The following is a 72,089-nucleotide window of genomic DNA, read 5'->3' as shown; positions in this document are numbered from 1 at the left end:
CGATTGCAGGGACTAGACAAGGCGATAAAGAAAGAGATAGAAAGATTTAAGAGAGAGTTAAAAAGTGGGGGGAAAATTGACTTTTGTGACAGGAGATGCCTGCGGTAAACAACGTCAATTCATTCTCAAAGTGCCTGCTTTCCACTCCAGAATGCGCACCATTTAAATTCAAAAAAGCCGTCAAATTAAATCTTGAAAGAGCTATGGCCATACTTTGTCCCTGCTTTAATTCCTCCGCTTTCAATCTGTAATTAAGTCTGAGCTCCACTCATCTTGTTATGCTCTACTTAAAACTTCTTTAATCAGTGCCTCTTTATTTTAAAAGACGTTCCACCATTTATGCTCCATTTGCTCATATCTCCCTGCATTTGACCCTCTTTGACTGCTATTTTACTCAGACTATTTCAATACTTTATACTGTTTTTCAAAAAAATTGAGCATTTCAAATTAAATTGACAAAAATGGCGACAAGACCAGGAATCATGACTTCCTCGTCTGCCCGGCTGTCGGGTGTGAACATTCGGGCCAAACCGGCGAGAAGAGCGGGTGCGAGATCCAACCAGAGTAGCCTGGGTAAAAGTTCTCTCCAGTCTAGGGGCAGAAAATCGTGAGCTTATTTTTTGTATTTGAACTTCTTATTTCAATGCAATCCGTCATTGTTTTTTATTTTAATTATTTCAGATGTGACAGGAAAACTATGTTGACTTAAATTTTAACGATAGTAGATTAATTCAATGTAAAATCAATTTGTTGGAGCTGAGCTCGCTAAGCTTGTGTAGGCGGGAAAATAGAAACAAAACACTTTCTTTTGTCCTGGTCATTTAATAGTTATAGTTATAGTTCTAGTTCTAGTTACAGTTTGTCACGTGAGAAAAAAGAGAAAAAGGGGGAAATAACAAAAGCAACACACAGAACTCAACGTAGTAGCCGCAGAAAACGGCTGAAAGTATAACTCAGCAAAATATTGCAAAACAAATTGTCTTGAGCAGTAAATAACGTGTTACTGTGTCTTGAACTAGAAATATTCCTGAGCAGTAAATTGTTACTGTGTCTTGTATTCAAAAAATTATTCTTGAGCAGTAAATTCTGTTACTGTGTCTTGCATCAACGAATTATTGGAGCTGAAATTCAACCCGAACTTCTGGTATTCTCAACTTGTGAGTACAAATAGCAAAAGCCAACTTAAGTTTAAATTTAAATATTTTTGCACAAACAGGTCTTAAACATATATCTTTGTCTTCGATTTGTTTTTTCTATCGGATTGAACTGGTATACATAAAGAGATCCCGTATTGTGTGATCTGTAGCAATCCAGTTCAAATTGATAGTTGAAAAAATTAAGATTAGCCAATAATTACGAACAGAATAGTTAATGCAACGGTAAGTACAGCAGAACGGATATACAGTTACAAAAGCGAACTGCGTAAACGAAGTATCCGGACAGATTTTGTAACCACTCAGAACGAACTGGGCGGTGTAAAACTTTCTTTGTGAAACACAAGGAGAGCAGCCGTTACATTTGGTCCGCCGACCCGGACAGTGGAATAAACTGCTCTCCAACCCAACAGTCGAAGTGACGAAGTCATCGACGAACGAGAACAAAACTCAACAGGCAATTAAACGACGCCGAGCCAATTAGGCAAAGTGCATTAGAAGTTAAATAGCAAGGCTTAATTAAAGCAAATAAACAAAAGGTACTGTAGAGATTCAAGCTGCAGTCCCAAAGTACAAACGCAGTGACTCCGTCACAGAGTCAAGACATTTTGCAGAGACAGATTAGCAACTCCAAAGAACAAATCGAAGCAAAAATTCAGGAGGGCCAGAAACTAATCAGAAACAACGATAGATCAAGCAAACTCAAGACCATCTATAAACAGGTGCTGAAACTTGACGACTCTCTTTGCATTCTTAACCGAAAGCGAGCAAATTTTCTTCGTGATTCTGAATTGTTTGAACGTTACAAAGCCGAACGACTAAATTTCTTACAAAAATTAAACGCAGACTGGTTACCATACATTCACGGAGAAACAAACATTACGGATCAACAGAATCAAACCGCACAATTGACAAGCGATGCAGAACCAACTGCCGCTAAGTCTTCACAGTCTGTTGTAGGAGTTTCGCAACGAACTGCTGAACATGGAAACCCAAACAAGGACAACAATTCAAAGGCCTCCTCTGATAAACGAGCTAAAAAAGCAGAAAAGCTTGCGGCTCTAGAGAAAGACTTTGCATCAAAATTGAGGTTGAAGAAAATTGAATTCGAATTGAAAAGGAAGGAGCTGGAAATGGAGATGCAACTTTTTGAAGAAGAAGGAGCACTGAAACTGGAATACGAGAAAGAAGCTCTTGACGCAAGAGCACCAGAATCTGATGACAGTGCAACCCCTAGTATTCGAAGTAGGTCACCATTCAACTGGAAAACCCCGAAGGATCAAGATGTTTCCGATTGGCTCGATAACTCGAATAAATTCTCCAACTTGCACGATCATAGTTTCGAGCGTGCGAAAACCAGGATCGACAACAATTATCCCAGGGTACGCTTCAATCGCGAAGGTGTACTTAAATCACGGTCAACAAGTGGAGAGCGTGCCAGCACAGCCCGGGAACAAGACAAATTCAAGCGTAATAAACCAAGCAGTAGTAGTCAGCTACCTAAGTTGAAGTTGAGTTCATTCGACGGAAACCCCCTAGAGTGGCCGGAGTGGTCGAATATGTTCAAAGCAACGGTTCACCATCGTGATATGCCCGACTCAGAGAAAATGAGCCACTTGAAAACTTTGTTGACAGGTAAAGCAAAGTCAGCTATATCAGGAATGGGCTATTCGGGAGAATTCTACGCTCAAGCGTGGGAACTCCTGGGACGGAAGTTTGGGCGACCTTACCTAATTGTCGACGCTCAGCTTAACATGTTGCGCAAACAACAATCAATTCGAATGCACGACTCAACGGCTATAATTAATTACTCAATAACAATCAGCAACCTAGTTAATGTACTGAAGCAATACAACTATGAAGGCGATCTGCAATCAAGTTCAACACTGCAAGTGGCAATTGAAAAACTGCCCCCAAACTTGAAAGAAAAGTGGTTCTTCTTCGTTGACGAGTGTCAAGAAGATAGACCCGATCTCACTCTCCTTGAAAAATGGTTAGCTCGAATGGCTTTTGTCCATGAAGGAATGCCATCAACCAAGAGCGAACGAAAGGAAGATGATGGACCAAATGCTAACAAGGAAAAACGATTCTCAAAATCGTCAAATATTATTGCGAGTTCGAATGCGAACGAAACGAAGCAAATGCAAAACAACAACTGCCCACTAGCGGATGGCACTCATAAAATATGGAACTGTCCAATATTTAAGAATATGAATATCACCGATCGCTATGCAGCAGTGACAAAAGAACGTTTAGGTTATGGATGTCTGGGGAAAGGGCATGCAATCAAAGATTGTAAAGTCCACCCGTGCGGTATAAATGGATGTACCAAAAAGCACAACAGACTGCTACACTCAGAAAACCAAATGGACGAGGGTAGTCACGCAGTTAATGTAAGCGCAGCAACAATCAATCAGAGTAACCAAGTTACTAGTTTTCTTCAAATAGTTCCGGTATCGGTTCAGAAAGGTAGTAACAGGTTGACTACCTATGCTTTCCTCGATAGTGGGTCAACAGTTTCATTCATCGATCAAAGTGTCAAGAATCAACTACAAGCCAAAGGCACGGACGTTACTTTGAACATAGCTGGCATACATGGGACGCAAGATTTGAGGACAGAGAAGGTTCCTATCACAATAAAGGGACTAAACTCAAAGGTGCATTCAGTTGAAGCGTTTGCACACCCATCAATCTCGTTGGGAAACACAATATACGATTACAGGGAACTGAAGAACAACTTCAGACACCTGAATGTTCTCACTAACAGAAGATTCAACCTGATGGAAGTAGGCATCATACTTGGACAAGATGCCTACGAAATTCAACGTCCATTGGACTATAAGATTGGAACACGAAGTGAGCATTTCGCCGTTTTAACAGAATTAGGATGGGTAGTCAGTGGTCCCATGACAGGGAAGAAAAGTCAAAATGTTTGTCATTTTGCCTTCACAGAAGATGTGAAAGTGGCAGAAAATATCCAATTATGTTGGGACATGGAAACCTATGCTTCCAAAATAAATGTTGTAAGTCAATCAAAGAAAAAGCAGCACGCTCACAAATCTCTAGAGAGCACGACAAAGTTTACAGGCGAGCGGTACGAATTGGGCATGCTCTGGAGTGAACCAGAACCCAATCTCCCAAACAACTACGGCTCAGCCCTTGGTCAGCTCTACTCACTGGAACGAAGATTCCAACGAGACCCAAATTTAAAAGAATTGTATCAACAGTCAATTGATACAGATGTTGAAAAAGGATTTGTGAAGATCCTTGGCAAATCGGAAGTCAAAAGCACTTTCGGAAAGGAATGGTATTTGCCACACCATCCAGTACTAAACTCCAACAAACCGGGTAAAGTTCGCCGTGTTTGCAACGCTGCAGCAAAATACAAGGATGTATGTCTAATTGACAAGTTGTTAGCCGGACCCGATCTACTACACGGATTGATCGGAACAATATTCAGATTTCGAGAAGGACCAATTGCCCTAACCGCAGATATTGAATCAATGTTTTTGCAAGTGCAAGTTCCAGAACGGGATAAAAGCCGCTTGAGATTTTTGTGGCGACCAACAATGAACGAACCTGTGCAAATATACGAGTATCAACGTCATGTTTTTGGAGCAAAGAGTTCACCAACATGTGCCAACTACGCTCTGAAGCGAGTAGCCATCGACAACGAGGACGAGTTCCCAATTGCAGCGAAAACAATCCAAAACAACTTCTACATGGACGATTTCATCAAGTCAGTCGAAACACCTGAAGAAGCAATCAAGGTTTTTAAACAACTGCAATCTCTTCTCTCAAAACATGGATTTGAACTGAAGAAGTGATCACCAACAGCGACGTGGTAACCAACGCAATCCCAGAGGACTTAAGATCAATCAGCAAAACAAAGCAGGTTGAAGTAGAACCCAGCCAGGAAGGGTCATCAGTGCTTGGGCTTCAGTGGACGATTATCGATGATAGTCTACAGGTTTGTAGAGGTACAAGCAAAGAAGTTGAGACCCCAATCACCCAAAGGAAGATCTTATCTCTAGTTTCTTCAGTGTTTGATCCTCTTGGACTGTTTGCACCATTCAGTGTCCATATGAGACGACTCCTGAAGAGCATCTGGACCAAAAATGGACAACATTGGGACAACTCAGTAGAACCTAACGAAGAAGAAGAGTTTCTGAAGTGGAAGGCGCAGCTTCCAGAAGTAGCAGAAACCAGCATTGATAGAAGATACTTCAGCACAGCCAAGGACAAATGGGAACTTCATGTGTTTGCCGACGCATCTGAAGATACAATGTGCGCAGTGGCATACCTACGTTCAAAGCCCAAAGATTACTCAGCAGACTTAGCATTTGTAATCGGAAAGTGCAGAGTTGCACCGATGCGACACCTTTCCATACCACGCTTGGAACTACAAGCAGCAGTGATTGCGGTGAGACTTAAAGAGCAGATAGTGAAGGAACACGAATCGAAGATTCACATTTCTAGCTTTTGGACAGACTCCACTACTGTTCTGCAATGAATTCACAGCTCCCACCGTAAGCAACAGGTGTTTGTCGCAAACAGAGTAGCTGAGATTTTGGATACAACTAATGTTTCACAGTGGAATCATGTGAGTAGTATTAACAATCCAGCTGACATCGGGACACGAGCAATCAATGTTGACGAATTTAAGAGAAGCGAATGGCTCACTGGGCCGGCCTGGTTGAAGCAATGAGAGAACGAATGGCCTGAACAGGTAAATTTAACGTTTGCTTCAGACGATCAAAACGACCAAATGGTTTTCTCAGCTAAGGTTGAGGAGAAAAAGCCGATGATTCAGTGGGAACGATTCAGCAATTATAATCGACTAGTAAATACAATGGCATACATACAGCGTGTATTCAAAAAATGCAAACCGGCAACAAAAACACTAAGTGTTGAAGAAAGAGAGGATGCACAAGCAAGCATCTTCAGACTACTGCAGCGAGAACAGTTTGCTGAAGAGATGAAATCTTTCAAGGCTGAAAGGGAAATTCCAAAAAACAGCAAAATCCTCCAATTTTCACCATTCATAGACCAGCAAGGACTTATTCGTGCTCAAGGCAGAATAGGTAAAAAACATCTGAACTTCGAAACCAAGCACCCAATACTGTTACATTGGAAGCACCATGTAGTTGAATTATTCTTGCAAAATGAACATAAGAATAAACACCACCAAGGTGCTGAACATGTCAGAAACATAGTCCAGCAAAAATTCTGGATCCTAGGCATACGAAATGCTTTGAGATCGATCAAAAACAAATGCATTAGATGTCGAAAGGGAAGAGCCCAAACAAAGGCACCAGTAATGGCAGATCTACCTGAAGAACAATTAGTCGCATCAACAGTATTTTCGAATGTGGGCGTAGACTATTTCGGACCATTCACAGTAAAGATTGGTCGAAGAAACGAAAAGCGTTGGTGCTGTCTATTCACATGCCTTACTGTACGTGCGGTACATATAGAGATTGTACCAAAACTAAACACTGATAGTTGTCTGAACGCAATTATGAGATTCATTGCACGAAGTGGCAAACCGGTCAAAATGATTAGCGATAACGGGACAAACTTCGTTGGAGCTGAAAAAGAACTGGCAGAGTATATAGCAGCATGGAACAAGGTTCGAATTGAAGAACATTTGATTCAACAGGGTATCAGATGAAAGTTCAACCCACCTGCAGCACAACACTTTGGAGGAGTGTGGGAAAGACTGGTTAGGAGTTGCAAGAAGGCAATGTACGCAGTGCTGGGCAATCGATCAGTCACGGAGGATGTTATGTCAACCACGATGTGTCTTGTTGAACAGATGCTGAAAGCTAGACCGCTGACACAAGTCAGTTCTGATGCTACCGATTTAGAAGCTATTACTCCAAACCATTTCCTACTTGGCAACAAGAACCTTTCTTTACCGTATCTATCAGGTGCAGAGCAATTTGTTGATCATAGAAAGCTCTTCCGACAAACACAAGCTTACGCAGACCTCATCTGGGACAGATTCCGTAAAGAGTACTTGCCAACGTTGAACAGTCGTAAGAAATGGCAGACCACAACGGACAGAAGTCTTCAGCAGGGTGATCTTGTGTGGTTAGTGGAAGACAGTGACAAACGTGGATATTACAATATGGGTCGAATAACCGAAACCTTTGAAAATTCCGACGGACGGAGTGATTCGATCAGCGAAAATTCGAACGAAAGATGGATACTACAAGAGACCAGTAGTGAAGCTCGCTCCAGTGCTATCAATGGACGAAGATGTTTTCACGAAGGAAAACAGGGCCGGCGATGTTGGAGCTGAGCTCGCTAAGCTTCTGTAGGCGGGAAAATAGAAACAAAACACTTTCTTTTGTCCTAGTCATTTAATAGTTATAGTTATAGTTCTAGTTCTAGTTTTAGTTTGTCACGTGAGAAAAAAGAGAAAAAGGGGGAAATAACAAAAGCAACACACAGAACTCAACGTAGTAGCCGCAGAAAACGGCTGAAAATATAACTCAGCAAAATATTGCAAAACAAATTGTCTTGAGCAGTGAATAACGTGTTACTGTGTCTTGAACTAGAAATATTCCTGAGCAGTAAATTGTTACTGTGTCTTGTATTCAAAAAATTATTCTTGAGCAGTAAATTCTGTTACTGTGTCTTGCATCAAAGAAATTTTGGAGCTGAAATTCAACCCCAACTTCTGGTATTCTCAACTTGTGAGTACAAATAGCAAAAGCCAACTTAAGTTTAAATTTAAATATTTTTGCACAAACAGGTCTTAGACATATATCTTTGTCTTTGATTTGTTTTTTCTATCGGATTGAACTGGTATACATAAAGAGATCCCGTATTGTGTGATCTGTAGCAATCCAGTTCAAATTGATAGTTGAAAAAATTAAGATTAGCCAATAATTACGAACAGAATAGTTAATGCAACGGTAAGTACAGCAGAACGGATATACAGTTACAAAAGCGAACTGCGTAAACGAAGTATCCGGACAGATTTTGTAACCACTCAGAACGAACTGGGCGGTGTAAAACTTTCTTTGTGAAACACAAGGAGAGCAGCCGTTACACAATTTTAGAATCAATCAGTCATTTGTTAAGAAAAATTGAAACGGTTTTGCTTCCTGGTTTTCTTTTTCAGGTTCCAGACACTTCGGTTTATCTTACGGGTGCTATCTTTTCTGTAATCTGTTGATTCATCTGTTCAATTCATTCAAGGTTTCATTCTTGAAAAATGTTTTATTTTCTGGGATGATACAAAATGTTAAATTCAAAATCCTACCGCACCAAATTTTCTCGCAAATTTTCAATCGTTTTTGAATGGGGTTCATTTGAATGCGTTCAGCAGACCTTTCGTGGGTTCATGTCCAGACTTTTGTGCATTTTTCCGTGTTTCCAGAACATGTAAATTTGAAGGCACGACATCCCCGAGCCTGGAGATATCGACTTTCGGTCTGGGACCTCAACCTGGGACACTACCGGAGCTTAGTAATATTGTAATATTTACCATACGTCGGAAGTGAATTACGCAAACTGTTGTTTCTGTGTTTACAGACAAGCAAAGCAAGTTCTATTGTTTTTACAGACAAGCAGCGGAGGCTGTCGAGGGAATCGGGAGTGACTGGCACACTGTGGATGAGACCACCAAACTCCTGCCCCACTCACCCGGCATGTTCAAACTAGGGTTCGCCCATAAAAGTGGTGTGGACGTTGTATTCATTTGTCACACCACCGAACACAGGACTCTTCATGACATGGTACTACAGGTTAGACAACATCGGAAGGGGTAGTGATGCAGTTACACGTTTGAGTTTCCATGAACTCACTTCTTCTATAGCTTCTTTACTCGTTCTTCAATGTTCTCAATGCTTCTCTGAAGTCGAAACAACGTGAATCTTGTTGCATTCATATTTCAAGCTATGTCACGCTATATAATCTGCCAATTTTTACCTTTAATTTTTAGGATCATTTCCGTGTGTACCCCCCCCCCCCCCCCTCCCCCCCAGTTACAGAGCACGTGCCATCATTACATAGTAAGTCATCATGTATAAATATGGCACGTGAGTGTGGGGGGCGGGGTGCAAATAATATGCGCCACTGAGCTGGGGAGGGGCACAAACGGAAAAGATCCATTTTTCCTCTCCAACTTTAAACACCAACAATCAATTGTTCTCAGCTCTGTTTGAACCTAAGTGTTGAAACGTAAAGATTAAATTACAAAAATTGGCATGCACAAAATGATCACTTATTTTCGAGGCTAGTTCTTTGAGAACATTTTGCTATTTTACAACTATATTGCCATTGTTCAAACTAAAAATTGTCCTTTTTCACACAACCAGTTTAACACACCCCATTTGCAGATCCTGTTTGGGTTCGAGGGAGGCACTCGGCTGTGCATGATGGTGATGGAGCCGGAGAACAGGAAGAAACTGATGGTCCAGTGGACTGCCAGTGCATACCCCGAGGACCTGATTGAAGATGAGATAGAGGAGCACATTGCCACTCATCACCAGGTGCCAGAGTACAACATCCCAGTGGACGACTCTAAAGTAAGCCCACAAAATACCATAATGTGGAATGATAAACGTACGTCGAACAACTTAAGTGTCCAGAAAACTTAAGTCCAGAAACCTGAAAATTTTAGATCTATATGTTATAAGAGGCACAGTGAGGGGTAAGGTGCTGCCCAACAACAGTCTGATATCAACTATATTGTCAGGAAAATTTGATTAATGCCCCCTCCCCTCCCCCCTGCAAGCTGTACACTCTGACAAAATCCCAATTTAAGACCCATTATTTCTGCTAAATCTTTTTGCCACAAAGAAAATTTTTTCATTAGGTGGCCCAGAAATAATTGTGTGAATGCAGTTTTCTCAAATAGGTGTATATTCCTGAATTATTGAAGTCAATGAAATGGATTCACAGGGAACAAACACCTTCATGACTTACAATTAAATGCGTAGCAAATGGCAAGGATATATTAAAGATATCATTAAAGACATCATAACGATATCATTTTCCTGATACCTAGTTTGAAAACCGTGTCCAGATTATAAAGCTAGTAGAAAAAACAATGATTGTTCTTCTAGTTGTTCAGTTTCTATTACTGTTATTATATCATTTTTCTAAATAAAAATGATAAAATTTTTTTAAAAAAATGATTTATTGAATAAAAAAACAGCCATTTTTTGTTATAACTAGCTCTATAATATGAAGACTCAAAATTAAATATGGGTGTCAGGCAAATAAAGATGGTTTGACAGCCGCCACTGATTTACAGAACTTGTCAAACAACAAAAATCTGTAACACATGCATTTTTAAAATCCAAACTTGATGTCAGGGTGTTAACTGGGGGCAAAAAATAGAAAAATGTTTTCCACTAAAGATCTTTGAACCAAAAAATGTGTAGCAACACGACCCTTCTTCTAAAGTTTGCATTAAAGTAAACATTCATTTTACAACTTGAGAGGCATTAGAATGTACTCAATCATCGCTTAACTTTATAATCTTGGGATACCTTGTTCTGACTGTTCCGATCAACAATATGGTGGAAGGAATTTTACACTCAACTGGTTTTTTTAGTTCGGTAAATTTGGGTTAACAGAATTATTTGATTTAGAAGGAAATGAGTGGTATCAGGAAACCTTTTGAGGATAGAATATTCGAATTGGAAGTTTTTACTCAAAATCTTTTTCCGGCGGAATCACCGATGTTCAAAACTGCTTGCAAATTGGCATTGTTCAGATTTTGTTGACTTTTTGTGGCATCTTTGCCAAAATTTTATTTTTTTTAAATCTAAATGGTCAAACTTCGAGATATTTAGAGAAAAAAAATTTTTTGGCGCCAAATTAGCAAATTTAAGCTCTTTTTTAATTTCAATTGGAAGAACCAAACTCAAAAAATTTTATCGAGATTATGTAGAAATTGGATGAGGCTCGACCTTTTTTGATTTTTGTCTTATAATAATAATTTAGACTAAGGTTTTGGTGACATCGGTTATTTGTACTAATTTTGATCACTTCTCCGTAACTTTCATTCAAAATATTTTACAAAAAATTAAAAGTTAATCATAATAATGGTTCAATAATTTTACAATTGATTCTCGTTTTAGAATGAAAAGAGGGTTAAAGGAAACATTTGTCAACTTTTTTTCACTAAAAAGTCTCATTTTACAAAAATGTGCATTCTACAAACAATTATTAGGCGGCAAATTCTAATTTTCTAGCCATTTTGTCAAAAAAAATTGACAGTGAGAACTGCTATCTTCCTTTTCCTTTTTTTAAGCAAAACGGGTATGTTTTCTTTCACTTTGCAGAAATCTAATCTGGAAAGAAGATTGACCAGGTTTTTTGTCAAACCTTAAACAATTCTTAGAACATTTACGATGATTTGCAGTTCTTTTTGCCCTCATTGCGAAGTGCTCAATAACTCTAGAATCCTTAAATAGTTCCACTCTTTGGTTTTACGTTCAGCCCTTTGTTTTTACGTTTGAAAAACTATTCGATCAATTATTAGATAAATTTTTTGAGTTATTTCTCACCATAACTTTAGAATATTTAAATATAGTCTAGCTGATTTTTATCTCTAAAGCACCTTATGTTATGTTAGATTAACAATAAAAAAGGTGTCCAGATTATAGAGCTAGTATGAAAACAATGGTTGTGTTTCTAGCTTTTCAGTTTCTATTACTATTATTTTATCATTTTTTTAAATAAAAATGATAACATTTTAAAAAAAATGATTTATTGAAAAAAAAACAGCCATTTTTTATTATAACTAGCTCTATAATATGAATACTCAATTTTAGATATGGGTATCAGGCAAATAAAAATGGTTTGACAGCAGCCACTGATTTACAGAACTTGTCAAACCAGAAAAATCTGCAACACATGCAATTTTAAAATACAAATTTGATTCCAGGGTGTTAACTGGGGGCAAAAAAATAGAAAAATGTTTTCCACTAAAGGTTTTTGAACCAAAAAATTTGTTGGAACACGACCCTTCTTCTAAAGTTTGCTTTAAAGTAAACTTTCATTTTACAACTTTTTGAGAGGCATCACAATGTACTCAATCATCGCTTAACTTTATAATCTTGTGATACCTTCTTCTAACTGTTCCGACCAACAATATGTCGGAAGGAAGGGATTTTAAACTCAACTTGTTTTTTTACTTCGGTGAATTTGGGTTAATGATTTTACAATTGATTCTCGTTTTAGAATGGTTCAATAGTTTTACGATTGATTCTCCTTTTAGAATGAAAAGACGGTTAATGGAAACATTTGTCAACTTTCTTTCACTAAAAAATTTCGTTTTATAAAAATTGGCATTCTACAAACATTTATTATGCGGCAGGTTCTAATTTTCTGGCCATTTTGCCAAAAAAAATTGACCGTAAGAACTGCTGTCTTCCTTTTCGTAAGCAAAAATGGGTATGTCTTCTTTCACTTTGCGGAATTCTAATCTGGAATGAAGATCTACCAGGTTATTTGTCAAACTTTAATCAATTCTTAGAACATTTACGATGATTTTTAGTTCTTTTTGCCCTTATTGCGAAGTGTTCTATAACTCTAGAATCCTTGAATAGTTCCACTCTTCAAGCAGCCCTTTGTTTTTACCTTTGAAAACTAATTCGATGAATCAGATAAAGTTTTTGAGTTATTTTTCACCATAACTTTTGAATATTTAAATACCGATAAAGTTTCACTGATTTTATCTCTCAAAGCACCTTATGTTAGATTAGCAATAAAAAAGCAAATTTAAAATCAAATTCAAATCTTTTTGCAGATTGTCTGTGCAATTAAGAAGAACTTTTTTCAATATTCGAATCGTTCGAACTTCAATTGCAGTTGATGGCCACAACCTATGTCATTGCCACAACTCAAATGTTTGAGGTTTTTGTGAGTTAAAGGGTTAATTATCAGGAACATCTCATTTCATCGATTTCATGTAATTTTTTGATAAAAAGTTTTTTTGTGCTCAAATGTGATTTGCTTCTATTGGAGCAAATTACTTTTTCTCTAACTCCAGTTTGCTCATTAACTGTTTTTGTCACCCGCTGGTATATTTTAGTAGCTTAAGTTTTTATTAGTAGAGCCTAAACAGCTTTTTTGTTTGTGCTCAGATTACGTCCAATTGAGTTTACTATCTCTTAGCTTATTTTATATCTGTATCTGTATCGTTTATTTGTGTACATTTTTCCCGGAAATTTACAGAACTGCCCGTTAGTTTCATGTCATTGTTGAAATTGCCGTTTTGGTTTTGACTATATTTCTAAGATATTATAGTATCGTTTGTTAAATCAGAAAAAAATGACAATTCTGGCAGTATTGTGCCATTTTTAATCCACATTTCGTAGTTTTGTTACCGTTTTTTATATATATTTCGCATTTTGCGTTTTTATCGTTGAAGCAATATCATTGCCTTCTTTTTTCACAATTGGACCTCCAATTGAAGGAAGAAACACGAGAATGCTTGTTAAAATATCTAATTTTTGGTTGGCAAACTAGTTTTCATATTTGACGTCAAAAATTTTGATTGTTCCGGGGAAGAACTATATACTCAAATGGGTTTTTTATTCAGTTAATTTTGGCCGATGGATATATTCAACATAGGGAGTTCGGACTGGTATCATTAAAAAGCACATCCAGCGTAGGATGTAGAAATAAAAATTTTTTGGCTTTGTTTCTTTTTACAGGGAGTTATCGAAGTTTAAATTTTGCGAATAGTAGACGAAATTCAATTGTTTTTATTCGGTCAATTGTGCCAAATTCTGGTCAATTGTGCCAAAATTTGCTAAAATTGTTCTCCAAAATGTGATTGATTTTAATATTAGGAATAGAGAAGGCTTGTCGACTGGTTTTATCTTAGACTTGTGTTTAAAATTTTTGCTAATTTGTTCGAGTTTCAGTCTTTTTCAATCAACAATTGCTCCAAATAAGCTTTTTTTGTTTTTTACTTTTAAAAATTTTTCAGAAGAATAATATTGGTTTTAGTATAAAGGATAGAGGAGGCTTGCCGATTGGTTCTATCCGAGTTTTTCTGGTTTATATTTTTGCTAAATTTTTCGAGTTTTGGTCTCTTTTAAATCAAAAATGGCTCTGAATGCGCTTTTGCGTCACACTTTGTTCAACTATAATGGAAGTAGAGACCTTACATCTGCTGTCACAATCTTTGAAACTCGATTTTTTGAAAAATTTTCTCAATAATTATACAAATGGCATCAATTATTGTTTGGTTTTATGAAATATTTCATTTGCTCATAGACTTATAATGAAAACATATGGAATTATCAATCGCTTTTTTAGACGTGCAACAAAATCAGGGCTTGATTGAGACTAATCTTGGACTCTTCCAATAAATAATTATGCACCAACAGAAATAGTGACTGCAATAATTGATATCATTGTGGGTTTCTCATGTTGATTACAGATCATACTAAAAACATTGTAGCCATCATTTTGTTCTTATGGTTGAACTCTAGCACCAATCTCAGGCCTAAAGAACATAAATATTATTCGAAAAACTTGTATATTGGATAACTAATTCAGGTTAAGTTTCTGATGGAACCATATTGTTTTTCAAACATAGAGTGCAGAAAAAAATGCAGCCTAAGCAAAACAAGGAGGCTCGGTAATGTGCGTTTGCACATAAGGTTCCAACCCCGCTCGTCCATATTTTGATTTAATTGTCTAACAAATGAGGAAAAGACAGAACATATTCAAAAATTCGTTTATCTTTCAACAATCAAATAAGTGAAAAAAATGCTGGATTAGAGGGTTGGTGAGATTTGCTAGTAATGAGAGTACTGAAGAAGACAAAACTAAATATCAAATAGTAGCAACTTTAATAACGACCAAAACTTGACTTCTTTATTGAAAAAAAATCTTTAAAATGAAATAGAAAAAAATCAAAAAGAAATATAACCTTAAAAAATTAACCTCTACCTCATTAGATCGTCATTAGGTAAGATATGAGACCTGTCAATAAGGATACTCAGCAACAGGCTGAAAAAGATAAGCAAAAAGGGCAAAGTGCAAAATTACGTTTCTATTTTTGAAAACAACCAATTTCAAGTTAGTTAAAACCAATATGTATCAACTAAGCTCATTAAGAAGGTCAACGTCTACCCTACAGGAAGCAATTGAGACCTGTCATTGGCCATAGTCAATGTCAATACGTCAAACGACTAACAAAGAACGGCAAAAACGGAAAAAATAAATTCAAAAAGAAAGCGGTGCCGCAACCTTAACGGTTTATTCTTTTTGAATTTAATTATTATTTGAACCGCGGGCTACTCAAATAAATTTTTGTTGATAATAAGTTGGTATGTTGATATCAACATAAGTTGATATCATTTGTTGTGACTACAATTTATAGATTGTGTCATAGATTGTGACTATGAAAACATATTATGAAAACATAGATTGTGACTACATAGATTGTAATCTATGTAATTTGTGAATACATAGATTGTGGCAACTGGCGCCAACAGTGATCATTGGCTTTTTACAAAAAGAAAAGTTTAGGGGGAAAAACAACGTTTTGCGAAAGAACCACTTGCATTGAAAATTCTGAAAAAGACTTGCGCATTTGAACTATTGTTTAGTTCACTGCTTATATGGTATTTATATGCGTATTATGTTCAATCTCTATCAAGACAAAATATTTATTCTGCTTTTGCATTGTAAAGCCAGCATGGCTGAACTCAATAATTTTAAGACGCTCATATTAAAAATAAACTGCATGTTAAAAATTTGAATACCAGAAGGAGGCTTGAGACTGAAATTGATATTTGCTAATGAGATGCGACGATTTTGGGCTAAATTGCTGTTAATTGGACACTTCATAATGCTATTGAAAACGTTTCGCTCGAATGCAGTGATGTATTAAAAATTTAATTAAACTTTGAAAGCTCTCATAATTATTATTTTAACAAACAAGATGAATGCGATGGAATTACTCATTGGGCAGGCATGTAGAACAGTTCAAAAATATGTTTTTAATGTCGCTTACTCTTTTCATTAAAAAGTATTATTCTACGGTTAGGTTTGTTGTCGAGAACTCAGTTTTTCCCAAAATTTCCCCAATGTAATTTAAGTGTATTTTGAGTTCTCAGCTGTTTTTAAATCACAACTAATTTAAATTCACTTTTTCTTCAACTTCTTCAAAAAGTGCTGAACTGAAAAGGAAAGCGATTTCAGAAAAAAAACGCGCGGCAAAAACCTAACCGCCGCTTTAGATAGGAACGAATAACCCAAGGACGAATGCACCTAGTGAAAAACAAAACCAAAAACTTAGCACATTAGCACATTTCGCTTTACCTCGCGGGCCATTGTCAAGTCTTAGTGGTCCGTTGAATTTGATATGAAAGCATCACAACCAAAACAATTATCACAATCAAGTCCTTTTGGACATTTGAAATTGGGAAAAAAGCTGAAATAGTTTTGGCGAAATCTTCCTGCTTTATTTCATAATTTTTATGTATTTTGTTGTTCCGACCCACTTTAGGAAGCTAATATTCAATTGGGTTTTTTTTGTTTAGTCATTTTTTGCAAATCAATATAATCATCGTAGAGAGTTTTGAGTGATATCATTAGAAAGCCCCTCCAGCGTAAAATATGGAATTAAAAATATTTTTTAAATTTCGTTTTCTTAATTTTGTTTAATATTCGATTGGGTTTTTTTGTTTAGTCATTTTTTTGCAAATCAATATAATCATCGTAGAGAGTTTTGAGTGATATCATTAGAAAGCCCCTCCAGCGTGAAATATGGAATTAAAAAAATTTTTTTAAAACTGGTTTTCTTACAGGGAGTTATCGAGATTTTAATTTTTATGAAAATTCGACAGAATAACGATGCTTTCGTTCAAATTTTCCGTAATCTTGTCCCAATTTTCGTCAATTCTGTTAAAGCGTGTTAAAAATGTCAACGGTAGTGTTATTGGTGTATTTTTTAAAGATATAGGAGCGTTGCTGATTTTTTCGATCCGAATTTTTAGGTTAGAATTTATGCTAACTTTCCGAAATTCAGACTTTTTTTTGTCAAAAATGAGGCTAAGCATGCTTTTTTAGCCAACCTACTGTAAATCTGCTGGAAGTAGATACCTAAAACCTGCGGCAATTTTCTTCTTGAGCTCAATAAAAGCGCTCGTAGTAATCCCGCTGGCTTTAAGAGTTTCTGATTTTTTAATTTTGCCAGGTTTTTTGCAAACGCAAATTCTAAATAATTACAAAAAGCATTAATTGTTTTTAAAATACTGAAAATTTTTGTTTAAAAATTGATATTTTTAGCAACCATTTGAACATATAAGATCTTAGTTAGACGTGCAGCAATATCAAGGCTGATCTTGACCTCAGCATGGACCGTTACAAACAAATTAGGTTTTGTTGGGGCTCACCCTCTTTTTTTAAAATGTTTCCGTACTTTTTGTGTTAATTATTGACAAGAAATCCAAATCAGGGCTCAATTATTGACAGATAATACTTCCAAAAAATTAGGTCAACGATTATATTTTATGGTTTTGGAGTTAAGATCATTGGCTTTGAGCATATAATTTCGTAAAATATTATGGACTTTTCATGTTTTGCTTTCATTTGTTATAGTTTTGTAGGCCAATCATTTAGTCACCACAATCAAAGACCCAATTAGCCTTGTTGAGAGCTATAAAAGGGTATAGATAATGATTTCAGTCGTTATCTAATGTCTCTTGGGACTTTGAATATACTTGCTTTGAGAAAATGTCTTTGAATTATTGAACTCTTCCAATAATTTATCTGATGTCCCTCAAATTCTGTCCTAGTATTAGACAATACGGGCCAAAACCTATTTTTTGTGAATTGTTAGTTTTTTTGTAACGGTTCTATGTTTAGCGATTGATTTTTTCGTTTTGATGCCAAGAGTTTTCAAAAGTTTTCTTTGTTTTTGATTACAATTGCTTATTTTATAGGTTCATTTTGTTTTTTGTGGGATTTTTTTATTGTTGACAAGTCTAATTGACGGAGAGCAGTGTGGGATGAAGACACAGTTTTGAAAAAGCTGCAAATGAATATATTAAGAGGTTTTGTTGAATAAATAAATTATGAATATTTATGGGCTGAGAAACAGTCCTCTCGTAAATTTTAGTGGATTTAATTATTTTTGCCTGTTTGTTGTACTTTTCGATGTGAAACGACAATTTGAACTTATTGAATGAGTTCAGTTAAAAGTTAATTGTCTGATTGATTTTCAATTGAGTTTTTCAAGGAAATGAAAGATTTAAGATTTTTTCCAATTTTGAAAAAAAAATTGTTTTCAAAATGATATTTGGTTTTTGCAGCTTCGCCATTTTTCAAATCATTTTTTTGCGATTCGTAGCTTATTTTTTTCTATAAAGCCAAGTCACAACCCGTTTCCAGTGAGCTATAATTTTTTCTTCATACCGGTTTTGGGTTCAACCATTTTTTTCTCGGCTTTGTTACTAAAAGATTTTGTAAAATTATTCTGATTTTTTCATATTTGTACATTTTAAAAGATTGTTGTTTTCTTATTAAATTATAAAATAGTGGATGGTCCCATTAGTTTTGAAAAGTTGTGCAATTGAACAACTTCAAGGTTCTTATTGACAAATTTATGGTTTTAACAGCTTCACTGTCATTTTCGCGCAATGTTTGAACTTTTTAAATTTTTTGGTAGTTTTCTTCATTTTGTAGTATTATGAATCAAATTTAGATGATGACAGGTCTCAATTTCTTCGTATGAAGATAAAAATGAATTACCTTTAAGTTTAGTACTTATTTTTAATTATATATATATCTATATATATATATATTTATATATATATATATATATATATATATATATTTATAAATATATTTTAATGAATATATATATATATATATATGTATATATATATATATATGTATGTTTATATATATAAATATATATAGTTATACATACACATATATATATATATAATATAACAGTTAAACATATAATTTGTTTAATCAATTTAAGATTAATTTTTTTCAAAAATAGGAATGATTTTTTTTAACTTCGCCCCTTTTTGCTTTTTGTCGGCCTGATACTAAGTCGCATTGAGTGCAGGTTCCAGATCTTTTCTAATGAAGTACAGGATGATTTGGTTGTTTCGGTTTTATCTGATGTGAGTTTGGTCGTATTTTTTGTTTGTTATCTGACTTTATTTTTTTCTAGTTGTCATATTAAGAGCAAAATTCATCGGCCCTTTAAAGTGGCTTTATTTCATTCCATTAGTAATTTGTTGAACAATTGTTATTTTTTAAAGTTTTTTTATCTTCTCCTTATTTGGAAGCCAATTAAGTCAAGAATGTGGATGAGCTGGGTCGGAACATTAAGTAAGAACGCATATTACCGAGCCTCCTTGCTGTCTTAAGTTTGAAGGTTCATAAGATTAGAGTTTTAATTTCAGTTTTCTATTCATATGGCATTGTTTTTCTGGAAAATTCGAAAATAAGTTAGCAAATAGGAAGATATATTAGAGTTTATCAGGTTATTTAGGACAAAGAATTACAGCAGTAAAGAGTTTACTTTTTAGCACTTAATTGTTTCGAATAGTAAAGTAAAGTTGGATACACTTTATTGGATAACTGCACATGGATCAATGTGTCACAGTTGCAGGAAACTCATGGTGTCAAAAGGTTTTTCCAACGATTTTCTGTCGTTGGAATAAAAAATGGAATAAACCAGATTAACGATACCATTCTGTCGTTTTCGACAGAAAATTGTTTTTCGCTCCACGGTTTTTCTAACGCGTTTCTCTCATAAAATGGAAAAAAGAACCAGATTAACGATAGCATTCTGTCGTTTTCAACAGAAAATTGTTCCATTTTGTCGTTTTTTCATGAATAGTGATTTTCATGTCTGAATTTAACTTTTCAACCAAAAGCTACGTCTTTAACTGCAGTTAATGTTTTGAAAATGTCAATTGTTCGAGTTTTCGAAGTTTAATATAATTGTTTACCAAAAAGAATTTTTGAGGAATCCTGCTTTTTTCTTTTAAAAAAGCAAGTACAAATAGCATTAATCGCAAAAATTACATACTCAATGAAAAAATTTTGAGGTTATTTTAGTAGTCGAAGGACAAATGTTATTTCCCCGAGGAATTCTAAAACAAATTCAACTTTTTTTTTAAGTGCCGTCAGTGTTTACATTGGACATAAGAATGAAATTTTGCTATAAAATTTCCTTTTGGCTGTTTTCATTTCTAAAGACAAGGTATGCTGATGAGAATCCCGAAACTGGAGGTATATTAAAAATATTCATTTTTAAAACTCAATGTCAGTTTGGGTTGGAACATTATGTTCGGACGCACATTATCGATCCGATTCGCTTTGTTCTGTGTGATGCGATTCAGATAGGTTTCTTCCTCATAATATGTAGCCGGGTTGGTAGCACTTTTGGATAACAATGATGCATTGTATAGCCATTAAGAAATTCAACTTTATGAACTGGCTATGGTTAACACTTTTTGAGAATGCTCCGGTTTACCTCTAGCAGGTTTTTCGGTTGTAAAATCTGGAATCCTCATAACTTGAAAGATAGCGGTCGGTAATAGACTAGGTAGTTTCCGATAATTATACTGAATTGGGTTTTAATTTTAAGTTCCTGTCCGCGTTCAATGATTTTCTGTCTGTTTACAGGGTATCTGGATAATCATAGACGAAGAAGACCATGCTTCCAACACAATTCACCCAACCTACTGAACCCTATGCAATCACATTCCCGCCACCACAACTCGAAAACAATCTCATGAGTTATATATTTAGAGTATTAAATATTAAATGATTGTACTAAATATTCCGCGTGATCATACTGTTTAAAGTTTGTAGTGTCTTATTAAACAAATAGTTGCAGTTTTTAATTGTTCTAAAGCTTCTTCTAAATGTTGACCCGCGTTTAATTTTTCCCCAAAACGAGGTAACATTTATTGGAGTGATTTTTGAAGCGGGAGATGAAACGCGTGTAAAAATTTGGAGTGATTTTGGTGCTGAACAAAAGTGAAGAGCGGAGCGAAAAGAGAGTGGTTTTTGTTCACACCGCTGTTTTTGAGAGAGCGAGAAATTGATGTGTGAAAAAATTTTCTCTAAGCAAGCGAATTTTTTTTCGTTAATGTGCGGCTTTTAACAGCAGTTTTTTTGCAATTTTTGATGGTTATGAGGTTTGATTATGATATTGTATTACTTTTCGGCTAGTTTTGATCGCAATTGAAGGTTTCAAGTAGTTAGTTTGAGTTCAATGGAGAGTTAAATTTGGAGGTTTTTGATCAGTTTTGCTGATTTTTGGACGAAATTTAATGATTTTTTGCCTGCTTTTTGTTTTGATGATCTGAGTGGAAATTGAATAGAAGCTTGTTAATTAAATAATTTTCAGATACCAATCGATTAAAGTTTAATAGGTATAAATAATTTTTTCTTAGGAAGATTGGCAGAAAAATTAAGAACTATTAAAGAATCTTTCTTAATTTTTTGGCAGTTTTGTTAAAATCTTAGTCATGTTTCCCAGCCTATTATGACTTGCCCATTGTTTTGCGAGCTCTTGTCGCTCTAATTGCAATTGAACTTTATTTGGCTTTATGTTTCCTTTTACTATTAAAAAAACTCATTAAGTTTTAAGTTTCTTTGTTTTTTTTTTGTTCAATTTCTTTTTGAATGCCGTTTCTATTCGTCCTTAAATTTTTGGTGGCATTTGCGGAGGTTTAGGGTTTACAAAAAATGCTTTAGTTGTTTAACCATAAGTATGCGTAATTTTCTCCTTCGAGTCGTTTCCGGAGCTCTTCCGGTAATGTTCTTCCGGGAAATGAAACGCGTTTTGATGCTGAACAAAAGTGAAGAGCGGAGCGAAAAGAGAGTGGTTTTTGTTCATACCGCTGTTTTCGATGTAACAGTGGGTGGTAATGCTGGTATTTTTTCAATTCAAAGAATTTGAATTGTATTGGGGCGCTGTCTTTCTTTGCGATTCGAAGAGGAATATTGGAGAAGTCCTTTTTTAATCAATTTTATTGGAGTGATTTTTGAAGCGGGAGATGAAACGCGTTTTAAAATTTGGAGTGATTTTGGTGCTGAACAAAAGTGAAGCACGGAGCGAAAAGAGTGTGGTTTTTGTTCATACCGTTTTTTGAGAGAGCGACAAATTGATGAGTGAAAAAATTTTCTCTAAGCAAGCGAATTTTTTTCGTTAATGTGCGGCTTTTAGCAGCAGTTTTTTTTGCAATTTTTGATGGTTATGAGGTTTGATTATGATATTGTTTTAGTTTTAGGCTTGCTGTGATAGGAATTGGCGGTTTGAAGTAGTTAATTTGAGTTATATGCTAATTTGGATGTTTTCGAACAGTTTTGCTGATTTTTGTACAAAATTTAATTATTTTTTGCCTGTTTTTTGTTTTGATACTCCAAGTGGAAATTGAATAGAAGCTTGTTACTTAAAAAATTTTCGGATACCTTTCGATTAAAGTTTTATGGGTATAAATAACTTTTTTCGTAGGAAATTTGGCAGAAAAATTAAGAATTATTAAACAATTAAACAATTTTTTTGGCAGTTTTTTTAAATCTTAGTCATGTTTCGTAGCCTATTATGACCTGCCCGTTGTTTTGCGAGCTTTTCTGCTCTAATTGCATTTGAATTTTATTCAGCTTTATGTTTCCTTTACCATTAAAAAAACTCATTAATGTTTTTAGTTTTTTTTTTCAATTTGTTTTTGAATGCCGTTTCTATGCTTCCTTAAGTTTTTTGTGGCATTTATTGCGGTTTAGGGTTCACAATAGTTGTTTTAACTGTTTAATTATAAGGATGGGTATTTTTTACTTCGAGTCGCTTCTGGAACTCTTCCAGTTATTTTCTTCCGGGAAATGAAACGTGTAAAAAAATTTGAGATTTTGATGCTTAACAAAAGTGAAGAGGGGAGCGAACAGAGAGTGGTTTTTGTCAATAAAGCTGTTTTTGAGAGAGCGAGAAAATGATGTGTGCAAAAATTTTTTCTAAATCAGTGAAATTTTTTGTTTATGTGCGGCATTTAAAAGCAGTTATGTGACAGTTTTTGATGGTTATAAGGTTTGATTATTATATTGTAGTATTTTTAAGGCTTGTTTTGATAGGAATTGGAGGTTTTAAGTAGTTAATTTGAGTTATATGCTAATTTGGAGGTTTTCGATCAGTTTTGCTGATTTTTAGACAAAATTTAATGATTTCTTGCCTGTTTGTTTGTTTGAATGCCTTAGATTGGGTTTGAATAGAAGTTTGTTTTTTAAGGAATGTTCAGATATCAATCGAATAAAGTTTTATAGGTAAAAATCACTTTTCTTAGAAAAATTGGCAGAAAAATTGAGAAATTTCTATCTTGTTTTCTGCAATTTTTTTTTCAAAGCTTAGTCATGTTTCGTAGCCTATTATGACCTGCCCGTTGTTTTGCGAGCTTTTCTGCTCTAATTGCATTTGAATTTTATTCGGCTTTATGTTTCCTTTACTATTAAAAAAACTTATTAAGGTTTTTAGTTTTTTTTTCAATTTGTTTTTGAAGGCCGTTTCTATTCTTCCATAAGTTTTTTGTGGCATTTTCGGAGGTTTAGGGTTCACAATAGTTGTTTTAGTTGTTTAATTATGAGGATGGGCAATTTCTTCCTTCGATTCGTTTCTGGTGCTGTTCCAGTTATTTTCTTCCGGGATATGAAACGCGTGAAAAAGTTTGAGATTTTGATGCTGAACAAAAGTGAAGAGGGGAGCGATCAGAGGGTGGTTTTTGTTCATAAAACTGTTTTTGAGAGAGCAAGAAATTGATGTGTGCAAAATTTTTCTCTAAGTCAGCGCAATTTTTTGTTCATGTGCGGCATTTAAAAGCAGTTATTTGACAGTTTTTGATGGTTATAAGGTTTGATTATTATATTGTATTAGTTTTAGGCTTGTTTTGATAGGAATTGGAAGTTTCAAGTAGTTATTTTGAGTTATCTGCTAATTTGGAGGTTTTCGATCGCTTTTGCTGATTTTTGGACAAAATTTAATTATTTTTTGCCTGTTTTTTGTTTTGATACTCCAAGTGGAAATTGAATAGAAGCTTGTTACTTAAAAAATTTTCGGATACCTTTCGATTAAAGTTTTATGGGTATAAATAACTTTTTTCGTAGGAAATTTGGCAGAAAAATTAAGAATTATTAAACAATTTTTTTGGCAGTTTTTTTAAATCTTAGTCATGTTTCGTAGCCTATTATGACCTGCCCGTTGTTTTGCGAGCTTTTCTGCTCTAATTGCATTTGAATTTTATTCGGCTTTATGTTTCCTTTACCATTAAAAAAACTCATTAATGTTTTTAGTTTTTTTTTTCAATTTGTTTTTGAATGCCGTTTCTATGCTTCCTTAAGTTTTTTGTGGCATTTATTGCGGTTTAGGGTTCACAATAGTTGTTTTAACTGTTTAATTATAAGGATGGGTATTTTTTACTTCGAGTCGCTTCTGGAACTCTTCCAGTTATTTTCTTCCGGGAAATGAAACGTGTAAAAAAATTTGAGATTTTGATGCTGAACAAAAGTGAAGAGGGGAGCGAACAGAGAGTGGTTTTTGTCAATAAAGCTGTTTTTGAGAGAGCGAGAAATTGATGTGTGCAAAAATTTTTTCTAAATCAGTGAAATTTTTTGTTTATGTGCGGCATTTAAAAGCAGTTATGTGACAGTTTTTGATGGTTATAAGGTTTGATTATTATATTGTAGTATTTTTAAGGCTTGTTTTGATAGGAATTGGAGGTTTCAAGTAGTTAATTTGAGTTATATGCTAATTTGGAGGTTTTCGATCAGTTTTGCTGATTTTTAGACAAAATTTAATGATTTCTTGCCTGTTTGTTTGTTTGAATGCCTTAGATTGGGTTTGAATAGAAGTTTGTTACTTAAGGAATGTTCAGATATCAATCGAATAAAGTTTTATAGGTAAAAATCACTTTTCTTAGAAAAATTGGCAGAAAAATTGAGAAATTTCTATCTTGTTTTCTGCAATTTTTTTTTCAAAGCTTAGTCATGTTTCGTAGCCTATTATGACCTGCCCGTTGTTTTGCGAGCTTTTCTGCTCTAATTGCATTTGAATTTTATTCGGGTTTATGTTTCCTTTACTATTAAAAAAACTTATTAAGGTTTTTAGTTTTTTTTCAATTTGTTTTTGAAGGCCGTTTCTATTCTTCCATAAGTTTTTTGTGGCATTTTCGGAGGTTTAGGGTTCACAATAGTTGTTTTAGTTGTTTAATTATGAGGATGGGCAATTTCTTCCTTCGATTCGTTTCTGGTGCTGTTCCAATTATTTTCTTCCGGGATATGAAACGCGTGAAAAAGTTTGAGATTTTGATGCTGAACAAAAGTGAAGAGGGGAGCGATCAGAGGGTGGTTTTTGTTCATAAAACTGTTTTTGAGAGAGCAAGAAATTGATGTGTGCAAAATTTTTCTCTAAGTCAGCGCAATTTTTTGTTCATGTGCGGCATTTAAAAGCAGTTATTTGACAGTTTTTGATGGTTATAAGGTTTGATTATTATATTGTATTAGTTTTAGGCTTGTTTTGATAGGAATTGGAAGTTTCAAGTAGTTATTTTGAGTTATCTGCTAATTTGGAGGTTTTCGATCGCTTTTGCTGATTTTTGGACAAAATTTAATGATTTTTTGCCTGTTTTTTGTTTTGATACTATAAGTGGAAATTGAATGGAAGCTTGTTACTTAAAACATTTTCGGATACCAATCGATTAAAATTTTATGGGTATAAATAATTTTTTTCTTAGGAAATTTGGCAGAAAAATTAAGAACTAAAAACAATTTTTCTTAATTTTTTGGCAGTTTTTTTGAGAGAGCGAGAAATTGATGTGTGCAAAATTTTTCTCTAAGTAAGCGGAATTTTTTGTTCATGTGCGGCATTTAAAAGCAGTTATTTGACAGTTTTTGATGGTTATAAGGTTTGATTATTATATTGTATTAGTTTTAGGCTTGTTTTGATAGGAATTGGAGGTTTCAAGTAGTTAATTTGAGTTGTATGCTAATTTGGAGGTTTTCGATCGGTTTTGCTAATTTTTAGACAAAATTTAATAATTTTTTGCCTGTTTTTGGTTTTGAGGCTCTAAGTGGAAATTGAATAGAAGTTTGTTACTTAGAAAATTTTCGGATACCAATCGATTAATTTTTTTGTGGGTATAAATAATTTTTTTCTTAGGAAATTTGGCAGAAAAATTAAGAATTAATAAACATTTTTTCTTAATCTTTTTGGCAGTCTTTTTTTTAAATCTTAGTCTTGTTTCGTAGCCTATAATGACTTGCCCGTTGTTTTGCGAGCTTTTTTGCTCTAATTGCATTTAAAATTTATTCGGCTTTAAGTTTCCTTTTAATTTAAAAAAAAACTCATTAAGGTTTTTAGTTTTTTTTCAATTTGTTTTTGAATGCCGTTTCTATGCTTCCTTAAGTTTTTTGTGGCATTTGTTGCGGTTTAGGGTTCACAATAGTTGTTTTAACTGTTTAATTATAAGGATGGGTATTTTTTACTTCGAGTCGCTTCTGGAACTCTTGCAGTTATTTTCTTCCGGGAAATGAAACGCGTAAAAAAATTTTGATGCTGAACAAAAGTGAAGAGGGGAGCGAACAGAGAGTGGTTTTTGTCCATAAAGCTGTTTTTGAGAGAGCGAGAAATTGATGTGTGCAAAAATTTTTTCTAAATCAGTGAAATTTTTTGTTCATGTGCGGCATTTAAAAGCAGTTATGTGACAGTTTTTGATGGTTATAAGGTTTGATTATTATATTGTAGTATTTTTAAGGCTTCTTTTGATAGGAATTGGAGGTTACAAGTAGTTAATTTGAGTTATATGCTAATTTGGAGGTTTTCGATCAGTTTTGCTGATTTTTAGACAAAATTTAATGATTTCTTGCCTGTTTGTTTGTTTTAATGCCTTAGATTGGGTTTGAATAGAAGTTTGTTATTTAAGGAATGATCAGATATCAATCGATTAAAGTTTTATAGGTAAAAATCACTTTTCTTAGAAAAATTGGCAGAAAAATTGAGAAATTTCTATCTTGTTTTCTGCAATTTTTTTTTCTAATCTTAGACATGTTTCGTAGCCTATTATGACTTGCGCATTGTTTTGCGAGTTTTTCATTGCTCTAATTGCAAGGGAATTTTTTTCGGCTTTATGCTTACTTGTGCTAACAAAAAACTCATTAATTTTTTCTAGTTTTTTTTTTAATTCCGTTTCTATTCTTTCTGAAGTTTTTATGGCATTTTTGGAGGTTGAGGGTTCTCAATAGTTGTTCTAGTTGTTTAGTCATAAGTATGGGCAATTTTCATCTTCGATTCCTTTCCGGAATTGTTCCGGCTATGTTTTTTTCAGATCTGTTCACACTGTTCCATGATTTTTGAAGTCATATTTGTAGTAGTGATTTTAGTCGCGCCGAAATAGGAAGCGGAGCGAAAAAACGAGTAGTTTTGTGGCGTGAATTTTTTTTAACTCTAATTTTAAAGTGGAGATTGAAAACGGTGTTTGAAAAAGAATGCGTTTTCTCGATAGTGGTATTTTGTTCACACGTTGCAATTTCACCTTAATTTTTTCTACTATTTTTTCGATTTTTTGGATCGGATTTTTTTTCTAAATGGTTTTTCCAACCCATTCATAGATCAATTTAGGCCTAGTTTTTCGTTTGAACCTAATTTCCAGTTCTCGCTAGTGGTTTTTTTTCACATTTCGATATTGATTTTTTGTTTTTTTTATTCTGATTTTTTTTAGAAATGGTTTTCACAATTCACTCGTATTCCGTTCTAATTCTAGTTTTTTTGTTTAGTCACTGAAAAATCTGTGAATTGTTTTTGAGGACTTGTCCTGCTTTTTTTGGATTTTGGATGAATGATGTAAGACAAGGGACTAAAGTGGTTAAAGTTGGATAAGAAAATCTCAAAGATCTATCCTTTTTCAACTTATGTCGACAAAATAACATTATCAAATAAAATATAATAGAACCAGCACTAAAAAAGTACAAAATGGAATTTACGGAATTCGACAACAGCTCTTTCTAGTAAGGATCTAAATGTTTCGCACTTTTTTTCTTTCAAACGCAAAAAATTTTGATGATGAAGCCAAGAGGCTATAATAAAGAGACATAAAAAATTTTTTTGATAGACTTCAAAAAGATAAAAAGTTTGATAGCGTCAAAAAGAGACGATTTGTTACAGACATTTTGAACAAGGAGGCTCGGTAATGTGCGTTCCAGAAATAGATCTTTGATTTAAAAAGAATCGTTACACACTCAAACTACTAACTGATTTACATAATGCCATGTCTCATTAGAGCGCTCACGACATCAGCCATTAAAAAGATTATGAGAAAAGAACAAATTAAGGAAAAGAACAAAATAAGGAAAAGAACAAAATAAGGAAAAAAACAAACCAACAAAATAAGGAAAAAAAACATTTTTTACAACAAAAACTCAATATCTAAATTTGAAAGCACCTAGTAACAACGTCAAAATCCAATGAGATAAAAGCTTATCTACACAAATTTCTTGGTATAAACAAGAAAGCAGATGGGACTTTTCCTTAATGAGACTAGGTAACAAGTCGACAAAAAGAAGAAATAATTAGGCGAACTTCAAAAATCCATCAACATTTTTTAAACCAAATAAAATGAAACGTTTATAAAACGATTAGCTTTTAACAAAAAAGTCCTGATAAATTTACTAAAAGGTCCCTAATAAGACATGTCTCTGGTTAGAAAAAGCCATGGAAAAGGAATAAAGATTCAGAAAAAGTAAAAAAAAATACCAACAATTTGCGAAAACACAAATTGCTGAAGCTATTAAAATCATTGGCTATTATCCGAAAATTAAGTTCTATTTCAATCAATAATTATACTGATTCAGTTGCAATTATACTGAAGGGGGTTAAAAATGTTCACGAGGGCTACGTTTGAAATTAATTGTGAACGGTAATTAATTTTGAAAGTAATTAACGGGAATGTGTTAAAAGAAGAGAAAAAGAGAAAAAAAAATATTGAACACTCACAAAATTCTTTTGATAACGCATATTGTCCAACAAACAAAACATCAATTATGACGTAATATCAATAGACAGTTTAATGTTTGAATTGCAAGAAAGTGAATGGGACTTCCCAGAGATCAAAATGAAATACAAGTTGACAAGAACTAAAAAAGATGAAAAATTTCAGAAACTTCGGAAAACAAATAATATCATAATCTTTAAGACTATTAGATATAAACTGAGTGTATTGAATAAGCTGATTCAATCTTCTATTAGAAGCTATCGAGACCTTTCAGCAATTGGAAGAATGTTTACGACTACATAAAGCACAAAAGAAACAGGCAAAAACAGCAATTTCACAAAAGAAAGTTGACAGAAAAGAGTTGCGAAGCCAGTAAAAACTGTAAAAACCAGTAAAAACCAGTAAGCAATTCATTAGTTCCAAAAAAGTTCTAACTGCAATGGGATTTGTTTTATTGTAACCATTTGACTGAAAAAAATTAACAAATTTGAACAAATTTAACGAAACAACGATTTTTTTTTTTGAAAACTCGTAGTACCAAAGTCATTAGATCCAACTCAAGTCTTGAGGGGAAGAATTTGATATCATTTGTTCATAGATCATCAATAATTCAGACAACAAATACATTAAAAAACCATTAATTCAGGAGAAAACTCCGGGAATTAATTGTTGAAGCCATTAAAATCATAAGCTTTTCTCTGAAAACTTCATCCATGATCAATTGAACGTCTTTTCTGTGCCATTAGTTCAGTAGAAAATTCCAAGAACTAATCGTCGAAGCCATTAAAACCATAGGTTTTTCTCTGAAAACTTTATCTATGATCAATTTATCAATTTAACATCTTTTGTGTGCCAATGGAAACTGTTAACATTAGAGTAATGTGGTGCGTAATTTCAAAAGGAACCACAATTATGGCAAAAAATATCCAAAATTAAAAAAACAATTAGGAAACTCGTCATAAAACCAATAGTTAAAAGATAAAACCGCTAATCAAATTAAATGTGGTTTGATTAAAAAAAGCCATCCTCTGATTATTGAGAGTGACCTACAGGTTCACAGAAATAGGTTTAAGATCGGTTACAATTCAAAAAATATTTTCAAAATAAAATTTTTTATAGTCAAAAACCATTAGCTGTCCACCTAAAGCGCTAGATAGCTTCACTAATGCCCCCTAGGACGCCTATTGCACTTTTAGTCAACAAGTCAAGGCCATAAACCTGCAATAGGAGTCGAAGCCATAAAAAACAATAGCGAATCCTTGAAAATGAATTATTAGTTCATTGGGCATCGTTTGACTGTAAATGAGGTTGGCCATTAAGGGAACTTTGATATGAATAGTACCTGGTCGCTAAGTGAATTGTAAAAATAGGACAAAATTTATATAAAGTTTTTTTGAAAAAACAGCATTTCAATTCGAATTCGAACTTTTGATAGTAAACTTCCCTATGATACCCAAAACTAGCCCTTTTTTGCCTTTTGTCTATTAGGAACACAAAATTGTTTCATTTTGCAGCGCAAAATCTAATTTTGAATTAAAGTTTTGATTGAACGTTCTTAGTTTTAACAAAAATTACGCTAAAAGTGAAAAAAATCATGTCAAATATCACGTGTTCACACAGAAGTTCAAACCTCGATAACTCCTTGAAAAACACCAAATTCAAAAATCTTTCTAGTTTCAAATTCTACCCTGGACGAACTTTTTATTGATACCTTGCACATTTCTCTACGATGAATATTATATAGTTCCTCCCGCCCACAAGTAGGGCCGGAACAATAATAGCTTAACAATTATATACTTCAATTTGTTTTTTCAAAATTAGATGGTTTAAGAGACTATTTTTGAGACTGCATTAATTTCTGTTGGGAAGGATGAAACAGCATTCCGACTTCCCTAAGACATTAACAGAGAAAACGTAGGAAATTAAAATTGCAACGAAAAACTGCTCAGCTTTGAGCGCTTCTTTTTTTCGCCGATGCTATAATCGACATCTAATTATGTCATTTTCATACGACTAGAAACAGAAAGACAAAAAGAACTAAAAAGTTCATTAGTTTCAAAAGAAGTTGTTTCAGAACCGTTAAAAACAATGTTTAACAACAATGAGACCCTAAAATAAAGTGCGACAACACAATAGAAAACCTCAAAAATTGGAAAAAGATCTAAAAATTACAGAAATCTCAAAAATGTGGATTAAAAGCGACAAAATCATTAGTTAAAACGTGAAAATTTTTAAGAAGTATAAATTTTAATTCAGTTGAAGGAAGAAGCAAACTTGTTAAGCCACAAGTTGATAGAGATGAAAAAAATGGCAGTGTTCAAAATCTCACTGATATTTTCTCAAAATATTTGAAGTATATTGAGTCATATGGGCAATTAGGTACCTACTGAAATATATGCAGGTCCGTTGATATCGTTTATGGAAACCAAATGGTTTTTTAATTAGTGATACTAAGTCGTGAGACTGCGAAAACATACAATAAATACGAGCAAAACACTTAAGTTCAATTAAAGTTTATGAAAACACTTGTTCAGATTATGAGAAACCTAAATATACAATCTAAATAATTTTTTAGTTCTTTTGCGCGCAATAACCTTCAGTTATTAATTGATTTTGGGTATGAAAATTTGCTAAATAATTTGCAAAAAGAATGATTTGCAAAAGAAAAAAAAAGATAATTTTGGCTGAAAATCAATATGATATGAAATCAATTTATGATATGTTTTGAATAGTTGGCTAATTATATTAACGAAAAACCTACAAAAATTCAAATCCAGAACCTTTTCATAGGTAGTAGAAGTGAAATTATTCCTTCTTTAACGTCATTCAAATTATTAACAGCAGTTTGTAGGCCTGTACTTCCGGCAGAAAAAATAAAGTCGGTTAATGACGACACTTAGGGCTACAATTTTAGCAAAATTTGAGCTAAAAATGTCGGTTCAAACAGTCAACGGCCCTCTGAGGTCTTTGAAAGTAATAACAGTCGCGCTATCGTTATCAATTTCAACATATTTGGCAAAACGTAGGAAAACAGAAGTAACGAAAAATATGAACAAAAACAACTGAAATCTTTCGAATGTTCACAAAACCTGAAACATCGATAACGCTGTACTGGCGTTCGATTCACACCACTCAAGACTCTCAACGATAAAAAATATTGATCGGCCAAAATTGATTGAACAGATAAACACAGGTGAGCCTATAGTTTCCTCCTTCCACAAATGTGGGGTCGGAACAATAATCTGTCGTGATGGCTTTGCGGTAAGAGGATAATTTTCAATCTAATTACAACAAGTTACATTCTTTTCACATATAGCTTTTTTAACATTAATATATCAATATATAATCAGTGGTAGAGGAACTTTTTGCGATCCGCCGAAAGAACGTTGCGGTCAAGAAAGATTCATGAAAAGATATTCATAGTGTAGGATCTTACTATCCACATTATCGTGAAAAAGCATCAACTTAGATGAATTGGCGGCGCAATTATGTACACCAGTTTCAGACGCATATCTTGACAACTTTCTCAGCGATGTATTTTTGGGGGGTGAGTATCAAATTAAACCATCTAAAAATTCTCAAAGTTGTTATTACACAAATCACTTAGCATAGCTTAGTTGATGCGTCCGGAGAATTACATATCTATTAAAGAACCGCTTGGTTCACGACCAATCATTGTTATTAATAAAAGTTCATTTCGAATCATCAATGGAATAATTCTCGCTACCTACCTTCTTGGAAAACTGTTTTCTGTAATTTCTATCGCTTCTAAATGCTGTCGCTAAAATGCTGTCGCTCCAAAATTTTTCTTGCCGCTGATTTACGATCAATACGATGAGACAAAAAATGGGGCTCCCCTCTCATTGAGCGAGATGTCAAAAATTCATCAGTATTGATTGTCCCCGCTCATTGGGCGACGCGATGATCGACGAGGACTCCCCTCGTAACGGGTGGGACAACAATTCAAAGGTCGGTATGCTTTTCATAGGTGCTTATAATCTTGTTGCATCCCTTTTAATCAGCATGATTGAGGACCCGAGGATTGCTGTAACAGAGACTGTTTGCGATAACCTTTTAAAAGTTACAGATAACCCCGCAGGCTGCAAATTACTGTTATCAAACAGCGTAGCGATACGTTTGAGGGTCTTACGAGCTGTTTCTGGAACTCCCCCAAACGACTTAAAGGCCAGTGGTAAGAATTGAAGTTCGACTTCGCTACGTTTTTGAGTGTAGTGGTCGTATTTTAGGTCCCGAGCAGGTGACAGGGCTAAACCCTATATCTCAGCCACATTTACATCGGTCAGGTGGCAAGGGAGAGGTTACGGTAACATCCAATGGTGCTGGCTGATACGCATTCCATACAGGTGAGAATATGTCGTCGGGACGGGACTGCAGTTGTTTTTGGGTACTAAATTCTTCAGCTCGCAGATGGGAAAAGGGCTGACGAGCAAGTTGATATAATTTTGTCTCATTTACGATCATTACCTGCTACCAAATCAGACCTACCATGACATGACACGCCATGATGTCACATTTTGAGATTGAATATTTTCTTACGTTTTCGTATATTTTAACAGACAGTCGACAATTAAGAGCAACACGGAATTATTTTGGAGATAAATGTAGCCTAGAGCTTGAATGGTGGCTGCAAAAAAATTATTGCGGTAGAGAATGAGACACCAAACGAGTTTTTTCCGTAGTGAAATCTTGTTTTCCAAATATTTTGTCATAAGCTGAATTATCAAGTTCTTCCTGATTTTTTTTGTGGGGATGCTTGGTCGAATTTCACCTAAATCGGCACATTTCGTAACAAATGAAATGTCTTCAAGTAGATTATGGCCTGCTATTTGCCTACCGGGGCAGCGGATTGGAAAACGAATCAACAGATACAATCTGAAACCGATCAGCCCATCTTTTTTTTCCAACAAGGGCTTTGTCAATTGGAAGATATGATTTCCAAAGTAGATTCCCAAAAAGCCTTGTAAAGTTCCGCGCTGCACCAAATCGAATGTTTGCAGGATTTTCTTTGAAGTTACCACGAGCAAAGTGTGGATCCGTTCACAAATGCTAAGTTGTCTAGAAGTTCCACTATTGTTTAAGGCGTTTTATTGAGCAGCAGGAAAAAAACAAAAGCATCAGAACCCACATCAGCTCCTAAAATTTCAATTCCATCTAAGCTGTTCCTCTAGATCAAACTATCAATTCCGTGCATCCGTTTGACTGACCATTGCTCATACTTATCCGCCCTGAGTTCCAAACTACAATCTGACCCTGATGCTGTTTCAACACAATTTTCAACAGAAAGAGGCCAGATTGCCAGAGAAAGCATAAGTTGGTCCAATGGATCTCTCCGTGGCACTCCAGATTGACTGTCAATCGTTTTGCTATTGAAGAGTAAATCACTATGCCTGGAGTAACAAAAGGAGGCAAAGGACAAAACACTAGTCATCAAAATTTTTTTACGAGCTGAGGATATTTCTACGCTTCACTGAATAAAGTGAGTTTCCGAAATCAGAATGGAGTGTGGCCCCGCTTTTTTGCTTTTTACATTTTTCTAAAGTTATTTTTGTGGCATGCACTATGTTCTCGGCTCCTCCCTTGACAGAAACCCCCGAATGTTTTGTTCCAAACAAGTCTACTGCCTCGAAATTAAAGTCGAGCAAACTAGCCCTTTATGAGCTTTTAATTCTTTATATCAGGAAAAAAAAAGTTTGATACTTTGCATCATGGTTACTTAATAGACAAATTTTCTTGACTCGGTTTTTCAGAAAACGTGGAAAATTGGCAAGACTTTAAAAATGTTGCAAACTTTATCTCCCGAATTGATAAATTTTTTGTCAAACGATGGGAAACAATTTAAATACGCTTAAAACAAAACAAGTGCTCGACAATAACCAGTTTTAGGCTTTATTTAAAAGTTTCCTTTATTGTATCAAAAACAAGAAAAGGACTCTATTTTCTGATGATCCCAGTATTGTTAACAACAATAACAAAACAGTAGAAAAATAGTTCTCAAAGGACATTAAAAGTGGAGACATTTAGCCAACTAGAAATAAATTAACTATCAGAATTTAAAAAGTGATCGATTCGACATTGCTTACAACAAGAAAAACCCTAGCATGTTTTTGATGGTGCTGATAGGGAGACAAACGAATGCAAATAATTAGGAGTACATCTGGACAAAGAAAATGAACATTAAAGTACCACATTAATTTCGCTGGTTAAAAATTGTGCAGTGATAAACACAACTTGATCAGTCTTTTTTTTTCAATTAACAGTTGAATGGTCATTATGAATAAGTGTGTGACATCCCAAATCAGACATGGTTTACAATCTAATTTAACTTGTTTTTAATTGATACCAAAACGTAATATTATGCTATTTATTTTTCAGAGGAGAGATATGACACGGTCAGTGATTACTTTCTGAAATATTAAATTCTAAAAATTTGTCAAATTTTTGGTTAAAGTCGTGAATGAAGTAGCCCCGCAAGTAAGAAAAGAAAACAAGAGCAGATCTTTTATATCACAAGAGTCACGTTTGTGAGACAAGGTGCGAAAAAAAGGCTTACTTGTGTCAAAATTAGGTTCCAGATTTCTTGTTTGTTTTGATACACGCATAAACGCTCCATGTATATGTATGCATACATAAAGTACCTTGTGGGTATTTAAATATGCAAATTGATTTTGCAATAACTTTTCCAGATTTTACGAAATAATAAACCTCTGCTAAAGTTGTTCCCAAATTACTTTTCTGACTTTGAGCTCTTAGTAACTTAATCAAATCTGTTTTTAATTTGGTCCGTTAGTTTATTTTGAATATCTTTTAAGCCTCAGATTTTCATCGGCTAATAAACCATATTTTACGCTGAATGCTTTCTTTGTTCTAGTGCAGAAACGAAAGTTAATACAAATGAAAAGCTGAAGATAAAGTATAGACAACGTGCACAACACAAAACATAAGTTCAATTAAAATAGTTTAAGATTATTGATTGGTGTAGGCCAAAGCATTTACAAAAAGTTGAAGTGCATTATTTACATTATTCGCTCCGATGATTCTTTTCATTAAAAATGCGTATAAAAGTAAAATAATGTAAACGTCTTAACTTTTTATCTACTCTTTTTAATCAAACGATGGAAAGCGATGCAAAACTTGAAAGTGAAAGCGGCGAGAAAATTGTCGAACCTGTGGACAATTTGAGCCAAGTGGATCATTTACTGTTGTCCGGACCCAATAAGAACCAATATACGGAAAACGTTAAATTAGAATCAAGTTTACATGAAAAGCATGATTTACCCGTTGTCAATGGAGATATAGAACCAAGTTGTGATCATAGAAACGACATAACTGCTCTCCAAAATTCGGAAAGTGTTTCACAAGATGCCACGGGAATAATAGAAATCGAGGATTCTATAATTATTTCTGATTCTGACGAAAGAGAACTCCAAGCACAGTGTTCTCGCAATAAAATTGAAACAATCGTGAAAAGTTTTGAAAACGAGGATGTATCTGGGCAGAAAGACGCTCCTAATTATGTCCCAGTTGTAATCAACGACAACCCGTCAACATCTCAAAATCACGGCATCAAACAAGACATTATCATAAATGGGATCGGTAAATCAGAACAGCCTATGTTGGTTAAAATTGAACCAAAAGTGAAACCATCCGCTCCAAAAGAAAAGCCAAAAACCTTGCAACAGAAAACCCTCTTATCGGAAAAAGAGCAACTTGAGTTGAAATGTCGTGATTTAACTGACCAAAATGACAGCTTGTTGAATCAGTTAGACGAAAGAGAGCGATTCTTGGAGGACATTTTGACAGATATCGACGAGTTTAAAGAAAAGTCAAAAGTTAATTTACTGGACGTCAAAAGGGAGAACATCAAATTAAAAGAGGTCAACTTATCACAGTTGAACAAATTTTCAATTGAGCGGGAATTTATTTTGAAAGAAAATGAGTTTTTGAAGCAAAGAATCGAATACTTAAACGAAGATTTGAAATTTTACAGCGATCGTTGTGATAAAGACTTTTACGCTGAAAGAGAAGAAATGTCATCCGATGAAACTGAAGATTCAAAAGAACTGAAAAGCGAAAACGCTGAACTGAAAATAGAAGTTGAGTCAAGCATCAACCTGATCACGCGTCTTGAGAAAAGTTTAGAGATCAAAAATTCAGAGTTGGATCAATTAAGAACCAAATTAAGCGAAATGGAAATCAATAAAAATTCTTCCGATCATAAAACGGACAAAGAAATGTCCACTGAAAATCCAGACGTCGTGCATTTATCAGCTCAAACTGTATTTCATGAAACGAAAGATAGCTCAAGCCAAACTGAAAGGTCAAAGCAAGATGTAAATAGCTTCGAAAGTCAAACAGATTTTGAATTAGTGGAAAAAATTCGATACGATCATTTGTTGGCTGATTACAATGACGCAAAGGAAGTTAACGAAAGTTTGCAAAATATGGTCGTCGAGAAAATAGAAGAAATCGACCAAAGCAGTGTTATGTTTACAGACTTAAATCAACAGTTGGAGCAAATGAGACTGAAAAATGACAGAATTATTGAGGAAAGTTTGCAATCTTTATCCGAAAAAGATAAAGTTATTGAAAAGCTTTCCAACGACGTTGAGGAAAAAATAAAAGCTTTGAAAGCCAGAAACGAAAACCTGGATAAACTTCAGACAGAAAATAAAGAGCTGAGAAAAATGCATGATGAAAAAGTGACACAAATAGCGACACTTCAAAATGAAATAAAAGACCTTTCAGAAGAAAACGAAAAAATTGAGAAGGTTCAAATGCAAAATCAGGAACAAAAAGAAATGCGCGATGCGCATTTATCACAAATATCGACACTTCAGAATGAAATTCGAGAAATTTTACTAGAAAATGAACAAATCGGGAAGCTTCAAACGGAAAATAAAGAACAACGAGAAGCGCTTCTTGAACACGTTTCACAAATAGAAACACTAAACAAGGAAATTCAAGAACTTTCAGAAGGAAACAAGAATCTTGTTCAGCTTCAAAAAGAAAATTTTGAACAAAAGGAAATGATTGATGCAAATCTGTCACAGATAGCGATACTTGAAAACGAAATACGTAAAATTTCAGAAGAAAACGTACTTTTTTCAAAACTTGAAACAGAAAATCAAGAACACAAAATTATGCTTGAGCAAAAATCTTCACACATTGCGGAACTGCAAAATGAAATCCGAGAAATATTAGAAGTAAAAGAATATCTTCAAAATTTGGAGAAAACAAATGAGAAAGAATTGAAAGAGTTAAAATCAAACCTAGCTCGAGTTACTTTAGAGTTGGATCAGAAAACAGAAGAACTTGTCGATTTAAAGTCGCAACACGAGAAAGCTCTGAAAATGATGGCAGAAAACTTTAGTGAAGAACTCGAAACTATAGAAAATTCTCTGAAAACAACAAAAGACGAAAACGAAAGTCTTGCGACAAGTTTAATTGAAAACCAATCAAAAATTGAAGACATTCTGAACTGCAAGTTAGAGCTCGAATCTTACATACAAACTCTTGAGCCTAAAATTGATCGTTTATCCGAAACCTGTGAATCACTTCTCGAAAGTGAAAAAGAGTTTTCGGTCGAGAACTCAACTTTGAGAGATCAAATTACGAATTTGAACGAACAACTTCAATTAACATCCAAAGTTAATGGAGAGAACTTAATTGAACAGCATGCAAAGTTTGTGAAACTTTTGAAGTTTAAAATGCAGGAAAAAGAAGATCAGTTCCGAAGTATTGTAAAAGATCTGATGACCTCAGAAAAATCTCTGCAAAGGTTGCGTGATGAATTGAAAACAAAACGAGAAAATGTGGTGCATGTTGGAGTAGAAGCTGAAGTGAGAAGTGAATCAGTTGCAGCGGATACGTTGACCGAGCTGTCAGTGTTGCAATCATCTGTCTCACAAACCAACATCTGCCTTCAAGAGATGCTCAGTATAAACTTCGGTATGTTAAATGTCCCTTCGACAATTCTGTCAAGCATCAGGACAATGATAACAGTAGTAACAAGGAGGCTCGGCAATGTGCCTACGCACATAATTTTCCACCCCGCTCATCCACATTCTTGAATTTAAGTGAGAAGTGACTCATTTGCAGACTTCTACCAAATGATGAAGAGATAGAAAACATTCAAAAACATTCATATCGTTCAATAAACCACTAATGGATTACAATAATGACATCCTAGAGGGCCGGTAAAACTTGCTGTAAATATGACTAATAGAAAAATCAATTAAAAAATCAAATAACAAACATTAATTACGACCAAAACTCGATGTCTATATTAAAAAAAATAAAATCAAACTCGCGTCACATAAAACCTAACTTCATTCTAACTAAAAACTAAAAACTAACTACTAGCATAAATTAAATTATACTTCATTGGAAAAGATACGGGATTTGTCCTCATTGCGACTGGGTAAATCGACAAAAAACAGCAAAAAAGTGCGAAGTTCAAAAATAAATTTGTATTTTTGTAAACAATTAATTTCAAAGTAATTGATATCAAAAAATATAAACTGAAATCAACCAAATTTCTATTTCAATCTCCATAGGAAACAATTGAGACCTTTCTTTGTTCAGCGTTTGTCATTTGACCACAAAAAGATGGACAATTACTGGCATAGTTAAAAAGTTCAATTAAAATTTGCGTGAAATGGCAGTGAAGCCGATAAAACCCTAATCTTGTCAATAAGAAAATTAAAAATCTTCAGTTGTGCAATAATTCAAAGACAATGTGACCTACCATTAATGTTTTAATTTAAAAAGAAAACAAAAATCCTTTAAAATGTGCAAACATATAATAATACCAAACTTTTTATGAAGTCTTGTGGTAACAGCCGTGATAAAACCGAGACTCAAATGGTTGAAACTGAAAGCGTTATAATGTTCAAATTATAGCTCACTGGAAACGGGTTGTGATCTGTCTGTACAGAGACTAAGGTACGAAGCGACCGAAAAATGATTTTAAATAAAGCGAAGCTCAAAACCCAAATATGTTTTTGAAAACAAATATTTTCAAAAGTCATAACAGCCAAAACATTTCAATAGAAAAAGACGGATCAAGATGCACAAGACGCAATTTGGGCTTGTTATTAATGATGTTAAGTCACGAAACTACAAAATAACAACAGGTACAGGCAGAAGCCAAAAGTTCACAAGCAATTTTACGACATCAAAGTGTTCAAGGTACTATATCAGGGCAAAAAGGGTATCTGCAAGAACTGTAAATCATCACTTGTTTCGTATCTGAACCTCAATTGGTTTTCCTAATAGAAGTAGTAAAGAGAAAAGACAACGAATCTAAATCCAGAAAATGAACAGTATAGAAATCTTGAAATATTTTTGAAAAAAAAAACGGCCGAAGCGAAGTCATAAGTCAGAACATACAATTAACAGGGATATAATTGTTTGAATCAGCGAAAATATTTTATAATTTTAATATGTGAGATCTTGAGTTACATGGTGACGAAACAAAAGCAAAAAGGAGACAGTTGAAATTTTTTTTACCAAAGTTACTTTGGAGAGTCATTAAAACAAATAGCTATAAATTGAAGTCTTTAAACACGTTCTATTATTCTTCCTGAAGAAGCAATTGAGCCCAAAAATTTTCAGCTGTTTTTAGTCCACAAACATAAAGAAAGACAAACATAGGCAAAAACTTAAAAATAATTCCACTAAATTTTGCGAGAACTTTGTCTTAGACCAAAAACTTAAACTATTCAACAAAAGTATTCAGTTAACTTTGTCTTTGACCAAAAACTTAAACTATTCAAGAAAAATATTCAGTTAACATATTCAGATATTTTTCAGTGATGGGCACTTGGCCAATTAAACCGTGCCTCAACTTGACCTGTCAATAATGTCACCATCCAACAAGGAAGCAAAAAGACCAAAAAATGTGCAATTTTGCTCAAGATACAAAAAACTAAAATTCGTAGTATCAAAGCTGAAAAACCATTAGTTAATTATAAAACTACTTCATAGATTAATTTATAGCTCACTTGAAAGGGGTTTCTACCTGTTTTCACTGGGAAAAAATTGTTGCAATGTTCAAATGTTCACCGAAATTTTCTTAAAACAAATATTTTCAAAGTCATAAGAGACATTAGACAACAGCTGAAAGCATGGTCAAATTTCATTTATACCTTCGCTAAAAAACCAATTGGACTTTTGACTGGGGAAACTGAGTCTTTGGACTGCAAAAATTATAACGAATGAAAGCAAAACATAAGACTGCCATAAAATTTTTTGAAAACAATTGGTCAGAGCCATAAAAACCATTAACTTAATTTTGTAATTATAATATATGATCGTTGGGCTCCATTTATTGTTAATATTATCTGTTATTAATTGAGCACTGAACTGAAATTTCTGTCAGTAGTTTGCTGAAAAACTTTTATTGCAGAAGTATTATTTAAAAAAAGGCCGCGCCCAATTAGAATCTATTTTTTTTACCGTAAAGATCCATTGTGAGATCAAGATCAGCTCTAATATTGCTTTGCGGCTAGGAAACACTCAATTGTTCAAATGTTTGCGAAATAGATAAATTGGACAGGAACCTTTTCAGTATATGAAAAAAAAACAATGCATTTTGTATAGTTATCGAGTTTAATTTTACAAAGAGCTGGCAAAACTAAATTCCAGAAGACTTTCAATTCGTGAGGGAGTACATGTTTTTGAGCGCCCGTAGAAAGTGACAGCAGTTTTAAGACGACTGTTTCCAGCGTATAAAGAAAGTGCGCAAAAAATCACAGTTGGTGACCTTTTCGACGAAAGTCTGAATTTTAAAAAATTTAGCCTAAGTTCTAGCCAAAAAAACTCCGATTGACCAATTCAGCAACCTTCCTCATTCTTCAAAGATAAAATTAATAACACTACCGATAAAAATTTTAACATAAATAAAAAAATTTAACGTAAGGGAGCATTGATATGAAACTAGCACAACCGAACATGGGATTAAGTTATCCACTTGATAACGACAAAACATTAATTTAATATCGAGTGCTAGTTGGTGGACTGAAATTAAATAGCTTAAAAAGTAAGAAGCTAAAAGAATGGAGGTGGAAAAAAGCAGAACTGGGGAAGAGATAGAAAGATTTCAAAAATTCATTTAATATTCGGAAATAATTGGTTGATCCATTTAAAAAGATTGCTTTAAGATGAAAACACCAGCACAAAATTTAACTAATAACGCATTAAAGGGCCGATTACAACTGCAATTAGGGAGAGTAAGAAAAAAACACAAGCATTTTTCACGATCAAAAGTCAATAGGTTTCTAATTTTTGAAGAAAAAATAAAAAGGTTCAAATGGCATCAAACAAAAGCTAAATTAAAAATTCACTTCAAGTTAAACAGTAACGAAATAAATTTTTTCTTGATGAGAATAATTTTCAAGCAGACAAAAATAAAAAGGGCACAGTTAAGAAATGCGTTTATAATTTATGAATATATTTAAAATCGAAGTCAAGAAAACCATTAGCTATCGAATCGATCAATGGCTTCATTTACATCTTCAAACAAAATCATTGAGATATGTAATATCCCTAACAAAAATTTCAAACAACTACAAAAGGAACAAATACAGGCAAAAATCGAAAAGTCAATTCAATTTTGTGAGGAAGTGGTGTCGAAGCCTATAAAATCATCATATAATTACTTAAAATATTGAATGCACTCAGTCGCGCCGTATTTGAATTCCATTAATATGGTTTGTTACTTGTGATTATTGTGTCATGAAAGTAGTAATCGGACAAAAGGCAACAGTGAACCACAAAAACTGGAAAACGTCATATCTAGAAAGAAATTATAAGATATCAACGCCAAAAAAAATAAATGAATAAGAGATGAAAGAGGAAAGAAGACTATATTGTAACTCACTTTAAAAAAAATCAAACTCTCTCTCTCTCTCTCTACCTTTCTGCTGAAATTGTTCAATGGTGGCAAAAATAAAAATAAAAGTGATACATCTAAAAAATATATCTTTTTTGGAAAACAATTTTTTTAGAAATAATTAGTAATAAAAACCATAGCTTTTCAACAATAAAAAAGGATATCTTGTTACTACCTAGGTAGCCAATAGTACCTGTCATAAGTGAGACCAAGTCGAAAGACAAAAAATAACAAGAGTGCAGGCAGAACTCAATATTTGACAGTTTTACGCAAACTGCTTTGAAGCAAAAAAACCATCGGTCGGGAATCAAATAGTATATTTGTCTGTCGCTTTTGTCTGTCGGGATTCAAAGAGTATATTTATTTGTCTTGATTTGCAAGCATGTTTGACTGTGAATAATTTAACTTTGATTTGATATCATTCTAGTCTGTAACTAAATGAAGAGGCCATTTTTTGAAAAGTACTCTGCCCAATTAATATCAGATTAGTTTCCGAAATGTAAAAACCAAACCCGACTGAAATTAATCTTTGCTATGCTGCTTCTGGGTTTGAACAGTTCCAGATTTTACCAAAATCGCTAAATTGATCATATGTCATTATATCAATATTAATTGATTATCTTTGGATACATATCGAAATAATTTAGTGAATCAACTGAAAGCATGCAAAAGTTTCTTTAGTTGCTCTTTAAATATCAACTTTGACAGGTGAGTGGTAGTTTGAGTCTTTAGATTAGCGAAAGAACAGCAAATGTTGACTAAAATAAAGAAGTTAATAAAAACTTAAGAAAGTAATTTTTTGGAGCCATAAAAACCATGAGCTTTTAACCAGAAAGCCCAATAAGCATTCACATGAAACTCGTTTGCAGATAAATTGTGTATCTTTTTCATTGATCTTTTAAATGAAAACGGGCTTGCATGTAGTTGGGGTGGAAAAGACAGACTCAAGTTTTCTGACCAAACCAACTCAATTTTTTGAAAAACACCGACCCAAAATGCAATTCGAAACCTTTTTTATTGCAAAAAGCAACAACGCGACCAAAACTCTCCTGGCTATTGCTGCGTTGCTATTAAAACACGTTGTTTTTTCTAATTAGTTCAAATTAGTTTTTTGGTAAACCATTTTCTTAATAAATAAAAAAACCAAATGACGCGTTTTTTATATCAATTTCAACTAGCAATTTGTTTTTAAAATCGGTAGTCACAAAAACCATAGCTTTTTAACTATATAACAAAAGTTGAACCGCTAAAACTTGGTTCCACAATACTTTCTTAGGAACTGGAGATCAAATATGTCGTATTAGGAGTAAATCGATCGGCGAAATTGACTAAACAAAAAAAACCAATTGAACATATAGTTCGTCCCTAAGTTTTCATAATGACGTAAAATTCTTTAAATTTTGAAAATCAGTTATTCTTTAGAACTTTTAAAATTTTTACATAAAAAGAAGTAAAAGTTTGCTTTTGTTGAGTTTTGCAATGTTGCTATTCAAATCTCTACTTGATAGACATTGGTGAGAAAAAATGATTGTTCTAACGCCAGAAGAGTATGTAGTACCTCGCGAAAGAAATCCCTCTTGGTTACTTTAATCAAGGACTTCCTAAGAATCAGAGTGAAAAGAAGACATGACAAGCCATGTAAACTGATTTTAGTCACGAAATGTTTGATTTTATGTTGGGGGATTGTTGTTCAAATGATTTTACAGCTAAAGCAACTACATGAAACGACATCAAAGTCGAAGTAAGATATTATTAATATCGATGAGCTTCAAAAAAAAATAACACAATGCATATTATGTTGCATCTATTGACTGAGATAAAGTTTCAAATAAATTTTTGTAAATGGAGCCTATTTTGCCATTGTTAGTAACTATCACTTTTGATTAGCGCAGAAACACTGTAAAACTCATTGTGTCCTGTGCTAAAAACAAAAAATTTACGATAAGAGTTAATCACTTGCCTCATTTTCTAGTTTTCAATTTATTGCATTTGTATTTCCACAGAAGTTTGTTTTTAAAACCAGCTTCATTTCACCGGAAATTTTAAAAAATCTACGTTTTTGAGCACCAAAAATACGACCCCAAAGTTTCAAATTCCTCACCAATAACTTTGCTGCATATTTTTAATCAAAAAGTAGTTCGAGTTCATTTGAATATTAAGTTTCTTTAAAGCAATAGAAACTTCTTGTTTTTTTAAATAAATTATCTGGGTAATTTAGTTATTGACGTTCAATATTTGTTTCTACCCATTTTCAACGCTCGATTACACCCATCAATTTATTTGCCTGCCTCTTTTGATATGTTATCGAAAAAATAAATGGTAAAAACCCGAGAATTCTTCTGTTTAAATTGTGAACCTGAAAAAATTACCTAAAAATTTGAACACCCAGGGCCGCCTGAGGTGGTTGAAATTTCTACCACCTCAGTCTGCCAGGGATGCTCAAACCTTTAGATTATCTAACGAGACTTTCACATTTTTTTTACAGAAAAAAACGATCTCGGGTATTTACTTCTTATTTCAAATCCTGTCATTTCAAATATCATTTCATTATGTAATTTCAAATCATAATATGATTTCAAAATTACATCGTATGACGATAGCCTGCCTCCCTGTGACATTAACTACACGGCCTGGACCTTACTTTTTCGCGCTAGATTGAATCGAATGGCTCAATTCAGTTCATCTGCTGTCTAGGTTCTGCGCATTGTGACGTCACTTCTCAAACGGATCCCAGTCTGATACAGAGCATGCATGATGAAGAGTTAGAAGCACTGAGAACCAGTTATGGTAACTTGGAAGTCGAGTTTAATATGGCACAGGTAACACTATGAGATTGCTACTAAAACTGAGCAATACTACAGGATCTGGCGTATTCAGATATTTCAGATTATTTTGTTATTTTTACTTACGCATTCCGAGGTCCTTAAGGGAAATAATTAGGAGTAGAAATTTCTGCAAACTAAATTATGGATATTGTGATCGCAATTGTCAAGCGCAAATGTTTGACTCGTAATGTTGAAGTTGAAATATTTGGCATCATTCAACAAACAGCTTTAATTTTTTTGAAAAATATAGTTTTTTGAAAACCTTCCATACTTCAAAAATTAATATCAATTTCCCTTCCTTTAGTAATGTATATTCAGACGTGCTTAAGAGTAAAAAGTGACTTGACTTTAGTTTGGAATCATTACTGATATGCAGCCTTGCAATTAGGCGAGCCTGTTCAAAAAATGACTTGACTTTAAGTAATGATCGGAACAGAAGGATTCTGATAAAAACAACAACAAAGAGATAATTTGTTCATTTTTCTGTTTCCAAATACACACAGGGTTATATAGTGCGTAAATAAACGGGTACTGTCAAAATGGAACAGAAAATAGTACACTTTTAGATCTCTATTGGATCTGTTCTCAAAAGCCTTAAAGTTTTTGTGGGGAATCGAAAACAATATTTGAACATAAAGATTTAGATAAAATATTAAAAAATGGAAAAAGTTGTTTGCGGACATGTAAATTGTTTGCCCTAGGCTGAGAATTCCCGGGAGCGTGAGGAACTGCGACATTCGCTGTACGAGTCACAACAGGAATGCGCAAAGTACCAGTCTACTATGGTCCAAATGAAGACACACTACGATAACTCAGCACCCTCTGTTAATCGTCATCAACAACAGCCGAACAACAGAGCGCGGTCAGTCGAAAATCACCCTCGCGATGCATCCAAGGTTAGTAAATTTTAGAGGCTAGTGCCTATCGGAGTCTAAGAAAGAACTGGGATGTTCTCCTCAGAATGGGTTCCGTCTGGGACCACAGCCTGGGTAATCAATAGTTGATGAGAACTAATTAATAAGCAAAAACGTTTTATTACAAAATAGTGACCCAACCAAAAGGGGAATTGAACTAGATTAATATAAAATTCCACAAAATGGTTTATTTTGTGGAAAACGACAGTTTAAGACTGTGGAATTTGATGACAAAATTTGTCCCCATATTCCACAATTAAGCATGTGAGCGTGTTTTTAGTAAATCACATTTACCTATTTGGCGTTGATTTTGCTAAAGCGGCACTACTACAACTTCAAAGCTAATTGTGATTGTCGCCTAAATCCGATCATTGAACTTCGGATAATAAAATAACTGTTTTTATAATAGCTGTGGGAAATTTCGCAAATTATACTAATTACGAATGTTTTTCCTCATAATTTATAATTTTAAACACTCTGTTCGACCGTCTCCTTTCCAAATTAATAATCAAGGTTTTGATTTATATGACATACAGTTGAATGGTTATTTCACTGTTGTTTGTAGTTGTAAATAACTACCGTTCACTTTTCATTCAGGATTTCTAAGAAACTAATAAAGCAATTAATAAATTCTTTCTAAATGAACGCCCAGTATACTCTACCTAGAATAATTTATTGCTAGCTTTACAAGTTGGTCTCTTTTAAATCGCTATGAAGCAGATTAAAAGCGTTATAACAGTCATCAATTATTTTAAAAACTAACTTATATTTAGAGACTTTGTGTATAACTTATTTGCTTGTCGTTGATCTCATATATTTTTATAATAAATCTATAATCTACAGAAACAATGAATGAGAGTGTAGTTTGTATAACTATGAACTATGTAGTTTGAATATTTCGGCACTGCCGGCTCTGTTCTTTTCAAAGTGTCGTTGAAATCGGATTAAGAGCTTCTTAAACAAACATTAATTACTTGCCTATTTGCGGATTCTAGGGGACTTGGCGTGTGGAAAATGATTACCGCAAGCTATGCAATATCGTAGTTCAAAGTGTTGAATCTGGGGGAGAGATTTTTTTTACCCAATTACACAAAATAACCGAATTAATCAGTTTGGATTTTTGTGACAAAAAATAAATAAATTTCCCAAAAACATTTTAATAGCCAAGTCACTTCTTTTAGGCCAATTTTGCATGTTTTAAGATAGACTTTCAGGATAACTATGGCTGAACCAGACGGAATGTTCCATCGCAATTTGGTCGGGTTGCTAGACTGTAATGGTAAATAGTTTTAGTTTTGCAATATTTTCCGATTTTTTTTTCAAATGTGCCATATTGGTTGCAAATAATGTAAACTGACTTATGAATAGTAACAGTAGCTTTGAAGTAATCATCCTGGAAAACAAACAAAACCAAATAAACAAAGGAAAACGAACCCAATGTTTTTCTGCTTCCTTTCAATGACAATTTCTTGGCTAAAGAAAGCCGTTTTAGCAGCCATTTTTGTTCTTAAAACTGACTGGTTTGAGCACAATTTTGTTGAGAAAATTCTTTTCAGCATTTTCTTGGCAATCTAAGTTTTAGTAGTTGTTTAGCAAAACAAGAATCTTTCTGATACGTTTGGTCCTGATGATCCAACGTGCTATTGATCAAGCAATTTGTCAAAACTTTGACACAGAAAGTCCGTTCAACCTAATGCAAATCTAAACATTTATAGATGAATTATATTCTTCCGTGGATTACAAGCGGTTGATCAATTGTCATATTATCTACTCAATATCAACCTATCTAGATGAGTTCGTCATAATCATTAAAGAAACAATGAAATAACTGTTTTTATTTGCATTTCCAGCCATTATAATTTATAAGACTTAGCATTAGTATTCTCAGGTTTGCTTCAAAAAGTTAATTAAAATAGTCAAATTGGACCAAATATGCAGCGAACATGCTTAATAAAAAATGAACATTTTCGTTTTAAGATAACTTTTCGGTTTTGAAAATCTTTGTCATCTAACAACTCCAAGACGTTGCCCAAGATCAGTTAGAAACGAAACAAAACTGTGAATGAACTCATCGGATCATTTTTCTTTTCTTATTGACAAAATATTGTATATTGTTACAAAACATTGTTCAAACTGTAATTCTCACCAATTATATTTTCATTATTTGACAAGAACAAATAAAAATCATCAATCTTTCAGCTTTCTTTATATTACCAGCCAGACAGGTTTTCGAATTTAGCATTTTGTAATGTTTGAGTTTGTCCTTAAATTCAATTTTTGTTCGACGAGTTAGGAAAAGTCAAAAGCAGATGACCACCAACCATTTGATATCTAATCCGAAAACATCAAAAAACTAATCAAAGACCTATATTGATCTGTCAGCTACATTGAGTTATCTTCACCAAATTAAGTGCAAAATTTGCATTTACTGCGGTAACTCCTACAAAATTGAGAATGTTGAACACAACTAGTTGCAATCACCTGCAGTTTTACAAAAAAACCATGAGGTTTGCTGTTTTATAAGATATTGATCATATCAAAAACGCAACTAACAATTATTTATATTCAAAAATGAAGTAATTGTGGTTCTTAGACAACAAAAAAGAAGTCAGCAGTGTTCCAGGCGCGCATAAAAGCAATCATTCAAGATCCTCGCTTTTTGAACACTTTTATCGTCGGAATAGCAACGAATTTAAGATACTTTTCCAGATCCTTTATTTCCTCTGAAAAGTTCAAACAATGTGTTCGAAGTTCTTGGATAAATAACTAGAAATTTGTACGTTGGAATTTTTTTCTGAAAATTAAAGGCTATAACCCCCAAGTAAATGTAAACGTAGATAAATTATCGCCTTAAATAAGTGAAATGTCATGCTTATTTCGTTCCGCGGGAAAATTTTGCAAAAACTTTTAATAAGTAGTTTGAGAGAATTGTTGATTAAAATCTATTCAAATTTTTTTTTCTATTTTTGCAAAATGGTCTGTCGAAAAATTACATTTTGCTCACTTCTTTATTAATTTTTTTGCAAAATTTGAAACGGCCATTAGATGTTGGCGAGCAGAGCAAACTAATTCTCCTTAATTATAATACAAGTTATTTTCAAGAACATAAACAATGTCTTTGCAAGGACATCAAAGGCTTGAGAAGGCTGTATAAAGACGCCTCGACTGAGCAGATTTTAAGTTTTGAATCACTTCTCATCCTTAATTCTTCTCTGAAAAAAGTTCACTTCTATTTTATTTCGAAAAACAAAAACAACTATAGAATAACTTGTACACTTTCCTCCTCATCACTGGATTCATCATCATCATCATCATTCACATCGGAGTTAGAGGGCAGGGTCATTTTTTGATCCCCAAAATTATCAGTTCTATCAGCTTCATCAATTACGGACTCAAATCCCTCTGTCAAATTAAGTTCACTAGTTACATGCTGACCAATACGCCAATTATAGTTATTTTCAACCAAAGCAGAAACATCTCTTCTCTTTTTCTCTATCTTGTATTTTCCAGATCCTGATTCATCTCCCATTTGCTCGTTGCTTGTCCGCTCTGATGATAAATTTCTTGGGTTTTTCTTTTTGGTTTTAGCGGTTGTTTTTGATTTGCCTTTTGTTTTGGAATTACCAGTAACATCTTCATTAACTGGAGCTATCGGCTTTTCGTGGTCAATTCGCATTTTGGACTCCAACTGTTTCTGCAAAGTTTGACCTTTTTGTAGCTCTTCGTTAGCTTTTAGTTTGTCTTTGATTTTTACGATAAGATTTTCGCTACAGATTGTGCTGGCTTTGTGTACGTGGGATAGAAAGTCGTCTTTCGTAAGCATTAGTCCTCCGCAGGATAGATGAAGAGTACACACCTCTTTCTGGTTATTCACGGCTACCACCATCTTACCTTTAAAATTAGCAAAATTTCAAGTACATGTTTTCAAATAAATGTGAAATAAATGTGAACAAATAGTCAAGATTTGCAACTATGCAGAAACACGGTGCTAGTCTAAACTTTCACTACTGCCGATCAAAAAGAACACATTTGCTTAGTTGCGCACATGTGATCTGTTCAGCAGCATCGAAATTTAAAATTTAAAGAACTTAGAAAAATAAAATTTCAAGAACCAACACGTAACTGTAAACATAGCCCGAGATTTCGCAGTAATCAAATTGAGAAGCTCTATATGGATGAGATGAAAAAGTGCGAACCTTCCAAGTTGATTTCCTCCAGTCTCGTGGGATCCACAATGAACTGTTTACCCTGATCATAGAAACACAGGGTGACACACACTGGCATGTGTTGGATGTTGAGAGATACGAGCGCTTTCTCCTTGCTGGTGTGAAACTTCATCCTTCCGTGAAAGGTTGACAGAGCTAAATCCTCTTGCTGAGAAACTTCCATTGCTTGGATCTCCTCTGAGGCATACACTGTGACGTCTGGTCGTTTGAAATGGCAAAGCGCAGCAATGGCGGAGATGCAACACGCGTCGATTAAGTTGCCTAAACAAAGACGCTTTCCTCGTTGAGATAAATGTTCATCAAAAAATTGTATCTCAAGAGTGTACTCAAAATGCCTTCTGCACTAAGACGGCAGGCACGAGCAAAAAACCCTACAGCTCCAAAAACCAAAACAAATACGCAGAACATGGAATAACAGATTTCAGAACACCAGACCGATACTCAAATAGTGTTCCAGTAAATCTAGCAGTCTGTTGAGGTCACCTCGCCAAGTTGTTTAATCCAAAAATCACAATGAAGTTGCGTTAGTTACAACAGATATAAAGAAAAAGTTCTGATTTCTATCCAAATCTCTTCACCTTCGTGATTTAGCACTCGGATATCTAGTCTTATCTGCCACACGACCTCCCCACTTATGATACAGAGTGACTCCATGTCTAGACACCTCGAGTCCACCAGACATCTTTCGATCACACGGTTGGCTTCCACTGAAACTTCATTGGGTCTGTCCGCCTAGTCATAAACGTGTATACATAAGAGGAGAGCACAAGCAGATCCATCAAATGCTTCAATGATACCATTTGAGAGAAAAGTAAACAATACATTCCCTTTAAATTCAAAAATTTCACCTACCAAAAATTTTAATGGAAAACTAAAAATTTAAATGCAAAACTAGATAATGCAAAATCGTTAAAAGTAAGCAAACTAGTGAAACAATGAAAAAATTTTCAGACGTAATTCATCATCTTCATGAATATTGTCTATGCACTAAATTTTTTTTATTACCTGCTGTAAATGGCATTTATAAAGAGGGAAAAGAGAGAATAAAAACAGTTAAGTTTTTATTCTCTCTTTTGCACTAAATTGTCGGGTCAACTTAAAAATTGAAAAACAAGAATCTTTTCGTATAATTTGTTTTGAAAGTTACTTCCGAAGTTACTTTAGTCACTACTTTCATATCCTCAAGCTTTCGAACTTCAAAACAGCTGGTAGATTTCTGCCGCATCTTCTGTAAGTCGTAGCATACTCACTTCAAAGGAGGGTGAGGCCATTGGCGAGAACTCCAAATTTACGAACAGAAGTCCCTCATTTGGGCGAGTAGGTCTTGGCTTCGCAATGTCACACGAGACCTGAGAGAACACTTTGGTCTCTCCGAGGTCAACTATGCACCCTCCTAACTGGTCTGTAAAGGCTATGTTGAGATCTCGGAACTCGAGGGGTTTCCGTCCGTCAAGTCGTTTCTTAACTAACAACAGTTCGCGAACACATTGTCGCTCGGCTATAGTAACAATCGGTTCACGCGCTTGCATGATCCCTGTAGAGAATAAAGATATTGACAATACTGATAGAGTCACTTAAATCGAATATTTGGTTTTTTCTCCATTATAACCCTCGGCAGCTTATCGCAGCTAGAATCTTCAGTCTGGGCAATTAGCATAAACTTAGTAATGTGATATAATTTCGTGGCGCAACTATGCTGGTAAGCGCGCAACTATACTGGTAAGCAGCCAATATTTGTACGTAAAAACAAAAATATTTTTAAAAAATTGATAATATGCATGTCGATTCATTATCCATTTTCAATTATTGAATATAACCCCCAACCGGTTGAATAAATCCATCTACAATTAACAAGTTTAGACCTTTATTATGGAACGTAGCAAGCCCCACCTCTTAACTGACTATAACCCAAATTTTGTACGAGGGTGAGGACATTTCCTAAAAAAGTAATCTATTTAGCTAAGCGCCCATCAGCAATGTCAACAACTTAACGGCAAGATTCACTCTCTCTTCTTTCAGGTCAACGCATCCTCGTTAAGCCATGACTCAGCATCATCAAATCAACAAATCATCAATCTGAAACAATTTAATAGCGCTCTAAGCGAGGAAAATGGGAAGTTGAAACGGAAGTTGGAGACAAAAGTTGAAGTTTTAGATGAAATAAATGACAAGATAGCCTCAATTGCCTCCTCCCTATCTATTAGGTGAGATCGCAGGTTGAAAAATTCATCCGAGTATTATTAGAAACTGTTCTACCCTCCCCAGTCTACGGGACATTTACGCCCCCACACTCGCGCCTTTTTACATAGAAAATTACCAGATAAGAATGCACTATGAGGAGGGGGTCATAAACGGCATGGGGACAGTATAGATGGTGTCTGAAATGTTTGTGGAAGCAAATCTGAATCTTATGTAAATTTGACACAATCTTAGGAGACCTCGAGTTCAACGGAAATCTCACAGACACATACAACCTTCCACAAACAGGAATCAAAATCAATCAATAGCATTTGGCGATCGTCCTCCAATCGGATCAATGCGAGGTACGTTGGAAGTCATAGGCTGCGAACAGAACCGGGGTCTACTTACAACGGGTGGACGAGCATTGACGGATGATACGGGATTCGGCTCCGAATACTCGTCATCCCCTCAGCTAAACGCAGTTGGACAGGATCAAATCAGCATGCACAACTTAAGGACTTTTCTTCACAACATTAAGGTACACTTTTCTACGGATCCTAAATTTGGCAGCCAAATGAACATGTAGATTGATACGAAGGTTAGCGGCGGGTGAATCCATTGTCAGCTGTCCATTCTCGCTGTCAGCTGTCCATCAAGATTCTTTTTTGTTCCAAAACTCGATGCAACGCTACGAGCTTTTATGTCAGTTTGACTTTTTGTACAGACCACGTTTAGACGATTGATATCTGTTGCCAAGAGAAAAAATATGATCATTAAAATCTTGCAATAGGGAATTAAACCATTAAAACGGTTAGCCTTTCATCAGAGAAAAACAATCATCAAGTTTAGAATGAGCACCTAAAAATTAGTATATTTTTTAATGATGCTTAGTTTAAATTGGATTGAGTAGCTACCTGTATTGATGACTTTCCCAGCGCTTATAAGCAGAGATTTCTCCGCTTTTATGGCTTTTAGCTTTCACGCTATAAATAAAAAATGACATGTCTTTTTAAGGATGTAAATTCTGTATTCAATTCCTTCGTTGAAAGCTACTGAAGGGAAAAATGGACTCATTTACACATTTAGGGGACCGGATAATAGATCAAAAGGACAAAAGATTGAAAACAAAGCCGACTAACATCGGGCGAATTGCTCTCAATCAACTAAGTGACTGAGGGTGGTAAACTGATTGCGGGGAGGGTAGGTTTGGAAGCTGTACGAGAAGGGGGTCCAAACCGCCAGGTGAGGAGGGTGAACTGGGATTGGGGGGAGGTGAATGAGGGGGCCAAAATTTTTAAGATAAGCACACCTTGAAATTGTCTCTTCGAAACAGTTTTAGCGAATCGTATTCTTGTAGTATAGTAAGGATTAAGGCCCTGAGAGAACTTAATGGCCTCCGAGCGCTACCTGTTTATCCCATTTTCAGGACGAATAGTTAAAAGGGTCAGACGAAAAATTGGTAACAGAAAAAATTGCATAAAAAGACCACAGGACTAATATAATTGCCACAAACTTTGTTTGAGAGCAATCAGACAGAAAATTAATAAAAGATAGAAAATTAAATCTGTTCTCAATGGCAAAAATTAAGCTTTATTTATGAGCTAACACAAAATTGCCGCATCTGGCCATGCTTAGCGAACCATGCCTTAGCGGGCCTTGGGAGTTGATGAATCTATCACAACCGAACAAAATATCACGACCGAAAATATGCGCTCTATTGTAAGTGAGCCCTCAAATCTAATTGGCCAATATGCAACTTGAATAATTTCATTTTCGATCTATTATACCACTTTTCAATTTCGATCTATTGTCCTAGCACCAAAAATTTACAGCGTCGATTTGCATGTACACCACTTATGACACTCGTGCAAAACTCCTGATTATTATGCTACAATTACCGGTGATTTCTGAGTAACAACGCAAAAATCACGCACGAGTTCTGAGGTTTCATGCAAAGATCGTACAGAGCAAAACCTAACATTTGTTACCATATCATATCTTAGCCATGTTTGACTACAAAAAGCTTTTCAGGCAAGCGGGCGCAGAAAGCAAACTGCTGTTAAACTCAATGGGATAAATAACAGCGAAAATACTATATTTCGATTGATTACTCTTCATTTTTTTCATTGGTACACCTTTTATTACTCGAGTCTCTGAACGAAAGATTAAGCAATTTATAGATTATGCAACAAAGTAATACGAGTGGAACATTTTTCAGGGGGTGGCTGATGTAGGGGAGGGGTCAAGTGGATGTGGTGTATGTGGCGGGGGAAGAGGATGTGAGGGAACGGGTCAAACTGTAAGAACCGTCATTTACAGGATTGAATTTATGTCTCTAAAAGTTTCGGTGATTCGCAAACGTCAAGTTTAGTCAGCCGAAAGGCTCTAAGAGAATTTGATGCCCTCCGGTCGTTGCCCGTTTTTGAGACCGAAAAGTCAAAAGGGTCAAACGAAAAATCGGTCAAGCGAATAATCGCATTAGAAGACCACAGAACTAAATTAATTGCTACAGACTTCCTTCGAGAGCAATTGATTACATTAGTCAAAAAAAGATGATAAGCTACGCGTGAACGAAAATAGACTTCAGTCACAATAATTATAGAGAATAATTAAAATCCACATATCGGTCCAAGAAAAACACAAAGCAAAAAATTCAAAAAATTACAACTTGAAATATATCGCTCTGAAATTGCAGATTTCTGTTACAAAGTATTTCAACAATCTTCGTGTGCCAGGCTATTGAGAGTTTTCATCCACAAAGTGTTTCTTGAAGTAAAGCAACATGTGCAAACAAATTCAGGGATTTATTGTTAAGTTTTTGTTGCCAGGGATACTTGGAAGAGCTTCGCGACAGTACAACGAGTTCATTAGCTACGACACTGGATAACACACCGGACCGCACTCTCAGTCCAACGCGGACAATCTCATCACAGCTTTCGAACACAGAGACCTTTGGCTCAAGGGCGGAGACGCCCAGTGGACACCAGACAATGGCCTCACTTCTCAATAAAAAAGATTCCGAGATTCAAAATTTGAGAAAACAGTTAGACGAGAGGGAGGATTACATAGCTCAGAGAAGGTCAACCAGGGAACCCAGTGCCGACAGGTTGTTACACAATCAGAATTGGGCTTTTCCTCCGCCATTTGGGTTCAAGTTCATTTTCTGACTTCGCTAGTAAAACTCTTTTCAGTGTTGAAATTTAGCAACTGTAGTTGGCGAATTAAATGGTTCTTAAACCTTTTGTAAAACACTTATATCGTCAACAATCGATTCAATATTCATATCGAGTTGTAACAGTGCCTAAAACAAAGACGAGGCAAAAGATACGAGAAATTGATGTAAGACCAATGTTGTTTGAAATGATTATTTTTGTTTCAGGGCCATTCTGCAACAAATTCTCCAAGAGAACGCTTACCTCAAATCGCAGTTGGAACAACGGGCTACTGTGGGCTTTGAACATGAATCAAAAGCAAAGCAATTGGCACAACACCTTGAAGAGAAATACCAGTGTGATATGATAGCTTTAGACGAATTGCAATCCCGAGTCACATCCGTGACAAACTTAAAGCAGAGAGAAATCACAGAACTTGAACAACTGCTTCAAAAGGTCCGCACCTCAAAAAATAATTCTATTCCAGTCGACCAGGTTTCTCAATTGTGACACCCAATCGCATAACGTTAACCGGTCAATTGACTGAACAATTGACGGAATCCGAAACAATGAATTGCTTTGCAAATATTGCAAACGTTAACCGGTCAATTGACTGAACAATTGACGGAATCCGAAACAATGAATTGCTTTGCAAATATTGCAAAGCGATTAATCATCGGTCGTCAGAATATCTTAAGTGCATTTCAACGTTTTAGGGTCCCATAAGTATTCTTATTAGAGCAGTGAAGCTGAAAACCATCACCTATTTTGCCAGGATTCAGTGAACAAGTTTAAATTTTACCTGATTGCTTCAGGCAGTGCATGAGAACAGCTTCCTCAAAGACGAGCTAAGACGGTTGCACCAAAAACTACTTGACAACAGAAGACAGCCCAGTTCTCATATTACTCACGCCGACATGCCAGATATCGACAGAAACCCTGTCGCTTTCATAACACAATTAAGAAACCTGTACAATGATTCACCATAAAAATTGTAAATTTTGTACGTTTTGATATATTTAAACAACTTTTGCAAAATAAATACCAATACCCAAATTCAAAATATATCTAATCAATAGCTATTTTAATTACCCAACTAGTTCTGATGCGAAAAAACGAAAGCCAATTTGGGCGCATAAATCTATAAGGATCTAGTTGAGTGTATGACTAAGGAGGAGACAATCAATACATAATACTCTATTCTGTTGTTTTAAGTTATGATGCTTCATTTCATTAACATTTCATTGTTCACTAGAAAGCAAAACTTGCTCTTTCCATTTTGAGATGAAAATCAAAAATCTCAAAAACGCTGTTTAAACAAACAGGTACTTTCAGTTTCATCCCTTCATGTCAAAATTATAGCAAAGCCCGATGATGTTCAGACTGCATTCTTGTAGTCGTTATGAAAATTAAACCCTCAAACGTCAACTATATGCGGTGTACTGACTCATTTTGAAGAAAATATAAATGAGACCTATTGTTTCAACCTCCCGCGGATCTATCTTTGTTGAAATATAACTCTTACGCACCCACGCGCCATTATTCACCTAGTAACGTGCTATATAACATCTGTAAGCGGAGGCATAACAGAAAACACTAAACTAGAGTATTGGCTGGTCCGGGTCCCTCCCTGCACTAGGTCTTTATAAAGCATTTCGTATTTTCAACTTCAACAATAATACTAAATATTACACACGAACGTCAGCTGAGAAAAACAAAAAGCAGAGGAGTCAAATTAAAAGCCTCCCTCCTTCAAAAGCTCCCATTGCAGCATCAGAAACTTCACGCCACCTAATTGTCCGAGGGCATCGAATGCAGCTAAGCTGATTAGGGGGGTCAAAATAGATCCCAATTAAAGATTCAGTATATGGTAGAACATAAATCCTAGTCGCCCGAGGGACTTACTGCCCTAACACAAGGGTGTTTGAGCCGGAACTAGTAAAAGGCACGATTAGACTAGGATTCATGTTCGCAACTTTTCCAAATATTTGCAACTTTTTTAACAGCTGCAAATATTTGGACATGTATATGTTTGCGGATGAAACAACACATCTGCAGAAACTCTGGATGACAGATGCATTGGTTCTGACATTGTTTGCCTGTAAAAGTGGATTACTTGTAATTATTTATATTTGAATGTTAAGAAATCTGAACTCATGTGGTTCTTCCGACGTTCGTGTTGATAAGGTTGTAAAACGCTTGTCAAAGCATGTGTTTGCGGTCACAAGAATCAGGAAGTTCGTGAGTAGAAACGTTCTCATTTTTTACTACCGTTCCTTTATAGAACCGATAGCTCCACATGGTCTTTTAATCTATGGATATACAACATCTTCTAACTTATGTCGTATCTATATGGTGCAGAGAAAACTGTTTAAGTTGATTTTTTTCACAAAACAGAGAAAAGGTATCCTGCCTTTTCTCAGAATCTACTATCCTAAGTGTATACGATTTATACATTCTGGAATTGTTGAATTTCGGTTTGAAATCGGTAAAAGCTAAATTGCCTACTCGATATCAGCCTTTATCGGCGTGATGTGAAAGATTGCCTTACTACGACGAGCGTCTCATCTGGCCTCTTCAAGAAACCACGCCTGAGTAAAGCCTCAGATAAGAATTCATTGGCCTGGAGAGGATGCGTTCTGGTCAATTACTTGATTAGTAATGGCTTCATTGTTGATCCTGTTTGCAGAGACGAAACATCATTAAAACGTTCCACAGATCATCAAGGTTTTGTTGTTAAAAAAGAATTTATTCGATACCTTGTTCTAGTATGAGTTCAGATTTCTTTCTTTCTTTCTTTTATACTAGCCTTATCTGTACCTATTGTGGGGCTTCTAGCTTCTGTGCGACTATTGCGGCGGTCCCTACCTGGAGCTTTGGTATTTCTTTCAGAATGCACAACGTTATGTACAATGTATATCACCAGAATAAATATAATTTCTTCTTCCTAATGTTCTCGCGTATTTAGAGATCCAAAGGAAACGCAAATGATGAAAGTCTTTTCAAATTGAAATTAAGAGTACAATTTTTGCAGATTAGTGATAGAAATGGTACAGGAGTTGAAACATACAAGAGTTGAAATAAACCAAACGTCTCTATCTCCGATAGCGAATCAGCCGATTATTTATAGTGGCTTGATTCAAGTGTCAAAAGATTGCAAATCATCTACAAAGTTCCTTGATCCATTACAAAGTTAGTGACTTCCATGCTCCTGAAAAGAAGCTATTGGTTTAGGTTCATTCGTCTTCTCTTTGATGAAGAAGTGAAATGCAGAACAAGAAGGCGGTGACAAATGGAGCGCATGTATAGTAAACCGTCTCTAACTGCAGACAATATTAAAAATGTATTAAACAGTATTAAATATTCGAATATGTAATTAGAAAAAAAGAGACACGTTACTGTATACATGCATATTTGTAAAACTTTTATTTGAAACGGATAGAAATCCATTTCCTTCATAGAAGATTAGAAGGAAGGTTAAAGGCGTGTCAGGTTCCCAAATACCGCGAGGGAAATATATTTAGTTCCTTCTCGTATCTGGTTTTAACAACCACTGGTTTGCTGTGTCTCATTCTTTCACATCGTTCTGATCAGCAAGGAATAATATCGTAGAGCATATGTTGTTTCCCAACCGTCATTATTTGCTGGTACAGTTTTCCATCGGACGAGAGGATAATTTGCCTGATTGGGATAAAACTGTCAATAATTTTCAACCTAACGGCTTTCTGTTGAGCTACATCCACTTTGTCGAGATTTCCGGAAGTTTTCCCTCCCTAGAGAGAACAACCGTAGCTCAATTGTGGGAGCACCATAGCGTTGTATAAAAGCCGCAATTCTTTACGGGAAAACCCGTCTTGTCAGGCGCAGAATGACAAACAGCTTGGAGATAGCCTTCTTCGTGATCCAATCAATATGAGCCAGAGATGACAACACAACTTCTCCTCAAAAAGAACACCGAGAAGTTTAATTGTGTCTTTCCTGTCTATTTCGTGAATGGTTCGATATGGTCCCAGCCGTTAGACAGGCTGGGACCTGAAATTAATCAGAAGTTCGCAGCTCTTGGAGGCGTTCAAGTTTTTCGAAGCGAGATGATTTTTCATAGGAGCAATGTGAGAAATTGCGTCATCCCCCTTGCTATAAGTGCCTCCAATCACAGGCGTCGTATCATCCGCATAAGTTGCCAATCGTTTATCTTTAACCTGAATGATTGTAAAAGTGTCGTTTATCGAAAAGTTAAGGAAAATTGGGCCAGTTATAGTTCTTTGCGAAACACCGATGTTGATACCTGCTGTTCCAGAAATGTTACCATCTCCCGTTGTGTATTCAATTCTACCAGTGAGAAAATTTTTGAGAACGTCATTGACACATTCAGCGGTGGTGAGCACACGCCTATTCCATCAAAGATGGCTTTGTGAAAGACGGTATCGAACGCTTTAGTCATATCCGATGCAACGACTAGGCAGTAATTGGATTCGTGTTTAAGGGCAAAAGTATCATTCAGTGTCCGAATAAGCTCACAAGATGTCGAGCTTTTATTTTGGAATTCAAACTGTCTTTTGCTGATAAACGAATTATACGTATGGGAAACATACTTGTCATAGAAAAGTTCGAAAACCCGGGTGATTATAGAGGTGAGTGAAATTGGTCTGTTATGAGCTGGGTTAGTTGGTTTTTTGTTCTTCGGGATGGGTTGGATGTTGGAAACTTTGAAATATTGAGGAACCTGTCTCTTGAGGAAAATGAGAATGAAAATGCAGCATATCCGATCTGCTAAAACGTACCGAGGCATACTTGTAGGTCCACAAAGGCACACCTCCGTGTTCCACAGAAGTATGCTTGATACGGGACAGCTGATTGAAGACCTCAAGAGGGGTGATATAAGGCACATTACAGATGCGAAAATCTGGTTCCAGGGAGTGAGAAAGCGAGTGATCATTGGAAAATGAGTTGAAGTATCAATTCATTTCTTCAACGTGCGGCATGCTAACTGGGGGTCCAGGTCTGTCATATGTGATTGCGTTGACTTTGTTTCACCATGCTTTGGATCCAGTTTTGCCAAACAATCTGCAGTTCTCTTTAACGAGTTTTCCAGTTTTCACATTGATACTCTCCAAAAACTGGCTGTTACCCTTCCGTTTCATTTTTTTTTGCTTGGCGTCGCTTGATAAATAAAGTAATGTAGTATAGGTCTCTTGATCACAAAGTAACTTGGCGCAGGTGACAAGATTCTCGGGAAACTCGTGATTTCATCATGTTAAAGTGTTCCATGGCCACATCCACATCATTTCACCAGTATATAGAACTGAAGATGACTTGTGAGATGTTTTTGCAGAACTTATGTCCATATTTTTACGTTGGTTTCGGAATTCAACAAACTTTTTCAAGAAATTCCGTAGTTTAATGGCGCACAGAATTGTGTCATGATCTGATCGGACTGTAAAAGCATGGTTCTCCACGTCGCAAAAGCGCTCTGGGTGAGAGGAAAAGACTTCGTCTAGAACTTTTGAGCCATGTGTTGGCTCAAAATTTATCTGGGTAATATTGCACCCTGTTGCAATATATGTTGTCTAGATCATTGAAGTCACCACAAAGCAGAAAGAGAGTAATTTGTTGAACATACCAGCAATTCATAGGACGTGACGAAATGGTCATTCAGAAGTTTTGCATATCCCGCGTTTGGCAGATAATAGAAACAGCAAGATAAAATACGACGTTCGTCTTGCTGCATTTCGAGCCATATACTTTCGAAAAACTCGTGATTTAACGAGTTTGAACGAGTTCTTGAACTCCTTACGATGCAAGTTATTGCAACAGCGTTCGAGTAATTCAACAAATTTATCAGGACTTTTAACTCTTTTTAGCTATTCAAACGGGTCGATAATGAAAATTTACCCAACAGCAGGTTCTATTAAGGACATTATTTTTGAATAACACGTTTTTAGAGAAACTGTGCACATTTAAGCGGCGTCGTCTCTTTCTCCGGCAATGAACTAATAGACATAGGGACGCAAAAGAGAACTCTCGCCCCATATCACAGCAACTCCGGGCCTGAATCTGAACCCCAACTCGAGAAACATCCTGAAAAACGCAATTTTTGGTAGAAAACAGTAGAAGCATTGGAAATCGGACAGATCTACTGTGGCACGATGCTAACAACACAATTACAAAACACTGACCCAAAGACTTCAAGCATTTTGACCCGGACGACCTCGTGGAGTATAAACAGCAGAACAGTTTCCGTTTCAAAACTATTGTGCACTGTACATGAAAGGATTTCCCGGATATTGAGAAAAGCTTGCTGAAAGAAGGCGTCCTGATAATCCAGGTACCCAAGCACATTATTTCCAGTAGAAAACAACGTGATCATTGGTGTTTGAAGCAATACGGTGAACTATATCAAGAAGCTGCACTGAAATTGAAGAACGAAGTGCAAACGAGGCCAACTTGCTACTTACGGACCTTGTTATACGTAGTTCTGGTGAACCTTGTGTAGATCACGCTCTTGCCACTCTGTTGGATGAAACAAGTTCAACAAAACAGAAAATAGAACGTCTTTTCTGGAACCTACGAAAAATTTAGAGAATCGGGAAAAAGAGAACTGTACGATTTATTTTCTGAAATAATGCGTTGAAAATAAAGTTATACCAGACTTCTTGAAATTCTGTGTTCCATAATTAATTTCACGGTTTTCAAATAAGGCTACTTAAAACAGAACTAAACAAAGCAAGCAAAAATAACGCGAAGCTTGACGCAAGGACCGACATGAGTAAGAGTGAACTGTGTTGGGTTCTGAACGAAAAATTGATCGGCTCTGTAGCCCTCAACATTCGCTTATCTATCCGGAAAATTAGACAAAAACATACTAGAGTTGCTAAGTTGAACAAGATGGTAATACGTCGAGGCAGGCAGGAAGGAACAAACTTTCGACTCCATCGAAATACTTGACGGCACTAACTTGAGCCTGAACTCTAGTGACCACGCTCCCGAGACGTGAAGATCGACTTTGACATCACCCTTGAAGCTAGCCGCGACAAATGTCTGTTTTAAATGGTGGATGGTTGGTTTTGTCAGGTGGATGGTTTGGCAGAGGAAACAACACTTGTAGTAATTCTCGCAAACAATTGGATGAAATCAATTGAACATCCGGTTACTTCAAAAAAAGATAGTCAATAAGCTCCCTAAAACTGATCTTGAGGCCTCCTCTGAATTGAATCGTAGAGTCACTTATAGAGGGAAAGAAGTCCAATGTGAAAAAGTGAGAATTGGTTCCATGAGAATTGCCAGAGTATTGATGATCAACTTCGAGCCAATTTAAAGGACATGGTTTGCTATTGCTTTAACTGCCAGAACAATAACTAGATAACAAAAGCAGATGGTGAACACAAAACTGAAAGACAATTCAAAAGGTATGTAGATGATATAATTTGTACTGTGAGTAGTGAACCAGATAGTTTGCTCAAAGAAGTCAACAACCGTTACACGAAATTGGAATTCACAAAGGATAGACCAGGCGAAAATCGTAATTTAGCCTTTTTAAGTATCAATGTAAATAGCTGTAAAGAACTAAACGTGAGTGGTACATACCAGCCGATACGGAGATTGTCCGTAGCCGTGCACCAATGCAAAAGAAGGAAAAATATCCTTTAAGGGACTGTTCACCGCATTTTTAGAAGCACCAGCACAAGGTAAAATTTGACCAAGCTCTGAAGGAAAATGAAGAAAACTTGTTAAAAAATCAATACTCTGAAGGTTCGACTTCTAGAATCATCAATGATGCTTTACAAAAAACAAAAGTAAACCTCAACAGAAGAGTGGTGGAGAGGAAGTACAACAGAGGGGACACAAAAAACTACAGGCGAAAACGTTTAGGCATTGTTTTTCTTGCAGTACTGAAGTACCATTGTGCGAAAACTGTGCGAAAACGTGCAAAAAACGTGCGAAATGACATCCATCTTTTCCACGAGAAAACTACGAACATGCTTACTGTCCCTAAAATTTAGTTTTGAAAGCAATCTGAAATCTCATGTGGTCTACGAAATCTCATGTTGCGAATGCAAATGCACCTATGTCGGCCGCAACATTCGTCGACATTTGACAACAAGAAAATCGGAGCATCAAATAGGATTCACCGGTGGGTCAACATGTTGTGGATTGCTGTGGGGCACTAACAGCCTCTGATTATAAGCTGATAGATCAGTGCCAGTATACCGTAAAACTGAAGTGCAGTACTGAAGTACCATTGTGCAAAAACTGTGCGAAAACGTGCAAAAAACGTGCGAAATGACAACCATCTTTACCACGAGAAAACTACGAACATGCTTACTGTCCCTAAAATTTAGTTTTGAAGGCAATCTGAAATCTCATGTGGTCTACGAAATCTCATGTTGCGAATGCAAATGCACCTATGTCGGCCGCAACATTCGTCGACATTTGACAACAAGAAAATCGGAGCATCAAATAAGGATTCACCGGTGGGTCAACATGTTGTGGATTTATGTGGGGCACTAACAGCCTCTGATTATAAGCGGATAGATCAGTGCCAGTATGCCGTAAAACTTATGACCATAGAGTCTCTACACAATAGTAGACGCAAGCCACAACTTAAAGTTCTTTGAACAGTTAAACAAACGTTAATGTGAAAACCTATTGAGACCAAAAAAACTCGAAAAACTATAAAAAGATAACCAAGACACGCTACCGACATATGCATATTTGTAAATATTTAACTTAGCAAGTGTTTATTAACTCCAGACGATGCAATTTATTGCGAAAACGTTTTGAGTAAATCAAAAATATTTAGATTTTTATCTCTTTTTGACAGTATTAATTATCAAATCTGCAGTGCAGAAAACTTCAGTATATTCAATATCAACGGGCTGCAAAATTAGAAAGCAAACAAAAAAGTTTCTAACGAGTCAAAACGCGCCATTATTGATATACTACTTATCAACACGAAGGGATTTACGGTCGATGCGAAGAAGATCTGTCGTTGCTGACTCTTTCAATAGTCAATTCTTAGTTTTAATAGTCAATTCGGCTCTTTTCCAGAGATTTGGAAAAACTAATTGCAATTAATTGGCTAGTCAAAAGGAGGAGCAATCAATTAATTTGATTGTCAAAACATAAAAATCAATTATTGCCATAATTGCAATATAAATGCTCTATCAATTACTTTTTTTCGTAGATTTGAAATCAGTTTCGCCTTGATTGACCCAAAAATGTACGCATAAGGTTATATTATCTGAATTATTTAAATTCTAATCAACGACAAACTTTTTAAACACCTAAATCAGTCAAAATACATACGATCTCTGACAGAAGTTTGTGATCTGGGAACTTTTTCTCTAGTTGCGGGCTTGCGACCTGGCAAAATGTTGCTTCAATTTTTGCCAATTATTTGGCAATTATTTGTGTCGTTACAATCAATTATTGCAATTAAAATAGAGTAACCAATCAATTATTGCAAACAATTAATTGCCAATTATTGCAATTAAAATTAATTTTTCCAAATCCCTGCTCTGTTGTTATTTCCCCCTACCAGTCTTCTTTAAGTTTTATCTAAAAACCGCATAGTGTTTTTAGAGCTGAAACATGAAGGTCAGTAGCGAAACTTGAAACGAACTTGAAACTGCTGTTCTTGCTCTCTTTACTTCAATCCTTGATATTGCTTTTGGTGTCAACCCTTAGCATGATCTTTTATGTTTTTGTCCCTCACCCCAATTCTACATAACCAGTCTATTTGCACCCCCAAATATGTACTTTTGGGTCCTAAGAGATCCCTTATTGTAGTCATAAAAATTACCGGTACCTGTAGTCGAATGGAGGAAGGAATTTGTGTTTTCGGTTGTCAAAAAAATTTGTCATAAAATTGATCCTGTGAAACAGAAGCGCAAAGATAATAAAACACGCATCAATCCTTGTGTGCTGATCTTATAAGCAAAATTACCGTATGCGTCCTAATTTCATATCTTTGCGGCATAATTAAATTGTAAACGCAATTTGTATATTATTCTGCATGTAAGTGTATGAAACACAGCCATTATTCTACAACATGTATAAGTGGGGGTTGCAAATGGAAAAAATTGCGCGAAAACGTGCAAAAAAAGTGCGAGATGACAACCATCTTTACCACGAGAAAACGAATATGCTTACTGTCCCTGAAATTTAGTTTTGATAGCAATCTGAAATCTCATGTGATCTACGAATGCAGTTGTTGTAAATGCAAATGCACCTATGTCGGCCACATTCGTTGACATTTGACAACAAGAAAATCGGAGCATCAAATAAGGATTCACCGGTGGGTCAACATGTTGTGGATTGCTGTGGGGCACTAACAGCCTCTGACTATAAGCGGATAGATCAGTGCCAGTATACCGTAAAACTTATGACCATAGAATCTCTACACAATAGTAGAAGCAAGCCACAACTTAAAGTTCTTTGAACATTTAAACAAACGTTAATGTGAAAACCTTTTGAGAACAAAAAAAATCGAAAAACTAAAAAAAGATATCCAAGACACGTTACCGAATTTATGCATATTTGTAAATATTTAACTTAGCAAGTTTTTATTAACTCCAGACGATGCAATTTATTGCGAAAACGTTTTGAGAAAATCAAAAATATTCAGATTTTCAACTCTTTGACAGTATTAATTATCAAATCTGCAGCGCACAAGAATACTTTAGTATATTCAATGTCAACGGTCTGAGAAATTTAAAAACAAACAAAAAACAGTTTCTAACAAGTCAAAATGCGCCATTATTGATATACTCCTTGCCAACACGAAGGGATTTACGGTCGATGCGAACGAGATCTGTCGTTGCTGACTCTTTCAATAGTCAACTCTTAGTTTTAATAGTCAATTCGGCTCTTTTCCAGAGATTTGGAAGGATTAATTGCAATTAATTGGCTAGACAAAAGGAGGAGCAATCAATTAATTTAATTGTCAAAACATAAAAATCATTGACCGCAATTATTGCAATTATTGATGAATTAAACTTGACGCTCCATCAATTACTTTTTTCGTAGATTTGAAATCAGTTTCGCCTTGATTGACCCAAAAATGTACGCAAATGGTTATATTATCTGAATTATTTAATTTCTAATCAACGACAACCTTTTTAAACACCTAAATCAGTCAAAATACATACGATCTCTGACAAAGTTTGTGATCTAGGAACATTTTCTCTAGTTGCGGGTTTGCGACCCGGCAACATGTTGCTTCAATTTTTGCCAATTATTGGGCAATTATTTGTGTCGTCCCAATCAATTATTGCAATTAAAATAGAGTAACCAATCAATTATTGCAATCAATTAATTGTCAATTATTGCATTTACAATTAATTTTTCCAAATCCCTGCTCTGTTGTTATTTCCCCCTACCAGTCTTCTTTAAGTTTTATCTAAAAACCGCATAGTGTTTTTAGAGCTGAAACATGAAGGTCAGCAGCGAAACTTGAAACGAACTTGAAACTGCTGTTCTTGCTCTCTTTACTTCAATCCTTGATATTGCTTTTGGTGTCAACCCTCAGCATGATCTTTTATGTTTTTGTCCCTCACCCCAGTTCTACATAACCAATCTATTTGCACCCCCAAATATGTACTTTTGGGTCCTAAGAGATCCCTTATTGTAGTCATGCAAATTACCGGTACCGGTAGTCGAATGGAGGAAGGAATTTGTGTTTCCGGTTGTCAAAAAAATTAGTGTCATAAAATTTATCCTGTGAAAGAGAAGCGCAAAGATAATAAAACACGCATCAATCCTTGTGTGCTGACCTTATAAGCGAAGTTCAATTACCGTATACGTCCTAATTTCATATATTTGCGGTATAATTAAATTGTAAACGCAATTTGTATGTAATTGTGCATGTAAGTGTATGAAATACAGCCAATATGCTACAACATGTATAAGTGGGGGTTGCAAATGGACGGGGGGTGGCAATGGCCGAAAAGAACCGTCAATTCAAAGCCTCACCGCCCAAACAGCCGGGCAAGTTTCCATTCCCAACTGCTTGAAGATCTATCCTTTCTTCTTTCAGCTGTTTCCAATATTATCGATGAATCTTCTAGTAACTTGAGGTTCCTTTCGCCTTGAAGCGTGGAGTAATTATCCCGAATTTCAAGGCTTGCAATTTGGAAAATCTTTCTAAACATCTTTACTTCGCCTCCAAGATTATGGAGAAAGTCATAGCTTTGCAGATCTCCAATTTTCTGACCCAAAACTTTTGACACTTTTCAATCCGACCATTGTGCTTTCCATAGCACAGAAACAGCCCTTTTGAAATTTACAGCTCTTCTACTCAATGCATTTAGTCAAAGATCAACAAAATTGCTCACCACGTATATTATTCTGCAGCATTGGATATAGTGGATCACTTCATTCTTTTTGGAACCTCAATTGGAGACTTCGAGAAGAAGCATTAGAACTGCTGAAAAGCTACCTGAAAAATCGAGCGCAGCAAGTTTTGGCTTTTTCTGAAATACCTGTCTCGACTACTGGCGTCCCTCAATTATCAATCCTTGGGCCTACTACTGAGTGAACTATATTATTTACTTATTGAAAAATTGGACTGCATGACCTTCTATTATCACTGTATCTGTCACTGCCTTACCAGACAAGCGAATTGATCAGTACAATGTCCGATGCAACAGACAGAGCAAATTCATTGTGAGACAAGCAGTCAACAGCCCAAGTGATCCTTGTTGTTGGATAGCTGATGCAAAATTTTGGAATTCGCTACCAAACAAAGTCTCTTCTGGTGGTTCGCTTGAAGTATTTTAGAAGACGCTAAAAACGTTCTTATTTTCGATGTGTGCTTTGAACGCGACAAAAGCGTTAATCTTAGATTCAACTTCCACTTCAAGGGCAAAGAATTAGACTTTCACTTCTTTAATTGTAAGTCCAATCGTTTAAAAAAAGCTATTTGCCTCGAAAATTTAGTGGCCGATGAAATTGTACTCTGCGTTCTCTAACTGACCAAGTTGGATTGCTTCGAACTTTCAAGACCGAACTTTCAAGACCTGACTATTTCTAATCAACGATTCTCTAATTACTATTAATTTAACGTTTTAGTACTTGGTTCCAGCTCTTTCAAGGAGTTGATGCGTAATATTTTTTTAAAAAAGCTCAATTAAAAAAATATCCTTCCTCTTATATTTTAGTCAGTAAATTTTGGGTTGGCAAGTTTATGCCGAATTAGTATCGAATGCAAATTGTTTAGATCATGTTAAAAAATTATCCCCGATTTATGAAGTTGATTTAATCAAATAGAAGCACCATAGTTGAGGAAATTTTGCTCTTAGATTAGGAACCTCCCCTCCTGAACAATGTTTCCAATTGATGTCGTTTGCGCTTAGCCTGGCTGAAAGATCCGCGGATGAAAATGATTGAACTTCGCAAGAGAGTCAAACTTATCTTCATCCTTATGTATGCAGTGGTGTCAGTTTGGGAGTCTTTTACTTCTTATTCAGCTTCCTGATGCGTTTCATGACTCTGAAATCAGATGCACCTTCTCCTCCAGTGCAAAACAAAACTAAGAGCTCAAAGGTCGATCAAAGGTCAACTTAACGGTTTCGCTCTTCATATTTTATTCTCCTGCTTCGCTCGTGATATTTGTAAATATTTTCAATTGATTTTGGCCATCTTTTTGTATGAAGGCTAGCTATCGTAACATTTAAAAAAGTTCTAGAATCTGTTTTCCCGTTGGCTGTTTGTTCTAATGTCTAGTCTGGCATCGTCTTCAATTGTTGTGATTTGATTTGTAAAGGATTCCCGTTGCGAAGTCTGACATGGTTCAACTTCTACATCACCAAATTTGTCAAGCAGGGACCAGCGAATTTCGTTTCGTAGAAGGTGAACCCAAATTTTGGGAAAAGAAAGAGCATGTGCAACAGTGAAGGCCTCACCAAATGCACAGAATGAGCGCATTTTTGGGAGTGCATCCTCTATCTCTTCTTGTGATTCTTTCATAAAATTTTAAATTGGTAGGTCAAAATTGTTTTTTCAAAAGGGAGAGCCTTTTAACAGCATGGCCATGGCGTTTTTGGTTGCTCAGTCTATTGCAAATGCTTCTAGCTTTATGAAGTTTTCTTTGCGATTCTTCTTGGTACCTAGTATTGGATCTTTTACTGGTCGTATGGAACTGAATTAATAATCTTGTTCCTTTATCGCTCCCTAAATGTTTTTCCCAGGACGCGTAATAAAACTTGATGGATCTTTCGTTCTCATAAATTTGATCACTTGGAAGATGTTGAGACCGCGTTCCTAGGCAGGCAGCAAAAAATTCGCTGCACTTGTGGGTGTTAATTGGATGATAAAACTTGCATAGTACTGTTCCTTCCCTGAGATTATTCTCTAGACTAGCGGTTTATGTCTGACTGTTTAGCGTAGTTCTTATTGTGAATGTCCGCTTCTGTTCAACCGAGTTTGCCGAAGTTTTCTACACGTCTTGTGATGCAGTCCAGGTCTCTATGCCCTTCTACATCAACCACATTGTCTTTTTTGAAACACTTTAGGGTATGTTCCATGGCCTTTGTTTTCGTGCTGAGGTGACACTTACTAACATTGTACCCAAGTCTGGTACCATGGCGCCAATTTTATCAACGAGTTTTTTTTAGAAAGAGTATGTTGTTGTTGTTGTGCCTTCCTGGGTTTTGACACCAGAGGGATTTATCTTATAACTTCTGATTAGAACGATGTCCAAATGTTGCGACAGTCACGGCAGTCGCAACATAGTTGCCATGTGCAAGGGTCGGAATCACAGAATCTGTTGTCGACAAACTTCCACATCAGGTTGACTATTCGCGATTTCAGACCGACAGGGTTGGTAAACTGGATTTTTCGTTTTTTTCTGTTAATGACTTTGCATGTCCCGTAGACAAATGCTCCACGAGTCCTTTCTTTCTTGCACTTGTTTAGCTTGAAAAGAATCGTGAACCTACCAGATTTAGGGTTGCAAGTGGGAATGTTGATGTTGTGTTCTCCTTCAACAAGTAGTTTGGACATGAGCAGAATGTCGTTGCACTGCATGAAGAGCGGAAGACGTAGTACATTGAGACGTAGCTGTTGGAGCTGGCTTCGATTGGAATCATAGCAGACCCAGTTCAAGGCACGTTTTTGAAAGCTCTCTAAGTCTTTGGTTGAACCACGGGGGTTCATTCCGTAGAGCAGTATTGGCAGAAGAATGGATTTTATAGTCCAAATTGACAGACAAATTGAGTTTCGGCGAAACGTTTCGTCGAAGCAGGTATGGAGACCTGTTGGTTTTCTGGAGTCTTTCGGAGATGTGTAGAGACCAGGTCAAGTCTTAAGTTGCAAAAATACCAAGATCTTTGATGGAGTCAGCGCTCTGCAGTTTACTTATGCCTAACATCAGATCTCCGCAGTGGTAGTGGATTTTCAGTGCAGCGACTTTTCGATCGCCAGATCCATATTGTTGGTCTTCACCCAGTGCTGAATGCTGTTCAGGTCTTCTTGAATTTGCCAGTCGGCCTTACCTCTGAAAAAGAGCTTAAGGTCGTCTGCAAAGATGAAAGGTTCGCTGAATTTCAACGAGTCTGATAGGTTGTTGAGAAAGATGCAAAATAATAGGGGCCCGAGCAGGGAGCCCTGTGGGACACCGCTTGTAACTTCGAGAAAAGCAGAGGAACATTTATACCTTCGAACAAACTGTTCCCTTCCAAGCAGGTATTCATGGAGGACTTCAAGGAAGCAACCACCGACT

The 72,089-nt window shown here is 35.3% G+C and overlaps 3 protein-coding genes across 9 annotated transcripts in view; 2 read left to right on the top strand and 1 right to left on the bottom strand.

Moving 5' to 3' along the window:
* LOC142337819 (uncharacterized) overlaps nucleotides 1–21,035 on the top strand; it is a 52,560-nt gene extending 31,525 nt beyond the window's left edge. For 3 of the 4 annotated variants that reach the window (XM_075387360.1, XM_075387368.1, XM_075387378.1), the window contains exons 2-4: nucleotides 8,734–8,914; nucleotides 9,509–9,697; nucleotides 20,805–21,035. In XM_075387360.1, coding sequence (XP_075243475.1) covers nucleotides 8,734–8,914; nucleotides 9,509–9,697; nucleotides 20,805–20,867 — 433 coding nt within the window. In that variant the 3' untranslated portion in view covers nucleotides 20,868–21,035. Of the gene's footprint in view, nucleotides 1–433; nucleotides 608–8,733; nucleotides 8,915–9,508; nucleotides 9,698–20,804 lie in introns of those variants that run through there. The other variant, XM_075387352.1, reaches the window with a different exon arrangement.
* Nucleotides 21,036–36,167: 15,132 nt separating this feature from the next.
* Nucleotides 36,168–57,426, top strand: LOC142337772 (uncharacterized). Of its 2 annotated transcripts, none has more exons than XM_075387292.1 (8): nucleotides 36,168–39,124; nucleotides 45,765–45,889; nucleotides 46,597–46,791; nucleotides 53,055–53,239; nucleotides 53,469–53,754; nucleotides 56,045–56,322; nucleotides 56,596–56,824; nucleotides 57,184–57,426. In XM_075387292.1, exons 1-8 carry the CDS (start codon nucleotides 36,289–36,291, stop codon nucleotides 57,355–57,357), a joined length of 4,308 nt encoding a protein of 1,435 aa, XP_075243407.1. In that variant the 5' UTR covers nucleotides 36,168–36,288; the 3' UTR covers nucleotides 57,358–57,426. The 2 variants fall into 2 exon arrangements, with proteins under 2 accessions (XP_075243407.1, XP_075243399.1); XM_075387284.1 differs by having other exon boundaries at nucleotides 56,045–56,364.
* LOC142337792 (uncharacterized) lies at nucleotides 50,027–53,113 on the bottom strand. Of its 3 annotated transcripts, none has more exons than XM_075387320.1 (5): nucleotides 53,023–53,113; nucleotides 52,286–52,569; nucleotides 51,614–51,767; nucleotides 51,006–51,296; nucleotides 50,027–50,700 (listed from the first exon to the last, which is right to left on the bottom strand). In XM_075387320.1, exons 2-5 carry the CDS (start codon nucleotides 52,562–52,564, stop codon nucleotides 50,066–50,068), a joined length of 1,359 nt encoding a protein of 452 aa, XP_075243435.1. In that variant the 5' UTR covers nucleotides 52,565–52,569; nucleotides 53,023–53,113; the 3' UTR covers nucleotides 50,027–50,065. The 3 variants fall into 3 exon arrangements, with proteins under 3 accessions (XP_075243435.1, XP_075243427.1, XP_075243443.1); XM_075387312.1 differs by having other exon boundaries at nucleotides 52,286–52,570; nucleotides 53,028–53,113; XM_075387328.1 differs by lacking the exon at nucleotides 53,023–53,113 and having other exon boundaries at nucleotides 52,286–52,589.
* Nucleotides 57,427–72,089: the final 14,663 nt, after the last annotated feature.

Source organism: Convolutriloba macropyga, chromosome 1, assembly GCF_964194025.1.
Source record: "Convolutriloba macropyga chromosome 1, txConMacr16.3, whole genome shotgun sequence".
Taxonomy (NCBI): Eukaryota; Metazoa; Xenacoelomorpha; order Acoela; family Convolutidae; genus Convolutriloba; species Convolutriloba macropyga.
The sequence above is the reverse complement of the archived record's forward strand: the minus strand, read 5'-3'. Positions and strand labels throughout refer to the sequence as shown.

Excerpts from the sequence above, each read along its gene's own strand:
- LOC142337792 (XM_075387320.1), bottom strand. The coding sequence starts at position 52,564 with ATGCAAGCGCGTGAACCGATTGTTACTATAGCCGAGCGACAATGTGTT. Across the intron at positions 51,297-51,613 it reads CCGAGTGCTAAATCACGAAG|GCAACTTAATCGACGCGTGT; the intron begins GTGAAGAGATTT and ends GTCTTTGTTTAG. Across the intron at positions 50,701-51,005 it reads GGAGGAAATCAACTTGGAAG|GTAAGATGGTGGTAGCCGTG; the intron begins GTTCGCACTTTT and ends CTAATTTTAAAG.
- LOC142337772 (XM_075387284.1), top strand. The coding sequence starts at position 36,289 with ATGGAAAGCGATGCAAAACTTGAAAGTGAAAGCGGCGAGAAAATTGTC. Across the intron at positions 53,755-56,044 it reads CTTTTCTTCACAACATTAAG|GGATACTTGGAAGAGCTTCG; the intron begins GTACACTTTTCT and ends TTTTGTTGCCAG. Across the intron at positions 56,825-57,183 it reads TTGAACAACTGCTTCAAAAG|GCAGTGCATGAGAACAGCTT; the intron begins GTCCGCACCTCA and ends TGATTGCTTCAG.